We start from the raw sequence: 63363 nt of genomic DNA, 5'->3' as shown, positions 1-63363 counted from the left end.
ATATTAATTAATAATAAGGGCAGTGATAAATCGACTCCATTTAAGATATATGGGAGTCGATTTATCACTCCCCTAATAATAATAATCATCCAGACTATGCATTCGACAAGAAAGCTACCCCGTTGATTTAGTATTCAACGGGTGAAACCCAAACTTGCATTCCCTGACCCAATCCGACCCGAGATAGTAGGGGCGGACATGGTTCGGTTCAGTTCCGAGGTATACCTAAAACCGAACCATATGCAATCGGTTCTCATAATTTGGAACTAGAACCGAACTTGATCGGTTCGGGGTTTACCCAACTTTTATTTTATAAATTTTTTCCTATTTATTGGATGAATGAATGGAATGTATGGGCTGTTCAGGAGACACTTTAATAAAACCACCATGTAAGTTTAATAAACCACCATGTAATCATGTATCAACCTGTTCAACTAGGGGTGTCAATTTTGGCTCGGGCTCGGAAGCTCGCTCGAGCTCGGCTCGAAAAAAGCTCGGCTCGAGCTCGGCTCGAATCCTTAACGAGCCGAGCCGAGCCGGCTTGCCAGGCTCGTTAAGCTTAACGAGCCGAGCCCGATTTAGGCCAGGCTCGGCTCGGCTCGGCTCGTTGAGGCTCGTATAAAAATATATAGTAATTTTTTTCTTTCCGTAATAAATATAATACAGTAGTAGTAAACAGTAGTAGTAGGAAACGTTGACTTTTTTCTACTTTTTTTCGTAATTGTAATAACTTGCAAACTTTTGTTCGTATTTTTTTGCTGTCATAACTTGCCAACTTTTATTCGTAATTTTTCATTTAAAACTTTAGCTATTTTACTTTTTTACTTTTTCAGGTAATGATTACTTTTTTTTCTTTTTTGTTTTGCTAGCGAACTTTCCGGAGACACCTTTTTCTTTTTAAAATAACCCAACCACTTTTTTCTTTTTGCTAGCGGCCTTTGCGAGACATCTTTTTCTTTTTAAAATAGCCAACCAGCCAAGCTCGATAAGGCTCGCGAGCCTAGCCGAGCCGAGCCGAGCCGAGCCTAGTTCGAGCCCGAGCCGAGCCCGAGCCTAACATTTTAGCTTAACGAGCCGAGCCGAGCCTGGCCAAGCTCGGCTCGGCTCGGCTCGTTTACACCCCTATGTTCAACAAAACTTAATATAGCATACAGGTTCTTCTGAAAAATTTTCTCCAGTAAGTAGAGAGCTTAGTTGAACATTACATTAGAGCATCTCTATAACAAAGCCACCTAATATTCAAATTTAAATTCAAATCATTAGGACTTGAGTTCTCGATCCTGAGGAGTCTTTTTTATTACTACGGACTAGGACAAGATCCAAACAATAATTCGAACATTACATTAAAGCATCTCTATAGCAAAGCCACCCAAATAATCAAGTTTGCATTCAAATCATCAGTACTTTAGTTCTCCATTGATCGTAAGGAGTCATTTTATGACTATGACTTGGGGGATATATAGTCCTACTCGGTTCTCGATTCAGTTCTCGGTTCCAAGATCCCAAACCCAGAACCGAACCGAATTCTCACAGTTCCAAGATCTGAGAACCGGAACCGAACCACCAAATCCTAGGACCGAACCGAACCAAATAGACCGGTTCGGTTCTTCGGGTTGGACCGGAACCATGTCCACCCCTACGAGATAACATTCCTTCAACTCTAATCCAACCGGAGATAGCATTCCCTCAACCCAAACTCGAGCCTTAGGTTGATGCTGGTCAAACAACCCAACCTGCCTCTAAATCTCTCAACCCTAATGTAACTCATCTAAACCAACATTGGATAAGGTTGAGTTGGGTTTGGTTCGGGTTCACCTAGCGCCGAACAAAAAAAATACAACGTAACCCAAAGAAAATCATAATAAAACTAAAGGATTGCGGTCTGATTTGGAAAGGGTCAGGCTTTTAAAGCCTAAACCCTAACCCAAGCCGAAATCAAATCGAGTTGGCTTTTCCCAACGTTAACCATTTAACCTAACGCATCCAGAGGAAATGCCAACCGAATCTGAGCCAAGTCGGGTTGAACCAGTCGGGTTCAGGTTGAGCCCAACCCAAGTTCACCCCTCTATCAGTGTCCATTTAATTTGGTGCGGTCCATCGGACTGTTACTCCTGCACGCCTAAGCTACTTAGTTCCTAATGCGAGCGAGAATATTACACCCAAAATTCCCGAGAAAAACATTCCACTCACCAAATTATCGCCATAAAACGACAAAAAAGCTAAATTGCCACTGAGCAGACATGTGGGCCCACCACCATTACACAAAATACATTCCCTTCTCCCAGCGTTATCCCGTGCGCAACTTCCAAAAAACTCAAAAGATCTCCCCACCCACAAACCTCCTCCACCCTCTCCTCCCCGTTAAACATCGATTACATTTCATTCCCACTTCCTTTAGAAATGCAACGTTGTGGTGGTGTTTCTTCAGGAAGCTCTAATAACGGCTCAATGTCTACAGTTTCAAAAGCAGAGCTGATCGAGCAGGACTACGTTGGTATTTCCGAAGTTTCTTCTTACCCTTCTAGGAATCCCAAGGAAGAGGAAGAAGACTCAGGGCTCGAGCTTGGGCTAGGTTTGAGCCTTGGGTCCATGGCTAAGACTTTTGAACGTGGTGATTATTGTAGGATCCTTACAGCTAAAGATTTACCCTGTATTCGCTCTTCTTCTGAAAAGCCTTCTGTTTCCGGGACCAAGCGGAATGCTGATTCCGTTGGTCAGGATGTCGGAATCGGATTGAATACCCCCAGGTGAGTAATTTTTTTTTTTTTTTGTTCTTTCTAGGATTTTTCTGGGGTTTTTTCGTATTTAATGGTTTTTCATGTGGGATTTTCTAATGAATTTTCTTAAGGTGTGCTATAAATGGTAATTTTTGGCATGTTTTGAGGAATAAATGTAATTTTATTTCATATTTATAAAATTTTCAAAACAGGTGTAAAATTACCTTTTGTAGCAACTTAGTAAAGTTTATTTTGGTTTTGGGATTTTTGTTTCATGACAGGCTCTTGTTGTTTGATTTTTGGTGGTTTTTTCATTTCCCTTTTATAATGGTCTCATTTATTTTGTTTTCTAGTTTTTCTTCTAGCCTTTTTTGGGATAGGTATGTCTTATTTTTTTCACTGATTTTTCACTGATACAAGGATTTTCTAAACCAGGATTGTAGACTCTTGGATTTTTAAGCTGGGGAACCTTGATTTTATATGCTAGAACCTGGATTTTATAAGCTAAAACTAGGATTTTACAATCCTGAAAATGTACAATCCGGGTTTTAACTTATAAAATCCAGGTTTTAGATTACTAAATAAAGGTTTTAGCTTAAAAATCCAGGATTTTGTAAAAACTAGGTTTTTGTTTTTAAAATCCAGGACTATAAATTCCATGTAAAATCATAGTTTTAACTTTTAACTTATAAAATCTAGGATTTTGTAATCTGATGGATGTTTATTTTCCCACTAATTTATTTATTTATTTTTACATTCTTTTCAGCAATCAGGTTGTGGGATGGCCACCTATAAGGTCATACAGGATGAACAGCTTGACCAGAGTTTCTGCTGAGGATAAAACTGATAACAAAAACAATGAGAATAATTTTATGAAGACTAATAACAACACTAATAATAGCAAAGGCAATATTCAGGAGAAAGGTCATGGAAAATCCTTGTTTGTGAAGGTGAAAATGGATGGAATTCCCATTGGAAGGAAGGTGGATCTTAATGCCCATCTCTGTTATGAAACCTTAGCTCAAGCACTTGAGGACATGTTTCACAGACCCACAACCATCAGTACTATTCGTGAGTCTTCTGCTTTTGCTTTTTTCGAATAACATGATTTTTTCAATATATTGATATAATTGTTTTCATTGCGGCGATCAGGTTTGGAACTTGAGAAAGTAGTTTCCTTCTTAAATTTATGCACTTGATGACTTAAATTTAGATAATTTTGGTGTGAATATTTGTGTTTGTCCACGATCATTGAAATTAGTCACTAAATCTTATGTTAAACATTAAGAACCTGACCTGACATTTAAATCCGGACTCGACACAAGGAACTATCTCGGTTAGGGTTGGGTTTATGAATCTCGGGTTTTCTCATAAAAAGCTCCACCTGACCTGGCCTGAGATAACTTCTCGAGTAGGGTTGGGCTCCAGAAAATCTGACCCTTCCCAACCCAAGTTGTAGTTGATTATCATCTGAATGCATAATACATAAACCTATAGACATTTTCAAAAAAGAAAAAAGAAAATAAAAAATTCATAAACCTATGGACATACGCCATAAACGTAGATACATGTACTTGTACTGATAGTTGGGATTTTGGGTTTTTGTCATTAGGTCCAAGTGGAGCTCAAGAACATGAAGTGATAGTAGAAGCAACAAAAGCCTCCAAGCTGCTGGATGGGTCTTCTGAGTTTGTGCTTACATATGAAGATAAAGATGGAGACTGGATGCTTGTGGGGGATGTTCCATGGAGGTATGCAACAATCTCCTTCTCAGTGACATATTTTCATTAATGAAAACTTTATTACCCTTACACAAAACCAAACCCTAACCGTCATAAATAAAAATGTTTCAGACCAAAAATCATATTCATTGTACAAGCTTAACTGTCTAGTGAATTGTCTATAGGTGAGAGCAATTAAGCACATATTGAGCCCAAAAAGATGGACCTTTCCACATTTATTGGAGAAAAGCTACACTGATCAGAGGGTTACAATGGTCTTATTGTCTCAATTTGTTCATCCACATAGTGGGTCCTCTGAATCAACAGTGCTTATTATTGCCTTACCTTAATCTCATTTTTTGTGTTTTGCCTCCTTCAATCCTGAAACATCGATTGCTTGTTGAACCCCATAAATCAGGCGAAAGTTTGAATCTCCGAATTCGGGGTTCAAAGAGATCCATTAAACATTGTTGATGGAAAAGAATGTGAGTGAAAGATTCCAGCAAATTGATTTTTGGTCCATGAATCTAAGAAATAGTGAGAGCTCTTTAGCTCTCAATATGAAGATCCGGGATTTGAATTAATGTCGTTTCATTGATTCCTTCCAAAGATTCAATAGTGATGTTACATGTGCAAATATTTACTTTAATTATATTAATTTATCAGTTGTCTATTAGTACTCAACTAGTGCTAAGAGACTTGAGGGGGAACGTAATAGAGAACATGACTTTGGATAGGATAGAATGGAAGAAAATGATCAATGTAGACGAACCCAACTAGTGCCAGGATTAGACTTAGTCAATTTGAACCGGGTGGGTCCGTTCACTTTCTTCATGCAAATTTTCTAAAGGATTCATTAGCCGACTCCAACTAGTTTGGGACAAAGGCTTAGTTGAGTTGAGTCTATTAGTACTCATGTTTTCTCTTTTGTTATGTTTGTAGAATGTTCTTAAACACTGTGAAGAGGCTAAGAATCATGAGGACATCGGAGGCTAAGGGACTTGGTAACCATGTATTTTCAAGATTTCAAGACAAAAGTGAGAGACGAAGTAAGCCTGTCTAGCATTGTTTTGTTGACGTTGTCTTTGGCAAGAATCAAGGCAAGAACAAGCGAAAAGCAAATGGAATGAAAAAAGAAAAAGGTTGGATTGAGAGCAAAGCGTTTTACTGAGTAAATATCAGTCGATTCAAAGGACCAAAGAACAGGAAAAATACTACCATTTGTTTGTTTTTATCTGTTTTTTTTTCTCTTTAAACGTTTTCTACCTTTTTGTTTTATGGGAATTCGACCTTTTTTGAGTGGGTCAGCATACACAGCTTTTGTTTCTCTCTGTCTTGATGTATTATCGGATATAAACATGACTTTTTGAATGTGCTGCTGCGCATACCGTAAATAAAATGTGCCAGTCCTTTGGTTATTTTTTTGTGAAGACACAATATTGTGATATGTGTGTGTGAGAGAGAGAGAGAGTTTCAGGACTTGTTTGCTTTGGATTTTGAGAAATGATATCAACACTAACATTTTTAAATAAGAGGCACTCAAGTCTCTTGTCCTTTAGTATTTAAAGGGCTTGAAAGGGCTTTTTGAAAACTGTAATATCTTAACGACAGGAGACTTGAGCGCCTCTTATTAAAACATGTGAGTGTTGATATCATTTCCCTTAATTTTTAGTCTAATAATCAGTTCTGTACTCAAAATCGATTTTCAAGATCCAGGGGCCTTTTGAATTTCAGTGCTTGGTTAAAATTCCAATAGAGGTGAAACTTGTTGGGCTAGGGATGGAAGAACAGTTGGGAATAACAAAAAAAGGTTTGAAGTTTGCAAATTGGTATTAAAAAAAGATTGATATTTGGTGTTTGACTGTCAACTTTGATGTGCTTTGCCTGATTTTAGGCCCCATCTGTTTTGGATTTTGAGAACAGAACCCCGATTATGGATGCAAAACTGATTGTATCTCTCAAATTTACATTTTTGGCGGACAATGGATCGAAATGCATCTCAGTGATCCAAGTGCTACGAGACAGAGACCCATTCCCTAAACGAAAGAGAGATCGATTCCTTTCTTAATCCGAAGGAACAGCTTTAACTTCTCCTGGTCAACGCAATTTTAAAAAGCGAATAGAAGTTTGTTTTAGATTTTGAGAACCGATTTTGAGCTCAAAACTTGTTATTGGACTCTGAAATTCGGTGCAAATTTTGGAATGTTTTGCCTAGAGCGACTCTACTACACTTCAACAATTCAGTGGAAATTTTGAACGTTATGCCACTTGAGACTCTGAAATCTAGAAACAGGTAGCGAGTGCAATTCTTTGTTTTCATCATCTGCTAAAATGGAAAAGCAAAGAATCTATTCTTCGGAAGGTTGAGATTGAGTTCTTGTTGACATGAGACCCAGACATGATGTTACGGATGCATACATTATTCTATTCTATTTCAGTGGAGGCAAAGAGAACTTCATTATATTATGTTATAATATTTGAATGCGGTCCATAAAAATAAGGGAATTGCTAGTGTCCATCGCAAAAGGGAGCTTAGCAAATCCCTAAAAATAAATATCATAATAGAAAAATATTTTAGGGAAAATTACATTTACACCCCCTCCAGTTTCTGACACATTCAACTCTAACCCTGACTTTCAGAACGTGACAAGTACACCCCCTGAGGTTTCAATATGTGTAAGTTAGACCCCCTCCGTCAACAGTCGGTCAGTTTAACCTGTCAGAAAGACTGAAACTAACCTGTGTTAAGATTTTGCGGACAGAAATACCCTCGTTACTGGTTTTAAACCATTTGAAAGTGGATTAGGGTTATGCCATTTCCTTCATCACCGCCGCCGTCGCAATCTCCGACCACCGCCATCTGTCTACCCATCTCGGCACACACACACACACACACACAGACACCCTGCCCTATGGCTACATCAAACCACACATTTGAAGAAAAAAAACTAATAAAGACAAAAAAAGCCCTCAAATATTAGGGTTTTTGTTCAAAGCATGATAATGATGTGAATGAAGACAAATGAAACCCCTAAATCGAGGGTTTGTGTTGATAAGTAAACGGGGATTTGAATCAAACCTTAATTTTCAGTTTGCAAGTATGAAAACCCTAATTTTCAGTTGAGGAAGATGAGGGCATTTTGGTCATTTCTGTCTCGCCGTCTACTCCGTCACGTTAAAAAAACTCAGGGGGTGAAGAGTTGAATGTGTCAGAAATTAGAGGGGGTGTAAATGTAATTTTCCCAATATTTTATTGTGCATCATATCATGCTCTAAGATAAGAGCTGATAAATCTCAAAAAATCTATAAGTTGCTTTTAGATATGATTGATGTGATGCTATAAATTTAGGGCAGTGATAATTCGACCTCCTTATATCTTAAATCTACCCCATCTCTCTCTAAGCACTGCCCTATATGGGGTCGATTTATCACTGCCCTAAATTTGTCTATAATAGAGACTTCATAGTAGATATTAGGTCGGCTAAGATGAGCATGAACATCTTTTTTCGTACATCTAAGGCCCTATTTGTTTTCGATTTTGAGAACCGAGTGTGAGTCCAAAACTGATTATTGGACACAGAAATCCAAAACGAAGCATGGCCTTGGATGTTGAAGTGATACGTAGGGACGTCAACGGATCCACTTCGGATTTGATCTTCCTACATCTTTGCCATGATTTGTTCACTCTCACAATCGGTTGTCATAATCTTAAACGAACAGGCCTCAGTGTTTTGGGGATTCTGCATTCTGAGTTTGGATCATCACCCATTTCAAACTTAAACTGGACCGTCATAAGACTCTCCTAAGTATTACATTGTACACAATGAGAGAGAGAGAGAATCATAATTGAAATCAAAGCAAGAAAATGAAATGTTTTCTGTTTTGAGTAGGTTTTTAAATGTTACAAAACACAATAGGCATAAAATCCCTGTTTTAAAAGATTCCTATTCCATTCTAATTATTTACAAGATAAATCTGTTGCATGAGAGTGCAGCCACCTCAGATGAATCAAATGAATAAGACAAAATCTATTGAAAAGTGAGCCCATGTGGCTGCTCAGAAGGCACCCGAAATGCCTTCTGCGATGGTCCCTAGCAAACCCTTAAAAAATATGGAATGATCTCCGTTCGTCATGGGCCCAAGACCAGGAGGGTCGTTTCTGCAAGATCAACGGTCTCAATTACACACATACAATGTCCCCTTGTGGGACCCTTAAATAGAGGGTCACCACTATAACAACACGCCCATTCATCACATAATTTCACCTCGCACCAGAAGAAGAGAAGAAGAGAAACGAGAGGGAGCAGAACGTAGGGTTTGGACGATTTTTGTTCAAAGGGTAATTAGTATAAGGAGATGAAATGCCAATCAGTGGCGTGTCTCTGGCCGAGTAATGGAGCCCCACCCCTTCATAAAATAACAGCATCAATCGTCTTAAATCAGCCCCCAACCCTTTACACTGGGGGATCTGATGGCTCCATCATCTGGTGGAATTTCTCCGGCAACGAATCTAAGCCGGTAACACCATTTCCTCTTAATTCATTATTTCGATTCTCTCTATGAAAACACAATCCTGTAATGAATTCAAATTCAATTCAATTTTAGTTTACCTTGACTGCAATTCTAGAAATCACATGCCAAGGAATGAAATCTTCTGTATCTCTACTTTTTTTCTCTACATTTTGATGTCCGGAGAATCTGATTTTATGAGTAGTTTATATGGCCACGTTTGGATACTAGCAAGATTTAGATTTGGATTTAGTTGATATTTTGAACTAGATGAGATCCTTAGATTTCCAAATCAGCTACAACAGTTCAAAAAATTCCGATTTTCAATCTTTTCTGCGAGACATTATTTGGAAATCAATATTTGTGGTGACTTCCGTTACCATCGCTGCTCCTAGACGTTGCTCCGGCAGCAGCGAGACATCCCTCCCTCTCTCTCTCTCTCTCTCTCTCTCTCTCTCTCTCTCTCTCTTAAAACATGATCATGAAGATGATTGATGTGTTTGGTATCCAAAACTCAAATCCAAATCAAAATACAAATGCATGAGGTATCCAAACGGGCCCTAAAGTTTTTTGAAAAATTATGGACGAGGGGGTGCGGCCTTATGGCCTTATCAAATACCGAGTTGGAATGGACTCTACAATGAGCCCTAGTTTTGTTTAATTTTGAGAGACTCAAAATTGTAGTTAGTATACATAGTTGAACCTTTCCAGCTCTGCATTTGGAGAGCCTACGGAAAGCTCTAAAGAAAGTAAAGAAAAAATGAGTCCAAATTATCATTGAAAATCAACATGTGAAGCATGTAATAAGCGTGATTGGAAGCAAACAAGAAGTACATAGAAAGAGTAGGCTTGTAGTAGGTTAAGGAGAAAGGATTGATACAGGTAAGAATCATAAGAAAAAAAGAAGACTTCATGACTGATTAAAATTACAAGTTTTATGACTTTACAATTTCACATTTTTTACCCATATATATATATATATATATATATATATATTAATATTAAGCTTTTGGAAAATGATCCACAACATTTTTATTTTAATCTTAAGATGAGTTTTCAAGTTTTAATTGTACTCTTTTTAAATATGTTCTTTCGTTATTATCAAAAGCAGAAAATATTCTTTTAGGAAGAAATAATCACCCAAATAGGAAGCGTACTCTTAATTAGGAGGAAACACGTTTGAAGCTTCCCCTATATTTGGGAAGCGAAAAGAACTTAGATTCCGAAGTGAGTTTCCGGGGAAGCGAGCTTCTCATCTAACTAGGAAGTTTCCGGTAACTATGGACTAAACTCTATTCTCACATTTTGCGGACATTGACAAACCAGGACCAAGGGGCGCTGGTCTGTTGACTGATTCTTTAAATTCTGGAGAAATGGATGCAAAAATACTTGACCTGATGGAATATCTTTTTAGAATATCACTTGATGATATTGTGTAATTTCAACCTTCATAGAAATCCTCTCAGCCTTTTTTACATGAGACAAGGAACATATTTCTTCTAGGACATGAGTGTGCCTTAATTTAAGGATAATCACTTTGTTTTATGCTAAGGAGCCCAAAACAGTTTTGTTCTACCTTTGCTCATATCTTCACTTTTATCTCTCGACAAAAGGCTCTAACTTGGCGAACATCCTTATTTTTAGCCCTCTATCACTTCTTCACCATCTCCTTAGGTCTAGTGAACTATCCATAATTCGCGTTTGAAAGCCTATGGGTTGAACTTCATCTCTTCCGAGGTCAAAGTACTTAAGACTTCATATCTAAGCATGATCTTGTTGACCTTCCCTTACAAGTGGGAAAGTTTACCTGGTTTAGCAGAGAACTCCCCCTATATTGTTTAGGTTGGATAGATTCCGTATTTCTTCGGACTGGGAATATCATTTCCCTAATTCATTTCAAAGATTGCTATCTGACAGTATCTCATATCATGCCCCACTTCTCTTCGAAAGTAGGACAAGATGAGGTGTCTGACTTCTTTTGATTCGAACAAATCTGGTTAACTGATTGTGAATTCAAATATTTTGTGATCGATTGGTGAAATTATTTTAATGCAGAAGGGAGACCCCACTGTCAGATTTTTTCGCAAGCTCAAGTTTGTGAAAGGTGTCATTTGCAACAAGAATAAGATACACTTTAAAAACTGTGCCATGTGAAGGAGCGTTAGTTGAGATGAGATTGCTCTTTTTGACAGAAAGGATGAGGTGGCGTCACTCTCTATGGGTGAGCATAAGTTGAGGGATCTTTTAAAAAATGAGTGACTTAAGGTCGTAATCAAGAAGAAATCCTTTGCAGGGAGAGATCCCGATCCTTGTGGTTGATTGCGGGTGGCCCATAGTTTCATCAAACAACCACTTCTAGGGGAAGGAGAAAGCTTATTAACAAGCTTGTTATCTCTGATCATGAATATAAAGCTATGGATGGAATGGAGGAGGAAATTGTTAAATGTTTTTCAAAGATGTTACAATCTGAATGGGGAAAAAATAGACCTTGGATTTTTGGAGATCTCCCTCAAATTCCTAAGGAGGAAGCATCTAATTTTGAGTTCCGCTTCTCTAAGGAAGGGTTCTGTAGCCTTGCTACACTTTGTAGAAGGCTTCTGCGGCGATGTTTGGAGCAGTGAGATCTGAAGCGGAATTCCTTTGGAAATGCTGAGCCACATCATGTGACTCTGTCACGTCATTTCTTCTAGCCCTATTAGTAAGGGGAGGAGGAGGTGGGATTTCTAGCACGGCAGCAGCTGTGGGCCCTTACAGATGCGCAGTGATGTAGGCTAGGGAGATAAAAGAAGAGAAGAATTAAAAGTAGAAGAGAAGAAATGAGGAAGAAGAATAGAAATCAGCAGGAGAGAGGAAACTCAATCAATATTCTCAGTAATCATTCAAAAAGTAAACAAAAAGCTGTAAATTGGCCTGTAAATAGGCATTTAAGAATCCCTAAAAGACTAAAATACCATTAAAAGCAATAAAGACCGATGTAACTCTAATAATACTAACTAATCCCCAAAATAACCCTAAGAACAATAAAAAGATCCATACGGGGCTCCCTAAGTGCGGCTCCGCCTAGAATAAACCTGCAAAGGACGTCTACGATCTCCATCAAGCAGGCTGGTAGATGCGCCTCTCTCATGTAAGGGGCGAGTCATGCTATTGATCGATTGGCTGCAGTGTGGCTCTGCTGCTAATTGTGCCGCCGTCAGTGTCCTAGGCCGTGTCAAAGTCAGTACAGGCTTGGCACACTCCAGGGTTAGGACTGCAGCAGTATTCAACCTATGCAATACCTTAAAAAAAAAATGTATTCAACCTATGCAAAGACAAGGCCCCTAGACTAGATGGATTATCTATTTTTTTTCTTTCAATAGTTATGGGTGGTAGTTGGACCTGACCTGATGTTAATGATGGATGAGGTTTATTACTGTCACTGCATATCCAATGCATTCAATGCCTTCGTTTTTTCTCTGATTCCCAAAGTCAGGAACACGGAAAATCTTAAGGACCTTAGACCCACCAGTGACCAGTCTTATTGGAAGTGTGTATAAGATTATTTGTAAGGTCTTAAGGCTAGAGCAGGTAATGCTCTTATTGGTTGGAGCTAACCAGAGTGGCTTTGTTTCCAACCGTCAATTTTTTGATGGGATTGTGGTGGCTAATGAAGTTATCAATTAAATAAAGATATATGTTTCTCGAGGTATGATCCTTAAGCTGGAACCTGAAAAAACCTACTATATACTTGAATGACCCCTTCTATTGTTGAGATGTGCATTATGAGCTTTGGTTTTGAATGGAGAAAGTGGATTGAATGGCATATTTCGACTGCCCACTTTTTCATTCTTATTAATGGTGGCCAGGTGGGTCATTTTGGTATTTCTAGAGGTCTTAGGCAGGGGGATCCTGAAAATCTTGGTTATATCTTTTCTAACTTGTGTCATCTAGTTTTCTTTTGGGGCCTGCTGCTTGCTCTGGGGGCCGTATCTCTCATCTCCAGTACATTTACGACACTTGTCTTCGCAGAGGCTTCCTTATTTCAGGCCACTAGGATCACTTCCTTATTTAAGGCTCATTCTTTCATTAGCTTGTAGTTTCTGCTTCAAATAGAATCGTTTATGCATTCATGTGTGCAACTGGTCTTTGAGACAAATGGAGTTTGTTGGTTCCTAATAGTGTACCAGAGATTTTTATAGTTGTGCTCTACTCTACTACTTTTTTTTTTATGACACACTGTTTTTACAATGTAGCCTGCAAGCTTTTATATTTTATCTTTTCCCCATAACATTGACAGGAAATTTGGCCAATGGCAATGTTGTGTGGTCATGCTGCAGCCATAGCAGACCTAGAAATTTGCATGCCTATAGGTGGAGAGATGGAGAACTCAAGTAATGGAAAATCTGCACCAGTTGGTCCTATTTCACTAATAAGTGCTTGTACCGATGGTGTGTTATGCGTCTGGAGTAGAGGTAGTGGGCATTGTAGACGCAGAAGAAAAATGCCTCCATGGGTAGGGACTCCATCTATGATGTCATCTTTGCCTATGTCCAGACGATATGTTTGTATTTCTTGCAATTGTGTTGCATCGAGCTATCATGCAGCTGAAACTGCTGATGTGGCGAACATTTGCAGTATCCAAAATGAGAACATAATTGATAGAGACACTCATTATAGAAGGACTGCAAAGTGTGCTGTTGTCATTGTTGATTCATGTACTCTCAATATTGTTCAGACGATCTTTCATGGTAGTTTATCTATCGGACCACTAAAATTCATGGAGGTGGTTTCCGAAGATACGAGAAAACAATCTGTGATTTTGGCAGATACACTTGGAAAGGTGCAGTCATTTGCAATACTGAATGAGTCTGATCCAAAGAATGTAAGTGGGAGTGTCCTTCAGAAAAGTTCTTCGCAGATGGGGATATCTATTGATGTAGACAGTTCATCTGACGGAGTACAAGCGGTATCAGTTGCAACCCATGGAAAGCTCTTGGCTCTTGTTTTTAGGACCTACTGTATATTTAAGTCAATGACTAATGAGACTACTCTGGGCGAGATATCTTTAGCAAACAGTTCTCTGTGCAATGAAAGCTTTCCATCTCATGCATATATCAAAGGGGGCACGTTTCTTCAAATTGACTATGGTGATGATGCATTAGAAAGCTTTGCTGTATGGAGTAACACTGGTGCTGCAATGATATACACGATATCGGTTGCAGGTGATACATTTAACTTTGAGTGTATGTGCAAAGTTCCCGCTATTTCTCAACAATGTGATGTGGAAATATCAGTTAGTTTTTGTCAGTTGAACAATTATCTTCTTCGGATAGAATCAATCTGCGTTGATGCTGAAGAATTGTTGTTATGGAAACCTCATGTTTCTATTTGGCTGTTATGTAAGCCACCCATTGTTCTGCTTGATACCCCTGGGAATTTAGGCAACAATTCTGGTGATCCTTACTCATGCATTATGCTTGGGGAAGGTGGTTTTATAGGTGATTGGATTGGGAGACCCTTCTCTCATTCTAAAATGGAGTATCTCAAGAACAATGTATGCTTAAAAGCTTCTAAAGTTGAAGCTGCTGAAAGTTCTACACAAAGTTGTTTTTCAAGTCCCACAAATTTAAATATTTCCGGTGGAGAACATGGTGATGGTCTTCTGCTGAAAGGAAAGATTGTATCATCTTCACTGGTACTTTCTGAAGAATTTTACGCGCCATATGCGGTAGTGTATGGCTTCTATAGTGGTGAAATAGAAGTAGTTCGATTCGAGACGTTCTTTCAGGAACTAAATTTTGTTGATGAAAGTCTACAGCATAACATTTGCCCTCGTATATCTGAACAGTCTTTTTCAGGCCACAATGGTGCCGTATTTTGTATGGCAGCACATCATATGGTAAACGGACAGAATTTCAAACAGGTGTTAATATCGGGAAGCTCGGACTGCACGGTTCGTATATGGGATCTAGATTCCGGAAGTCTTGTTTCAGTAATGCACCATCATGTGGGTCCAGTCAGACAAATTATTTTGCCGGCACCCTGGACTGACCATCCATGGTGTGATTGTTTTCTCTCTGTTGGGGAGGATTTGTGTGTGGCTCTTGTTTCGCTGGAGACTCTGAGGGTTGAACGAATGTTTCCTGGACATCCGAGCTGTCCATCAATGGTTGTATGGGATAGTGTGAAAGGTTATGTAGCGTGTCTATGCCAGAATATCTCGCCATCATCTGACACAGTTAATATTTTATATCTTTGGGATGTAAAGACAGGTGCTCGGGAGCGGGTCCTTCGCGGTACGGCTTCTCATTCAATGTTTGACCATTTCTGTAGGGGTATTAATGTAAATTCAATAACAGACAACATTTTGGGTGGGACCACTTCAGCATCCTCTTTGCTTCTTTCTGTACTTGAAGACACACAATTTTCACCTTCTCATGTTGCAAATCTTGAGAAGGGGGTTACACCATTACCTGGGTTGGATGGTCCTGTAGCACACATCAGCAAAGGCAAGCTGCCAATGTCAAAATCATCTCATGAATTTTTTTCAGAGAATGGTTCTGTAACAGGAGCTCCTTCACAGCCGCTCTTTCAAAACAAGAGACATCATATCAAATGCTCTTGTCCTTTTCCCGGAATTGCTACTCTCAAATTTGATCTTTCGTCATTGATGTATCCATGTCAAACACATAAAAAGTTCTTACATGGTGGTAAGAAAGAGAATCCCCATGTCTTGAATGTGGACCCCACAACGCCAACTTTGCACCGTATTGGTTCAAATGATAGTTCTGATGTACAGGCAGCTACAGGTCACCTCATGGAAGAACCTTCATGGGTCAGGTCGCTCGAAGGATGTTTACTTCGCTTCAGCTTATCTTTTCTCCACTTGTGGGATGTGGACCATGAGCTGGATAAATTGCTGACTGATGAAATGCATATATTTAGGCCAGAGGGATTCATTGTATCTTCTGGGTTGCCAGGGGATAGAGGGTCACTAACATTGACATTTCCTGGTCTGCAAGCTATTCTTGAGGTATTTTTAATGATCCATAGATATTATCTGGACATATTCTTGGAGTCCTTCACTAATACTAAGACTTTACCTTAACTTCTCAGCTTTGGAGGTCATCCTCAGAGTTTTGCGCAATGCGATCTTTGACAATGGTTTCCCTTGCCCAGCGCATGATCAGCTTGTCTCACTCTAGTTCAGCAGCTAGTTGGTACACTTTACATTTCTGGTTTCCATTTATTTTAAATATACTACCTTGTTTGATATAAAGATTGATCTGGAACATGGCAATTTTTCGGAGAAAAAAATTACTGGTATGCGGTGATGCAAGTTACTGCTGTTGAGTTATTATTTCAGGTAGAGCTCATGCTCTAAAAGTTTCAACATAAAACATATCAAGAGAAAACATAAAAACCACTTAGAAAAAGCTGTATAATGGTGCCCTAAATGACCCGAAGTTTATCTTAATCTCAGTCCGTTGTCATGTAATCTAGCCCTTGGAATTCATTATTTTCCTAATCCCATCCAAATGAAATCTACAAAAGTTAACAAAATCCCTAATCTTATTAAAGCCATCTTTAACTAAATAGTCTTTAATTTTGTGAGTGAATTTTGTGCTATTTTTGAAGTTCGGAATGACATCATGACAAGCCATATAGAGCTTAACATGGATACTCATGCAAAAGCTTATGCATCCTGGAAGTTCCCTTCTCAATTTGAAGGAATCCCCTTTTCCGGTTGCACCAGTGATTCTAGTCTTCAATGAGAGAATGCACTAGTTTTGATACTTGACACCTCTACTTCTTGTGGCCCGTGGGATAAATGCACACCCGGAGGTGTGACGTACGGGCCATGTTTAGGATGACTTTGATGCAAGTCAACTACGTGATGAGTAAAGACATGAATGTTTACAAAATTAGCCCTACCTGTCCATCCAAGTACATAATAAAACAGTTGCCTTTGCAGGCCACAGTTTCCTACATAAATGACTAAAGAAAAGGTTAAAACTCTACCTGTTGAAAAGAAAAAACACTATGTAACTCATCATACTCAAGTTCTTACTGATGCCAAGAGTACAAGGAAATAAAATTGTTGGATGGTCCTCTAATGTGAACTTTCTTGGAATATGTTATGTCCTGCTACTAGAATTAGAATAACTGCTCGTAATTTGATAAAAATTAGCTTGATTGCAGAGCAATTGTTTTGGTGTGACCATGTATTTTGTCTGATATGCTTTGTTGCTACATCATGATATGTTTGTGGCTCCTTGGTTTTTTTTGAGCCCATGTTTTGTTTAACTCACGCTTTACCTGATATGTATTATTTTGCAGTGCCTAGGCATCATGATATGTTTGTGGCTCCTTGGTTTTATTTTTTGAGCCCATGTTTTGTTTAACTCGCGCTTTACCTGATATGTATTATTTTGCAGTGCCTTGGCAGCATTTTATACTCGCAATTTTGCGGAGAAGGTTCCGGACATAAAGCCACCTTTGCTCCAGGTTGTGTAGAGTGCATGATGGTTTGACATCATCTCTTACATCTTAACATTATATATGGAGTATGATCATTTATGGTAACCCTGGAACTCCTGAAAATTAAGTAGAAGGTATATTCGAAAGCATTATACATGGAGTGTGATAGTTTATGGTAACCCTGAAACTCGTGTAAATTAAGTAGAATGGATATTCTAAACAAGTAGATCTTTCCTCAAGAGTCAAAGCTGAAGTAACCCATGCTTACATCTTGGCTGCATGAGGTGCATTACCCAGTTTTTTACCTAATTAAACATCAATATTTTAATGGCTCTGACGGTGTTACATTTAACATAACTTCCTTTGTCTTCACTATATAGGAATGTTGATTTTCGTAGTTGGCAAGTGGTCCATGTTATGAACCTGTCCTTGGTTCTATCTCTTTTTCACCTACCTGTCAAAGTGTACATATTGATGATGGAACAAAAACATGCTCAAGCTTGCCAAAAAAACATGCTCAAGTTTGCCAAAGCTAGCTTAGTCTACTTTATGCATCTATGCTATCTAGAACAGACTTGATAGAAATGCTTGTTATTTGTATGTACTGCTCATAACACATAACATAGGGCTCCGTGAAGCTTTTCTAAAGTTCAATTTGGGAAACACTTATATCCCTTCGAGAGTTTATCATTTTCCCTGTATGACTCAATTAGGAAAATGCTTATATTCCTTCGAGAGTTTATCCTTTTCCCTGCATGATTGATTTTTGGGCTTAACCTCCCCACTGGCATCATATTTTGAATGCTGTTGACAGAGGCTAGCTAACTATTGATGCTGCTTTACTCTGAAGATACTGAAAAATACTTTCTTTTTAAGGAAAGGTTTTTCCAATAGTTCCATTTAAAAAAAAAAAAAGGTTTTTCCAATAGTTGGATCATTCATAGTGGTTTTATTGTGTGCTTAGAGGCTGAGGGTGGGACTATTCATTTCTCAACCAGTCCAATCTACTCATTATTTGCTGGAATTAATGCTATTATATATTGTGCTAGGATGTTGAGTTTCCTCTGCTGGACTCAACAAGAAATCCTTGTAGATCCTTCATAAATTCCCAGAAATGTCACCATAATTCTTCAAGATAGAAGCAGCGGAAAATCCTTGAATTTGTTGCAGTCACACTATATGTTTGCCCTCCAGTGACATTGTCACTTCCACTGAATTTTGGGCTGCTATTTTGAGCAGCAAAATCTTGCACATCTAGAGAAATGGTGACCTCCAACATATCTTCCAGAAGAGATTTGGATTCTATAAAATGGATATTTTGTCAAGTAGTGACACCCTTAAGGAAGCGAGGATATTTCCTCTTGGTTTTACCTGAAATGTGGTCCGCATTACAAATCCTGGTAGTTGCTTGTCAAAGACAGATTGAGTGGAAATATTTTCCACTAATTTGAGGAACGTATAAGGAGTTCTTCTCTCTCATTCCTTCCATAGGAGGGCCCTTTCTTTATATGTTTCTATTTGTAGTTAACCATTGTAAAAGCCAATATCTGGTGAAATACTGAAATCTGAAACTATTGGAAACCTTCTTGTATTATACATACAGGGAACTTTCATGCTACTTTTTGAATTTTTTGAAAGTTAGTAGAAACTGTTTACTGTGACATATTTTGATTTACAAAAGCAATTGTTTTGAAGTGTTTGGGGATATGGATCAACTTCGAGAAGGTAGGACATTGCGCATATTGCCAACACTGGTGAGAATAAATCTTACTCGCCTGATTTGGAGATTCTCACAATAGTGAACTAGAAGGCTCTGACTATCTAGAAGTTTCAAGATGTAGGGTTTAGTTTGCTGCTGTCTTCTGGGGACTTTCATACGTCTTCTAATCTCAGGACTTTCTAAGTGTACTGTTTGTGATATGTCTTCTAGCTTTCCTTTGTTCTGGACTTTTGAGCCTCTTTTAAGTCTCTATGGGGTTGAAGGCTTCTTTCTTTGGTGTTGATGTTTGTAGGGCTTTAGTTTGCATAAGACTAGAGAACACATCATACTTTCCTTTGGAAACTGCAGAATTTTATGCTATTCTTTAAAAATATCGACTTTTGAATTTAGAGTAGGAAGTTGAATTTGCCCTATTTCTTGTTGCTAGACATGCTGGGTGATGTTTTCCCAAATTTTGATTCTTAGTGGCTATAATTCTGTGTTGTTTTTTTTATTAGGTTTCTTTATTTGTCCACAACTATGGTCTTCCAAATTGAAATTGATATCAGGTTTTCTTGATCTGTCTCAAATGTGGTCTCCCACTGAAATTTGTATTTTTATTCTAGTGTATTGTTTCTATCTTTGATTATGTTCACTAGCATATTGTAGCGGCATTGTTCTTCTAGCTGTATCCTCACTATCAAGAACTTCTAGTAATACTTAGGATCTATGGAGTAGGTTATTTGTGTTGTTGTTGAGATTTTTGTAAGTAATGGTACCATGGGTTCTCTGTCTAATTTAATTCACAATCTGTACAGCTCTTAGTGAGTTTTTGGCAAGATCCAAGTGAACATGTGCGAATGGCTGCACGTTCTTTGTTTCATTGTGCTGCTTCACGGGCTGTTCCACCTCCCCTTTGTAGTCCACAAGCAATTCAACATGAATTACATTCGAGCTTAATAAATGGCGTGGGAGAAACACAAGGGGGTGATCAGGAAGATCAAAGCACCGTACTTTCATGGCTGGAGTCATTTGAAATGCAAGATTGGATTTCGTGTATTGGAGGAACAAGCCAAGATGCAATGGCCTCTCATATTATTGTGGCGGCAGCATTAGTTGTTTGGTATCCAAGTCTCGTGAAACCTAATCTTTCTATGTTGGTTGTTCATCCATTAATGAAGCTGGTTATGGCCATGAGTGACAAATATAGTTCAACTGCCGCAGAGCTCCTAGCAGAGGGGATGGAAAGTGCATGGAAGGCATGCATTGGTCCCGAAATACCTCGATTGGTTGGAGATATATTTTTCCAAATAGAGTGCGTAAGTGGCCCATCAGCTAACACTGCCAAACAAAATCCATCCTTGGCTGTTACTATTCGGGATACTTTAGTAGGGATTCTTCTTCCAAGCTTAGCAATGGCTGATATAACAGGATTTCTAAATGTAATAGAAAGTCAGATTTGGGCCACTTCCTCGGATTCACCCGTTCATTTAGTATCACTTATGACTCTTGTCAGGGTTGTACGCAGTGGTCCAAAACTCTTGGCTCCACATCTTGACAAGGTAAGAGTCGAGACAATTTTTATCTCCTTATTGTTTCATTGCTTTCAACAATTATGGTTGTTATGAACAGTCTTTTTGTTCTTTGTATTTCAATTTTCTCTCTTTCTTTAGTTTGTTGTAAAATACTATTGCAGTCATTGTTCATTTACTTGATATGTCATGTGCCCTTGTAAATTACATACATTCAATGAACCATTTTCTTGTCAATCACATATCTTTGGCATTTTTGCGTTTCCAGAAACTGTATGCGTTCATATCTCCAACATCCTGTGCTATTGTAGAATTCTGTGATGCATGTTTATTGAATTCCCTCAAGAAATCTTTTCCACCTAAACATATAGAATATGAAGATTAAAAGCGGAAAATTTCTGCACGATGTAATATTTTATTCATCGCACCTCTTCCATTTTGCTCTTTACGTCCTCCAAACCTGCATCAATATTTTATTGATGTGATCCAGCAGTCTTAGTCATTAGATTCGATTGTTTTATATTGGACATCTGTTATTTTTCATTTTCTGCTGGATTTTCTTTGGATTTAGTGACATTTATCTAGCCTAGATGTTGGGGATCTACATAAGCCTATGACCCACTACTACGCAATACCCATGGCCTATTACCCGAGTCCAAACATATCACTAGTGCAAAGTACAAACTTGATCTTTTCTTGATCTTGATCTCTCTCCTTGATTTTTATCTCTTTCCTTCCTCTTGATCTCTATCTTGTTCTTGATTCATTATCCTTTTCTCTTTATCTTGGCTGAGATCAACCCTTCTTTCCCTCACTCTAGCTTTCTCTCTCGGATACATCCCGCGGTAGACGATCAAGGCACGACTTCTCCCCCCTCCCCCCCCTTCTCTCTCTCTCTCTCTCTCTCGGACACATCTTGCGGTAGACGATCAAGACACAAAGCCCGGCACGTCACTCCAAGGTATAGATCCCACGATCTCTATCTTTCCCATCACCCTCACAACCCTTACCTAATCATTGGTCAACTCTTGTCACTTGATTACCTACCTAGATCCCATCCATCGACCATTACTCCCATACCCGTTAGTATTTTTGGGCCATATTTTTTTATAGATTTGATTTTTATGAAAAATTTAAATTAAGATATGATTTTATTCATTAGTTAGCTGTTATATTTTGGGATTATTATATAGAACGTGTTTGGGATGAACTAATTTCTTTTGATGAACGAAATTTAAAGCTTAGTATTTCTTTGAAAACCTTAGCTGAGTTTTGATTATTATGTTATGTTTATTCTGATTTGGGAATGCATGTTACTGATTTTATTGAATTAAAACTCATTTTATGATCCTAAGTTCTTAGAAAGTCACCCGTGAACCCTAGGTTTGCATAAATTTGGTATAATAGCTAGGGTCACACATGATTTATTTATTTGCGTTTTCTGTTTATCATGCACTCTCGCCATATTGATAAGTTTGAAATTATAACTGTGAAGAAGCAAAGCGAACTTTTTTGAAGATGTAGGACTGTTATCTAATTAGCACAAATTTCAATTTGTCAAGTGGATACATCAAAAGGAGTAATGCGTGTAAAGGAAAAACAGTAACAACTGGGATAGAAAAAATTGTCTGGGATGGTAGAGATAGAAGCTTTTGGCGAAATTACTTTGGACTATTACCACGTTTATTAAGATTGTAGGATGGGAACAAACCACAGGGATTTACTGTGCAAAAAATGATTAGGAAAATATAGAATAAAAAGGTAATAAACGTTTCAGAAGTAAATGCTATCTATTACAAAAACATTACACCATCCACACTTATTAGAAGCAAAAAAAATCATTGTACCTGCCTTGAAGGTGGGATAAACTTTAATTTCACGCATAGCATCAAGTGACAATTGTCCTTGGAACATATTTGTCTCCACGTAATTAAGCGCAACTGATTTTACTTTTTTCAACCGATTTTACAAAATTACTGAAAATGACGTGAATCCAATCAAGGACACTTTTCTGACTCTTTATGAAAGGGCGCCCTTGGCTCTATCATTCCTCATATATATATATATATATATATATATATATATATATATATAGAGTATGGCTCTTACTCCCCTGAAAGGGTCTTTTTCCTGTTCTTCACATCAACACTATGTTTCATAACACATATTTATATGTATTTACTTACTAATATCTATTTCGCCCATTTGTATACATTTGCCTGAAGGTATATTTTGAACATTTCAAAATGACCGTGTGGGTGTTCAAATTAAAAGAGGAATTATTGTGAACCACTACCAACAGATGACATAAAACCATATATAACTTGGAAATTATGCAACTTGGAGGCTTTTTTCTCATCTGTGATGTAGTTTCTCACAAATAACCTTTTACCATCTCAAATATGCCTAATTGTGAATCCATGTTCATCATGTCTGTTGTCTTAAGTATCATCAGCTCTTATGTGGTCGATACTACGTCTGAATTTGAGCTTATTTTGTGTGATCATACTGGAAATGGATCATCAAAACAAAACTATATTGTTGCCACTTTATAGGTGCAATTTCTCGGGAATCTATGCATGGTGACGAGTGTATTTGGTGAAATGAGTTATGTCATTTTGAGAAATCTAATGAATGCTTGGTTTATAGAATTTGGCTTTTATTCCTAAAATGTCCTAGGCTTACAAATCCCTTCTATAGGTAATAAATTTTGTTTTGCAAACTATGGACCAAGGGAACTCGGTCATGCGAAAAGCTTGTCTTCACTGCTCCATGGCTGCATTGAGGGAACTGGTACGTGTTTTTCCAATGATAGCGTTCAATGAGGCATTAACACGGTTGGCTGTTGGAGAAGCAATTGGAGACATCCACAACGGTACCATTCGAGTATATGACATGCAAAGGTATTTGTGGCAGATGGTGATATGTTTGTTTTCTTTCATGTCTTGAAATCAGAGCATTATTCAAAGCATTTTCTAATAAAACAGTTAAAACTACAAAATCTATTTCACCGTGTTACCTGATTATGTATGATGGTATTTAAATTTGGCACCAGTAAGGAGTTGAGTTTGGAATACCTTGAAGCCAGCCAACTTTATTTGAATTTGGCACCATGTTACCCTGTTATTTTGGCACCAGTTATTTGAATTTGGCACCAGTAAGGAGACGTGTTTGGAATAACTTGAAGCCTGCCAACTTTATCTAGAGTACCAGAATACAAAAAGCATAACTTCGATAAGATTACAACTCTGTTAACTTTTAAATCACAAAAACACATTTCTCAATTTGCTAATTACTTGTAAAGTTATATGGAGTGAAAGAATATTAACTACTTTAAAGGATGGAAAATGTATTTGTACCATAGTCCTTGGAACCTCCTTATAAGGGTTGGGAGCTCGCTTCGGAAACTAAATTCTTCTCGTTTCCAAAAATTTAGCGGAAGCACACTTCCATCATACTTCCTCTTAATTGTAAGTCTGGTTCCTATTTATGTGATTATATTTATTTTAAAGGAAAACAAGCGTTTTTCTCCTTTTGGTAATGCCAAAGTAGCATTTTTAAAATAAAAAAATACTCCTATTTAAAACCTAAAAAAATTAATTTTAAGTTTGAAATTAAGCTTATGTAAATTTTCTTCATAAATTTGTCCTAACTCCTAATGGGAATTTGGGAATAGGGTTTAACATTAAATCTAAGTAACTAAAAAATTCAATATTGTAGCCGACCCCAACTAGTTTGAGACAAAGGTTTAGTTGAGTAAAAATTCAATATTGTAAGGCTACAAATCCCTCGAACTTATAATACAAACCCACATTCACCTACTCTTCAAAAACTAGGATATCACTATCCCTTCCTATGCGTATCTTGTGCACTTCCAATGAAGCGTCTAAACCAAGGTTGCCAGAGCGGGAATCGAAAGCGGGAATCGAAGGCTCCCAGGGAAGAATCATACTCAAGGTTGCCAGAGCGGGAATCGAAGGCTCCCAGGGAAGAATCCTGCTTCCCTGGTCTAAACACCTCATGTTCACTGTCCATCATGTTTTCCACCCGCATCCTTTTTGCTTTCCTCATAGCTTCTTCCTTAGTAATTCCATCTTCTTGCATTTTCTCTTTTTCAAAGCCCTTGCTTAGTCGCTTTCCTCTTCCGCTTCTTGTATTCGGCCCCAATTCTGGCAACTATGATTTGTACATTACTGGTGTCATAATAAAAACCCTTCACGAGTTCAGTTTTGTTAAAAAAAAATGAAGGAATAAAAACGGAAAAAATGCTTTCCTGTACTTTTTGTGGTCAAAACCCTAAGCAGTGGTTGGAATCCCACAATAAGCAAATACAAATCATTTCCTTCTGTAAGTAGTTTCTGTTACAAGCACTACCATAGATTTGTGTTCACAGTCTCAACATGCTCAAAAGCACAAGAATCTGAGTATCATATAACAAACAGATGAGGTATTTGAATGCTATCTTTGCTATTCTGAGGTGGCGGGATGAGGGGAAAAAAAACAAAGAATCCCACATCTCAGGTAAAATGTAAGAAAGACTTTGAATGCCAGATTTTTCTAAGATGTTGGGATGTAATGCTTAGTCGAAGGCACTTAAATTTTTTTAAAAGATCAGGGATTGTCCTTGCACTTCTAGAATAAAGAAATATTGGGTTATCAAAATCAGTGTATTACATGCAATATTGCTGAATTTTTGAATCATGAAATCAACCTTTCTATATTCTCTCAATGTTGTAATCCATGTCAAAACATGTGCAGTCTTTGAATAAATATGCTAAAAGTTGGGAATTAGAATTGCTTAATACCACATTGTTCTACCCAAATAACCTTCTATCACTTATCATTGCAGTGTAACAAAAATAAAGGTTTTGGATGCAAGTGGACCTCCGGGACTTCCAAGTTTACTCGGAGGAGCATCAAATACAATGACTACCACTGCAATTTCAGCTCTGAGCTTCTCACAAGATGGAGAGGTATGTCATGCTGGTTCAACATGCCATCGAGAACCATATATAGAATTAACTATCCATTTTTTCTTCTATAAACTGGGACCAATGTCGGAGCCATTCGTTTATTTACCAATGACTTGGAACTCAGAGAGTTGACTCATTTAGCTGGCCACTTTCTCTGTTTAGAGGATACCCAAACTTTGATTTTATAGAAAAGTCATAGGAGGAAGCCTTAGGAATCTAGGGCCAGGACGGTCATTTCCTGCACGCAATTCATGTGGGCCAGACCATCTTCAGGGCCAGCAGTGAGTAGATGTCTCAGGCCTGGCTTCCTCCCTCATCAAGACATTTTCCGTTTTTATACTGAAATTGCTGATTCAGTGAACAACTCAGTCTTTTCTTTTAGAAATCGGTAAGATTCTCACTGAATTTGGGAAGTTAAACTCTAAACTTGATTGACCAATTTCTGAGTCAAAGCCTTTTTGACATTTTCAGTAAGTTTCTCACTGAATTGGTTTGTGCAAATCATACAAATATGTGTGTATTTTTAACATTATCACAACATCTATACATCTCAAAGTAACTCATACATGGAAAATTATTTAAGATTATCAAATCCATATTTTGGCTGAAGTTGGAGCCAGATCAGAATGCTCCATGTGACATACGACATAAGTCTTCCATTGCAAAAAAAAATTTCACGCAAGAATAATACTCATTGGAAATTGAAAGAAACAAAGAATTTATGTTTGGAATGGTGATTGTAGAATTTCCAGCTTCACATATTTCTGTACCATCCAATCTTTCACCAATCTAAAATTTATTCCTTATCAAATCTGCCTCATTCAAAACAGTCCGCTATTTAAATCTGCCTCAAATTGATTATTTAATAATGCCTTTCATCTAGAATTATATGCAGAACATCCTCATTTATATGTTCATATTCAGTATTCCAAATTTATATTGTTTAATTATTTGCCTTGCTATTCCCAAGAAGACATTTCTGCCATTCCCATTTCTCATCCTGTAGCGTGAGAAGAAATCTTGTTTCTTACCACATACATTCATTGATGAAACACCCTTAAAGTAAATACCATGGGGCTTTCAGATAGTTAGGTTTTCTGTTAGTAGTCTATGTAGCTTTCAGGCTGTACCTTGGACTAGCCATCGTTCGCCTTTACCTTATACTGTGGTGTCTGGCCATTGTCTTGACCTTCTGGTAAATGAAACTCCTTGAATTGTCCATTTAAAAAAAAAAAAAAAAATCCTTGAATTGTCTTTCATGACACCTTTTCCAGTTTTTGCCGTGAGCCTCCAGATTCCACTCGTGAGGAGTCCTCTCTCTTGCTACACATTTGAATTAGTGCCCCATTTCTACTTTTTTTTCTATGATTTAGACAGAGTGAAGTCTAGGGTATAGGAATAACCTTCTAGTCATATATTTGAATTAGTGCAAGCATGCGTGTATTCTAATTGTAAGCATTAAGAAGCCGAAGATATACTTACCAAGTTACCATATATAAGATATTCCTGGAGTTATGCTAACAAAATATCTTTGAAATGCAGGGGCTAGTTGCATTCTCCGAGAATGGGTTGATGATTAGGTGGTGGTCATTGGGAACTGCATGGTGGGACAAACTCAGTAGAAGTCTTATTCCTGTTCAATGCACCAAATTGATTTTCGTCCCTCCTTGGGAAGGATTTTCTCCTAATTCTTCTCGGTCAAGCGTATTTGCAGGCATAGTAGGACGTGATAACCAGGTCAATTCACAGGTGGTTTTCCAACTCTTGACCGTGCTATTATTCACTTATGCATGCCCAATGATGATTTAATTTGTATGGATTTTGCCTTTTTTTTAGTTTTATTGATATATTAATTGTTGATGCCCTTGCAAAACCCAGCTGCAAGGGCGCCCCATTGGAATCCTTGTCACCCAACAGTATTATAATTCCTTTATTTTTACATTTTTCAGTGCCTTTATAAATGCAGTTGGGTGATGTGGATCCAATGGTGCGCTTTTGCGGCCAGACTTTTGCAATGGCTCGTTTCAGTTTAGCATTCCTCTTAATTGTTTGAAAAAATTTAATTTGTCTGCAACCTATGTGACTTTAGACGAGGAGGATTTTGTAAATGTTAGGCACGGACAAGGTTTTAAATTTCGACCGAAATCCGAAATTTCAGGTTTCGGTCGAGACCGAAACCTAAATTGGGTGAAGTCAAAACGTTACAAAATTTCAACCGAAATTTTGAAAATTCGATCGAAATTTTATTTCGAATATCTCCAAAAAATCAGTTTTTTATTCATTATTTAATATTATCCCAAAATTACCGAAATTTCGCCGAAATTTTGTAGGGGATAAATATTACTATATTTTATTTCGATAGATTTCGTCCGAAATTTCGGCTGTTTCGTTGAGGGCCGAAATGCATTCCGAAACCGAAATTTAAAACCTTGGGCACGGACAGTATGCTTAGACACGGGGACTGGAAATTCAACCTGCTTCCACATCTGTACAGTTATATGTTAATACTGAGAGTATGCTATCATTTAGATAATAGTTCATGTAATCATAAGATATAGAAACATTTAGATGAGTATCGAAAAAGTATCGGGAAAAATTTCCACGTAAATAATATTCTATGGGAAAAAATTCCTGGGTCTAGTAGGTTTGAAATTTTCCAGGAAAACAGTGATTTATTTATTTATTTTTGGGGAAAAAGGAGCTTACCAAACACTAGAAAATTCATTTTCCATGGAAAAAATTCCAATAAATATTTTCCATGCATCCAAACTGCCCAGAAAACTATGGTAGTGTACAAATATTGAAACATGGAAAAAGTAGAGATCTTTTCCTTAATAAGCATTGCATATTTGTCCAGTAGTAAAAATGGAGGGTCCTTATCCTATGATCATGCTTCAATATTCTCCTGATTATGAAAGATCTAATTTATAGACAACCATGACTGGTTATTTCATCTGTTGTGTGCAGAAGAATAAAAGATCTAATTTATAGACAACCATGATTGGGTATTTCTTCTATTGTGTGTCTTTCGTTGATCTTGAGATTGAAAATGCATTTGGTTACCCATATGCAACCTTGTGACACTTGGTTATTCTCTACCTAATTATAGCTCAAGCAACCAACTCATGCAGTGAGAGTTTTTATTTTTAATTTGATTATCTTGATTTTTCCAAACTGGAATAGCATTGCCAGAAATGTTTTTCAACGCTTCTGTTACTAGTTTGCAGATTTTGTTGATCCTGCAATTAGATGTCATGGATTGTGTTTGCAAATATTCTAAATAGTGTGGAGCATTTTTCTTGATGATTCTTGGTTTCATCTATAGCAGCATCAGTGATTCAGTGTAAATTAATTAGTACAGTAGGAACTTTTCTGCAATGCATGTGAGCTCTAGTGTCAGCTGTCTTTTTATGAGGTTTGGTGTGTATGCCTATTTCATGCTGATAATAAATCGATTGGCTAAATTGTTATTTGTCCTCTTTGATATTATTGGCAAGGATCTTTTATTTATTTTAAAGAATGTGGAACTTAATCTCTGCCTCTCTTATTTGCACCAATTCATATTTTTCTTCATGCCAATCTAAATTCCATTTGGATCTCTTTGCATCTTGACCTTCCCTCTTGTTTCATCCATAGAATTTTTGATACATTTTGCTAAAGTCAAACCTCAACTTCAATTCTTGGGCATCACCATTGGGTCTTTTTCGTAGGAGAAAACAAAGGAATTGGATGACACAGACAGTTTGAAACTTTTGATTCATAATCTTGATCTCTTTTATCGGCTAGAATGGGTTGGTGCAAGGAAAGTAGTTCTAAGGAGGCATGGTCATGAGTTGGGATCTTTCCAGTTATAAGCATCTATTTGTGCTGGTGGCAAAATTGGTGGGATGCTGTAAAGATGGGTTTCAAAAAGTGAAAGCGTGTTATAGTTTTCTTTAGGAAATATCAACAACAAAGCTGTAGTTTTGAGTGATAGCTACCTCCCATGTATAGCTGACAAGTGCAGGATTTCGATTACCATTCGGCGAGCTTTCCACTGTTCAGTTGATGTTTCCAGTTGTAAGCATCCATTGGTGCTGGTTTGCGAAATTGGTGGGATGCTGTAAAGATGGATCCCTCACACCGCAAAAAGCAATTTAAGCTTTCACAAGTCATGAAATATCATCAACAACAAAGCTGAAATATTGAGTGATAGCTCCCTCCCATGCATAGCTGCCACGTGCAGGATTTTCATGACCATTCAGGGAGCTTTCATATGTACAGTTTTTCTTATCACGAGCCTCGCTTCTTCTCAAGGAAGAGAATCATGTAAGTAAAAGGCTTCTAATATTTATAGGTGTAGGCAGATTTCCATGTCTTTTAGTGCAAATTCTAGCTTATGGATTCTGAACCTGCTATCTTTGTCTTCTTATGAAAGTATTTCGTGTTGACCGAAATTAAATTCATCGTTTTATTATCTTAGGGAGGGGAGTATGATTATCAGAGCTCTGATGATGAGGAGCACAATCATTGGCAAAATGAGGGCAGTGGCTATCACATTGGTAGAATACAGTTAGGCTGAGATGTTACACAGCAGGTACTACCTCTAAATTTATGTACTGTTCCTCATGTAGAAAATGAACCTCAGGTGGTTCTCGAAAAAAGATAGCTAAACAAATTATCACTAGAGTCAATATCAGATAGCAAGAACCATTTCATTGAACATGAGTCTTTTATTTTCAAATTTATTTACGGCTTTCATTAATGAAATTTTTTGATGTAGTGAGTAATAAGCTCTGATTATTCGCTGAAACAATGTGTACTCTTCTCTTTCGCCGCACCCAATCTTTTGCTTTTTTCTAATCCTTTATCCTGTGTTCTACTTTTGGGGAACGGCTCTCAATTTTACCAATGATATCATGGGCGATTGCTTCTGATTCTGATGAATGAACATCGTCTCTTAATTATTTGCTTTCCTGAACGTAATCTAAACCACATGCATGATGCTGGCCGTTCATTTTGGTGGGTCCCAATGGCACGTTTTAAGTGAAAGAGATTGGACAAAAGGGACTGTCCCACCCATTGTAGAGGAGCATGCATGCATATTTAGGGATTTTTTGTCTCTTCAGATGGTTGAGCTCTAGCTAAATTGGTAAAGACTATGTTCTTTGACCCCTGAGGTCTGAGGTTCAATCCCAGCTTACTTGCCAAAAAAATATATCCATCGGATGGGACCTAGAGAGTAGAGAGTACTGAAAAAAGAGATCTGAATATATTTTGGGCGAAGACAAGTTAGGGAGCTCGAATCCCCATGAAATGCAAAGAACACAGGCATTGATCAAATCGTTGGTTAACTTCACTAACATCTTTATTGTCTAAACAAAACCCTCTTTTGGGAAATGTTTTCCTTTTTAGCGTATAGCATTTAAGAAAAAAGAACAAATCAAGTGCACATCTCATCTCTCATTGATCGCTAAAAGTTGTAAAAATTCAGTCACCAGAACAGGCTCTCTTTCGCCTCCTTTTTTCTTCTTCTTGTGATTGTCTGATTCTTTGTGTAGAGCTTTTACTATGATTTTGATTCCTAATAGGATTATGATATATACAAAGAAAGTAGTATATCCTGTATCCGTGGATCCGACTAAGGAGGACCCAACTGAGGTTAGGATTCAAATAGATTGTTGGGGAGGAAGTGGAGGAGATAGCATTATTGAGGCTATAACTACATATAGATTTACAGAGGTTTCACTGTATAAAAAAGAAGAATGGGTGTAGTCCTATAACTAGGTTTGAGTGGCAAATCAAATAAGAGAAATTTATACGGTGAAAGCAAGCCTAAGTCAATAGCAAATCCCCTTTTTTAAAAAAAGAGGAAGAAGTAGTAAAGACATTTCCTCCTAAAGAACATACAGAGCAAGCACTAGCTAAGAGATCCCATTTTTCCTTACTTCAATACAAAGCAGTAAGAAAGAACATTTCTTTTTACAAGTCTCAATCCATTAAAATTTCCAAAAAACTTTCCTGTAATAGATTTGTTCATATATTATGTTGCTTTACAATGAAAAAGGGGAGGACGATGTGAATAGATCCTCCCTCGAAGAACACTACAAAGAATGCTGCCCACTAATACATACTTAAAAAAATTATACAAAAACAAGCCACTCAATGGGCTGGGTAAAATCCATCCCTGCCCCCTTCCAATACCTACACACATCTAAATGGAAAGAATAATTTTACAGCAAAAAGATTGAATAAAATCGAAATCACAAGACCAAAATGGGGAGGATTTACACGAAAGAGTAAGATTTGCGTCCGTATAGGCAGATGCAGAAAGAAGAAGAAGAAATTTCCAGGTTTCGGAGCCTCACACTTGTAAAAATTGGAAGGCTGGATTCTCAAGAAGCTCCTCTGCGGGTTTAACATCCGTGAAGTCCTTCTCTTGCACAGTATTAGAGATGTCATCAACCGAGAACGGAATGCTGCATTGGGTAGCATTGGATGGAAGGAGTTAGGAGTGCAGATAATGTGTTTTATATGTTATATATTTCTCGAGAGGAATGATTTTCTCACCTGGAGTTGTCGTCCAGTAAAAAGGCATTGCTAACAGGATTGTTTGAATCCTCGGTCATTAGTACTCTCATGCTGGAAAGAACCTGTAGAAATATTATATGGGTGTTATTTAATAAGTATTACTAGAAAACAAAAGGTTTTTGAATCAAGAAAATTATGGGAACTGTTCGTTTGTCATCGTGCATGTGCATGTGTGCACATTATTACGTCACATACGGATAAAGATACGCCATAGGTGAGTTAATAAAAAAATTCATATGGGTATGCATTCTGTGAATGGTATCCAAACAAATGCATCAGCATCCAAATATATGACGGCGCTGTTTCTTTCGATGTAAAAATGGACATAAAATGAACATAAAACAAATTTTACGTTGAAAGAAACGGAGCTGAAGTGTAAATTCATGCATATAGTACACAACCACGAAAGAATATACAAATGGCGTGAGAGGCCTTTCAGGGGTTTGAACATACACTTGGAGATACAGTTTTGGTGCCATAATTGTCGTCCCAGTACAGCGTACATATTCTATAAAGCTGCTGGACACTCAGAATCTGCAGAAAAAGAAAAAGTGAGAGAGAGAGAGAGAGGAGGAGGAGGAGAGGTGCCTGGGGGGGGGCAAGAGATTGCAACTTACAGGGCAGAGGTCATTGGTGATTTCATCAAAGGAAATTCTGGATTTCTGAAATATAACCTGTACATAAAAAATAGTTAATAACAGGCATAAAAAAACATGATAAGTGAATAACACCATGGATGGCTGCTGTGTAAGATGCTAACAATTTTTTTTATCAATGCATCACTTCAATGCTCCTAAGAGTATGTAATTTTGACTAAAAGAAATCCTTAAATTTATTATACAAGTTATACGGACTTCTAGAATTTGTTTCATACAATATTCAGAAAATTGAGTATCTAACACACACAGCTCTAGAGTGATGGTTACAAGATGTGGTCCTACACACGACATTCCTAGACATTCTCTATTTTCACTCTCAAACAATAATCTGAAAAAGAATGTGAATGTCTATGGTTCAAGAACCTTTCAAAGAAATGTCTATGGTCCAGGACATAGTTTCAAAACTCTCCTGCACCATCATGGCCTCCCCCGACTCGACTCTCTTTTACCTTGGTTGCATTCTTGTCCAAGCCTGCGTTTTGCCCTACAAAGCCAATCAAATCCTTTGACCCTCCTGAGTTACAACCGCATCAACCGAGTACTCAGCCACATCGTGCCGAGTCAACTAGGGTTTGCTTGGCAGAGTTCTGACCCGCATTCGCAATTTAAAACACCGGTTCAGGAACTCTGAGCTCAGGCATGGAACTCTATTACTAATACTTTCAGATGCCAACAATTTTACCAACAGCTCATTCTAATGCAGTTAAGGGTACTTAAAGTTTGATGAACAAATTCCTTGCCTTTATTATTCAACTTACAAAGATATTTCTTGGTTTGCACCTGTGAAAAAATGATTAATATTTTCTCGAACGGTTTCCAATCAAAATTTAAGAGTTCAAGGTCTCAGACATAGCTTTAGAGCAATGATTTACAAGTTTTGCATCATAAGAAAACGCAAAAATACAAAAACAAATACATCAACAAATAATTCTATTCAATTAATCATATCATTAAGTAACCACAACTGGTTAAAAAGATCACATGTTAAGCATGCTTATAGCCAAATCAAGGATCGCTGACCTTTTTCTTATACATAGAATTGTTTTAATATTGTGTATTATAAATAAGAATATGAATGGCAAAAGTTTCCGTTTCTATCATTAAAATTATTCTCTACCGGCATTGTGCCCCCTAACGTATTAAGACTGCACAACCAACAACAAGAAACTCGTGGTCGCTTTGTCGTAGGAGAAGAGTCCTCCCCGATCTCAACACCAAAGACAACAACCTCTTGTTTTTGGTTGAAAGTTAAAAGTCCATTAACTGTATTAATCCTGCTTCTATGAGTGTGATTCCTGGTTACAGTGCATTTAAACTAAGGCAAACTGTTCAAATTTTATAAGACCGGAAGTCCAATTTATACATAAAATTAACCTAAACCACGCACATCCAAATTATTAGTAAAAGACGCTTCAGAAAACAACAAATTTTACATACCAAGAATCCCAAATTCTATCATTAAAATTATTCTCTACCGGCATTGTGCCCCCTAACGTATTAAGACTGCACAACCAACAACAAGAAACTCGTGGTCGCTTTGTCGTAGGAGAAGAGTCCTCCCCGATCTCAACACCAAAGACAACAACCTCTTGTTTTTGGTTGAAAGTTAAAAGTCCATTAACTGTATTAATCCTGCTTCTATGAGTGTGATTCCTGGTTACAGTGCATTTAAACTAAGGCAAACTGTTCAAATTTTATAAGACCGGAAGTCCAATTTATACATAAAATTAACCTAAACCACGCACATCCAAATTATTAGTAAAAGACGCTTCAGAAAACAACAAATTTTACATACCAAGAATCCCACAGCTTGCCTTATGTGTTTAAGTTCATCCCAAGATGAGCCTGCATACTGCAATGTGAGAAATTGTCATAATAACAAACAAGCAAAATTCACCAATGTAACTGTAGAATAACCAAAGAATAGAAAGCTTTCATAAAGGAGTTTTTACATGGTGTCCGCAAGTACATGCATGTTTTATAAAAGACAAACTGTGGGACCCACTCCATAGGATGATCCAAACCATTCATTTGTTGGGTCCTAATTTAAATAGATTGTGTTTCAAAAATTACCTCCATAGGATGATCCTAACCCTCCAATCCATAGAGGAGTAGCACACTAGAGAAATCTCTACAGATCGGAGGGTTAAGATCATCCTATGGAGATGATTTTTGGGGCGCTATCTATTCATGTTGGAGCCCAACAAATGATGGTTTGGATCATCCTATTGAGTGGGCTCCACCGTATTTTAAAAAAAAAAAATACATGCAAGTATGTGCGGACACCATGGTTTTAAATTTTGGTTTCGGCTAAAATTTCGGACTTATCTGAAACTGAAATTTCAGCCGAAATCCCAAAATTTTGTTTCAAAAATTACCGAAATTTCGGTAATTCCGTTCGAAATTTTTCAACGTAATAAAATATTATTATTTTATTATCAATTTCGACGAAATTCCCTAAATTTGAAATTTCGAAAGAAATTTACCAAATTTTGGGAATTTCTAATTTCGGTCGAAATTTAAAACCATGGCGGACACCATATAAAAACTCTTAATAAAGAAGGTAGAGAAAATTCACATGCAAAAAAAGGTACCTCTTCTTTTGCTTGGCCACACCATAACTCTAAATCAGCTAATCCAGCTTTAACAAATTCACCATTGCTGAAAGTACAGCACTCACGGCGCAGGAGAAGACTGGTAGCATCAAATAGGTTTCCTATATTAGCAGTTATCTTTTTTTTTTAATGGTAAAAGTATTTTGTTTTATATTAGAAGTTATCTTTCTAATAAAGATTGCGAACAGAACTCAGAGTGGCATAGCTGCTTACCTGTTGAAGAGTTGTACATTGATATATGAGAAAATCTGGGTAAAGATCTTTCGAACAAGAATAGGAGGAACCTGAAATAAGAACAACCATAAGCCTTTCTGTGCATGAAAGAATTATTTCACACAATGTGTAACCAAATAGAAAGAACAGCCATACAAAGTTTTCCTGCAATATTTTAAGAAGAGTGTTGAGGCTCTCAATAATGCTCTGCCAGTGACTAATTGATGTATGGCGGCCAAAGGACCGTCCAGATGATCTTGACCTTGATGTTCTTGGTGCCTGAAATTTCATGCACAAAAGTAGTCACTCTAAGAACTCAACTACCAACAAGACATAGAGAAACAAAAATAAAATAAAATAAATATAAACTAACATTCCAAATAAACAGAAATCTTTATATACATTTAAAATTCTACCACACCGTTCATAAAGAAAAATTATCTACTTGTTCAGGAAAACAAGCCACTCTGTGTTGGAAAATGTATGGCACATTTGGAACATAAGTGCATTTTCACACACAGAACAGTACAGCTAAGACGCCAAACTATAATCAAACTTTCAAGGTTCTTTTAAAGGGAAAACCAAATAAAATTGCAATCTTTAAACCTAATATAAGTTGAATTTGAAGCTTATAAACTATGTGGACCATCAAAACAATATTCTTATATAAGGAACTGACTTTAAGAGAGGTCAGAATGCAAAAAAAGTTACATTGGCAAAGTAACATTAAAAGTACCTGGATACAGTGATTAAGCAATATCAACAGATCTTTCTTCAAGTTGTCACGAATAATTCCATATATCTTCTCCACATATGCTGTGAGCTGCTGCTTGAAAAGCAAGGCAGGGTACTTTGCCTCAACTTGGCGCACAACATCCAATGCACCTACTGCAAGGTTTGCAGAAGAAGGAGAGGAGCGGAATCCCTGAGAAAGGATAACATCAGATTACATAACGATAATGAGAAGTTATGCAGTTCAAGGTTCAGTTATTTTCTATGATTTGTGGACACAAACACAAGTGTTGCATGTCGACATGGACATGGAGTGTCGGACATGGCAAACCTCCAAAATTTAGAAGCGGGAATGTGGTTAATATATATATATATATATATATATATATATATATATATATATATATATATAATCACTATTTGTGAAAGTGATTGCACTGGTTATATCCTGGGTGAAAATTCTTCCGTGCTTTAAGTTCGTATCCGGTTTTGACCTATGGAATGGGTGGTGAGAGATTTGCTTTTGTGTAGAGTAGCGCTCTGTGCTTGTGTAAGCGTTGGATCCTCCCGCTCAAGGTTTTGTGAAGCTTAACTTCTTCTTTTTTTCTTTTTTGATGACGTAAGATGTCCCCACCCCCTTCAGGAGTAGGACTAGTCCCTACGGATACACGCAACGACCCACTCACCACGTGTATCAGGTAAGTCGGGGGCGGGATTCGAACACTCGTCAACAGGGAGCAAACCCGTGACTTTATGCCGAAGAGCCAACGCCTCGGTGGGTTTTGTGAAGCTTAACTTGACGGATCCAGTATGTGTAACCTATGACCGGCTGGCATTGGTGAGGTTCTAAGGGATGCAGGGGGTTGAGGTCATATGGGCTTTAGTAGAGCCAATAGGGGTCTCAAACGCAAGTGAGACGGAGGTTCAAGCAGCTCATCAGGGGATAAGAAGCTTGGACAAAGACTCCTTGGACTGAGATTCCCTTAAATGTCATCAGTTGGCATAGAGGTTCCCACGTCCTCCCTTGGAGATTCACACAGTATTTTGACGAGATCCAAGACATAGTAGGAGGGTCTTCGGGACACATCAGAAGATCGGCCAACAATGTGGCGGATAGATTAGCGAGGGAAGGAGTAGGACTGTCGGAGCTTGAGATGTTCGATTATATCCCCCCTTGATATGTTTTTGCTTTTCTTCTTACTTTTGCTGAGTCGTCTGACCATCGCGGTCTTTCCTTTGTTTTTAATGAAAATTTGCTACCATTCAAATAAAAAAGAGAGTTTGTTTAGGGTTTTAGATTTAGGGAGGGGATATAACAACAAATATTAGTTAAAGAAGAGCTAAAAGAAGAGTCAATAATAAAAGAGGTAAACACAACATTCAATAATAAACCACAATATCACATTTGACAAGGTACAAAAATGTGTCGACACCCAAGAGCTTTGCCGTGATTCTGAGTGGGAGTCTAAAATAGTACAAGATTGGAAACCACCGCCGGCCGGATTTTTTAAGCTAAACTTTACTAGCTCCGGTTTGGGAAATTTGGGTCCTTCTGGTATTGAAGGCGTTCTTAGAGATGATCAAGGCTTGGTTGTGATGCTGAAGTGTGAGCGGTCCACCATGGTATTAAATTGCTAGAGAATATCGATCATGATAAAGTGGAGGTAGAAGGAGACTCTCTTAATGTGATTAGATGGCTAAAGGAGTCCCATTCACATCCTTGGCGCTTGCGCCTTTTTTCTATGAGATCTAGAATAGAGTGTCTAGGGCTAATTTATCTTTCCGCCAGATCGGCAAATGTGGTGGCTGACTCTCTAGCTAAAGTTGGGGTTTCGAGGGTGGAGGTGGAGTTATTTGATTACCTTCCCCCTTGAGTCCCATTTTATCTGGGTTCTAGTGTTTCTTTCTTGCCCCTAGTGAGGTTGTTCTCATTTGTTTCTTATTGTTCTTGATCCCTTGTATAGACCTCCTCGGTCGTTTTCTGATAATGGAATTTATTCTTACCATTCAAAAAAAAAAGTGTCGATACATGCATATTAAGTCTGACAATTCTAGCAGTACATAAAGTGTTGAAAGGAGTGTCGACACATGTGGGCCGTGTCAGACACACGTCACAACACTATACGCGTGTCGGCAATAAATTCAAGGTGTCGGCTAAATCATGGTTATTTCTCATCCATGAAAATATCCCAAAAGCACTAATGACATTCATGCACAGAAAGCAATCAAAGCTCAAGAGAAGAGAAACAAAAAAGAAAGAGTATTTCCTTACTTGAGTCATCCGCCCAAATAATGTCGTCGCAGGAGGAGGCTTCTTGCGTGGACTCGTTCCAGGTGCACCAGCTGCTTTTAAACTTTGTTGTAGCAAGAACAACAGACTAGATGTATTTGCTAGCCAGTAAGCCAGATGTTCGTTGTTCTCCTGACTCTGTAGACGGGGGAATGAAACTTTGGTTAAAAAGAGAGAACAATGTTATGCATTCCAGTCCAGTGCTTGTCAAAGATCAGAATCAGATTAACCTGTAATCATAAACCTAGAAAGAAGCGGTGGCAGATAAGGAAACTTGAATGCAAAAAAGGTATAAAACTTAATTAAGATAAATCTCATAAATCGTATGTATTGTAGGATTTTAAAATCAAATTGTAAGGTTCAATCCAAAATCACAAGATTGATATAAATTAAGATTCTAACGTGGGATTCAAATCGAAATCCATAAGATTTGATTTGAATTGTAAGATTTTCAAAACAAGAGCATCTGTTAATCTATTTCTGCATAATAGTTATTTGTTGGTGACCCCTCATCCTTTGTCGAGAGTGAGAATTTTATGGGATAATCATCACGACAGAAACTTTTACAAATACTGAAAAACTATAATGACTTTTCGTGATGTACATCTAACTACCTCAATTGCAGAACCGATCATTTGAATAAGACGGTCAAAAACACTAGTCCTTTCTGCTTCGAAGGATTTCCAATGCAGAAGACATTTGTATATGGTAAACGCTGCAACTGGCTTCCCTTGACTGAATCCAATATTTTGCATCACACATTTAATAAGAGCATCAACACTCTCCTGTGCAAAAAGATCTTCACGTTAGATGGATCGACCTTAGACTCCTCTTAGAAGGAAAAGCAATACAGGCAACAATAAATGACGCTTATTATGTGCATTCTCATATTAGTAAGCACATACATGCTGTCTCTCAATGTGGAATCTCCTCAACTTGTTTTCAGATTCTGCATCGTCCTTGTTAGCAGATGCTGAATTTTGTGATTCCTGCAGAAATAGCTCTTCTTAAGGTCCCACATATAACAAAGTACACAGCAAATCACAAAACTAGATAATAAGTAGAAAGAAGACTGTACTTAAGCCTACATTTTTGGGTTTAAGCTCTTCACTCTTATGGTGACCATTCTCCCAATTCTGCAAATAACGAAACTTTAAGATACAGAAACATCCTAAAATAGAACCCATAAAATAAAAGTTTTAATTTTCCCAGCAAGCCTGATTACCTTGCTTTTTGGAATCGATAGATGCTCTGACATGACTTTTACAGGTGAATTTAACAAGACTTGCTGCCGGAGAATTTGATCTTCAGATTCCATGTCAGAGAGCTTTTCTTCGAGCCTGATGAAAAATAAAAAAGTAACTTTCAGTGAGACAGTAAATAAAGAAATTGCATGGTTTACCACAACTTAACCAAGTCAACAAAGGACACCCCCGTGCTTCTGTAATGCTTAAATAGTAAATCATTCAATTATGAAATTTAGTTCTAGCAAAACTAGTCCCCAATAGAAGAAGGTAAGAAACTACAAGAACCTCTGCATTGCAGTTTTCAACTGGATTATCTTTGACTCAGCCTCCACTGCGTTTTTAAGCCTTTCTTCACTAATTTTGTTTGTTTCTTCATATTTACTTTCCGTTTCATCAATCTTCATTTCCAGTGAACTTACCATAGCCTGCAATTAGTCCAAGGTGAGCAAATGAGACAAATATCATAAACGGTAATTCAAAGCATGGTTTTAAATTTTGGCCGAAATACAGAAATTTCGGTAAAGACCGAGACCGAAATCACCTGAAACCGAAATTTCGGACAGAGTCCCAAATTTTGGCTGAAATTTCAGAAATTTCGGCCGAAAAAGTATAATTTTTTACATTTTTTTCCAAGAATTCGGCCGAAATTTCGGCACGCTAATGAAATGTGCTGTTGTTTTTACCAAATTTAGGTTTCGGCTATGTCCGAAACCAAAACCGAAATTTAAAACCTTGATTCAAAGTATATTTCCTAGTGGAATTTAGCCAAACTAGATAGAATTTTTTTGTTATTCTATGCATAACAGCATAAGGAGGTGTCTTGAAGCACAATTTACATCCTACTTTAAACAGTCTCACCTTGAGCTTTTCATTTTCAGTAGTAAGTTTGTCCAACATTGCAGTGTCGATAACAGAGACCTCCTGAATGGCAGGAATTTGCTCTGCTGCCTTTTTTGCAGCCTCTCTCTCCTTTATCAGCAGCATTTTAGTTTCTTTGAACTGAATTTGCATTTCATGTAAAGCAGATTGCAATTTTGCATTTTCTTGTGTTTTGGCTTCCTCTATATCAGCCTATAAACAAAATGTGTCACATCAATTACTGCAATAAGATAATACAAGAAATGCAGTCATATACATGGTTTTAAATTTCGGATTTCGGTCAAGACCGAAACCGAAATCAACTAAAACCAAAATTTCGGCCAGTATCCCAAATTTCAGCCGAAATTACGGGAAAATGCAATTTTTAATTTGTTTCCAAGATTTCGGCCTCATAATGATATTTGCTTTATTAATTTTTTTACCGAATTTCTGTTTCGGCCATGTCCAAAACTGAAATTTTAAACCTTAGTCACATACCATTGCTGTACTAGCTCTGGTATATGACTGCATTTCATTTTTCATGTATGATGTGGCCAAACTCTTTCCAAGATATATTGAAGCAGATCAAGTGTTCTAGAAGCCTCGTACAAACTATAGGCAATAGTTTTATGACTTTTATCTCTAGTTTGAAAAAGAAATGTAATACTATAGTTCTTCAGTCCAATTCAACGCAATCTAGCATTTGTTCAAACCAAGCATAGGCCAGAAGCCACATACTGGAAAATAAGTGAGATTTAGTGGCTGAATTTGTGAAGAATAAGATTGGAATACAAATGGCTGCATCAGAAACCTAAAAGAAAATGTGGGGCATTACAATGAAATTAGTAAAATAATTACCCTCATACGCTTCTCCAGCTGCAGTCTCCAGGTAAGTTCTTCAACTTGTTTTTCCAACTTATTTTTGGCAGCTTGGAGAGCACCAGTTTCCTTTGCCGCCTACAAAAATAAATAGGTAAATAAGAAACCCTTGAATTTTATCTTAGGGTCAAGTCAAATAACCGGAACAAGACTAATGCTTCAAAACCACAATGCTTAGATTATAGAACTGTGCCATTGAAATACCATGAGAACTGAAAAGGTAACACTAAGCATTTTCAACATAAAAAAGTTGCTGTTTTGAGGATAAGCTGATGCAACAGTTTCTGAGTGTGATGAAATTACTGACTCGCCCAAAGCCATGCACTAGCATGCCTTTCTACAAGAAATTTCTACGTTGAGGATCATACAAAAAGTAATCAACTCAAATCAAAGCCCAAACTGAAAAACAAGGAGTACAAAAAAATTTCAAGTTTTAATTTAAGAAGCAGAAATGATCAGATAGAACTTAAGGCATCACTGGTCCAAAACAAAAATAGTTTAAAGGAGAAAATAATCTGGAACGTCTCCCTACGTGATTGAGATTAAAATTTGAATGGCTCACCATCTTAAGTTTTCGTAGCTCTCTTCTAGCAACTTTTCCCCTCCAGGCACATTGAATAGTAATTGCTGCCTTCTTTATCCTCAGATAATGTAAGCGAGCCAAGTATTGGCGGCATTGACTCTGGAGAGGAATTAAAACATCAGAATCTACGATAAAAATCAAATACCATCATGGAACAGACTAAAAACCACAGCAAAACATCTGCATGAATTTGAAAAAAGTACAAGTGTTGTACCCCCAACTATTAATTTACAAAATTGTAAGTGAAAACACTAGAACATTGTCTCTTTTGAGAGACTTGCTAGAAGTGTCATAGAATTATCAGAGTTCACAGATCCACTCAGAAATCTCCATCTCAAATATTTAGCGAACAAACCCATTTTACCTGGATAATAATTGCAGCTTTTGTTTGCCGCCTAAAGTTAAGATCTTTACGGGCAGCCATCCCGCGCAAGCCAGATTGAATAGTAACAGCCGAAGAAAACAAGTTTTTGTAAGCTTTTTTTGCAACGTACATCCGCAAATCTTTCTGTATCCTCAGACAAGCAGCTTCTCTTCGCATGCTGTTAAAAAGTTCTCGTGCAAGTTCTCCTGAAATGAGCAATTTAGCATAAAGTAGAATTGTATATAGTCCAGAGCTAGTATCCACCATCACCCACCCATTGCATTAGAGTGCAAGAATGCCCATGTTATCTTTCTTATACACACACACACACACACTATATAGCAGAAGAGAAAAGGAGAGAATTATTTGAATTTCTCCCAAAATTCTATGAGAATTACACATCACTTTTTTTGACTTTTTTTAACAAAGGCACCCATTCAACCCACATATTTTCATTCCTACGCCCTCCTTTATGCTTTTTAACAAAGGCACCCATTAAAGCCACATAATTTCAATCCCACCCCCCTCCTTCATGCTTTTTTAATTATGGAAACCTCTATAGATTGGAGGGCTCAAATCAGCCTATGGAAATGATTTTACGGGCACATCCTATTTCTGTTGTGTTCCATCACATGGACGGTTTGGATCAACCTATGATGTGGTCCGTACAGTTCTTTGTCGGCCCATGCATCACACGGGATTTTTTACTAGTATATATATATATATATATATATATATATATATATACACACACACACACACACACACACACACACACTAGAAGAGAAAAGGAGAGAATTATTTGAATTTCTCCCAAAATTCTATGAGAATTACACATCACTTTTTTGACTTTTTTTACCAAAGGCACTCATTCAACCCACATATTTTCAATCATACCCCCTCCTTTATGCTTTTTAAGAAAGGCACCCATTAAAACCACATAATTTCAATCCTACCCCCCTCCTTTATGCTTTTTAAATTATGGAAACCTCTATAGATTGGAGGGCTAGGACCAGCCTATGGAAATGATTTTACGGGCACAACCTATTGATGTTGTGTTCCACCACATGGACGGTTTGGATCAACCTATGATGTGGTCCGTACAGTTCTTTGTCGGCCCGTACATCGCATAGGATTTTTTACTAGTGTGTGTGTATATATATATATATATATATATATATATATATATATATATATATATATATATATATATATATATATATATATGAGGAAAGTGTTGGTGAGCTTAAGCTCACCAAACTTATGGTGAGCTTAAGCGCCCCAATAACATGGGTCCCACATTTTCTGTGGTGATCCAAACCATTCATTTGCAAGGCCCTATCATAGATAGGGTGTGTACCAAAAATCAGCTCCATAGGATCATCCTAACCCCTCCATTTGTGGACGACAAAAATGGGCAGATTTGTGGACAAATAATGTCTGTCCATTTTGACCTCCACAAATGGATGGGTTAGGATGATCCTATGGAGCTGATTTTTGGTACACACCCCATCTATGTAAGGGCCTTTCAAATGAATGCTTTGGATCATCCTAACAAAGTAGGCCCCAATGTGATTGGGCGCTTAAGCTCACCATAAGTTTGGTGAGCTTAAGCTCACCAACACTTTCCTCTATATATATATATATATATAATATATATATATATATATATATATATATATATATACGGTTTGGATCAACCTATGATGTGGTCCGTACAGTTCTTTGTCGGCTCGTACATCGCATAGGATTTTTTACTAGTGTGTGTATATATATATATGAGAAAACGGTTCGTACACACTTGTGAAGATAAGTTATCTACACACTAGCTTAAAATACAGTGGGGGCCGACATTGTTTGGGTGATCCAAACCATTCATTTGAGAGGCCCTCACATAGATAGGGTGTCCACAAAAAATAAGATCCATAGGATCATCCCAACCCTACGATTTGTGGAGGTAAAATGGACGTGCATAAAACCTTCACAAATTAGTCCATTTTTTGCCTCCACAGTTCGAATGGTTAGGATGATCTTATGGATCTGATTTTTTGGGCACACCCTATCTATGTGAGGGCCCATCAAATGAATGGCTTGAATCACCCAAACAATGTGGGCCCCACTATATATTGAGGAAAGGGTTCCAACACACTAGTGTAGATAAGTTATCTACACACTAGCTTAAAATACAGTGGGGGCCCACATTGTTTGGGTGATCCAAACCATTCATTTCATGGGCCCTCACATAGATAGGGTGTGCCCAAAAAATCAGCTTCATAGGATCATTCTAACCCTTCGAACCGTGGAGGCAAAAATGGACAGATTTGTTAAGGTTTATACACATCCATTGCTCCACAAATCGTAGGGTTGGGATGATCCTATGAAGCTGATTTTTTGTGGACACCCTATCTATGTGAGGGCCAATCAAATGAATGGTTTGGATCACCCAAACAATATGCCCTCCACTGTATTTCAAGCTAGTGTGTAGATAACTTATCTACACTTGTGTGTAGAAACCATTCTCTCTCTCTCTCTCTCTCTCTCTCTCTCTCTCTCTCTCTCTCTCTCTCTCTCTCTCTCTCTCTCTCTCTCTCTCTATATATATATATATATATATATATATATATATATATATATAGAGAGAGAGAGAGAGAGAGAATGGTTTGTGAGCAGCTCCTCAAGGCTCAGATAAGCTTATCTGAGTAGAGCTCACAAACCATAGGGGGACCATATTTTTGGAGGGGTCCAAAGCATTCATTTGGAAGGCCCTTCCATGGATAGGGTGTGTACCAAAAATCAGCCCTATAGGATCATCTTAACCCAATCAAAGGTGGAGGGGGAAATGGACAGACACTGTGTGTCCATCTTTCTGCCCATTTTTCCCCTCCACAAATGGCAGGGTTAGGATGATCCTATAGGGCTGATTTTTTGTACACACCCTATCCAAGGAAGGGCCTTCCAAATGAATGCTTTGGATCCCCCAAAAAATGTGGGGCCACATGTGTTTTTGAGCTCGAGCTCAGGAACACTTTCCTCATAAATATATATATGTATGGTGGTCTTTCTTATATGTGTGTGTCTGTGTGAATCTTTTCTTTCATATAGTAAATACTAAAATCCGAATGGAAGATGCAACTAGTAAATAAAGCAGTATACTGTTATTCAATACCTCTGCATACAGCTTGTATCAGCACTACTGACCGCCGCAATGCAATAAATGTTCTGCGAGCCAAATATGAACGGACTTTCCGTTGGATAATGGAAGCAGATCTTCCTAAAACTTCGTTCCTGAGAGCATCTAGTTGTGCCATCTGACCAGCCCTAAGAAACACCTTTGTTTTACCTATCTGCAAGTTTAAAGTTGAAATAGTTAGATTATTCCGGAAGAGTTTATCTTGCAAATGCATGTATGAATCATTAGAAGAACCAGTATTGAGAACATTTCTGCAATATTTTGTGCTTGCAAAAGAAAATGATAAGTGTTGTTCAAAACAAGATGCTTATGAAATGAATTGTGAATAAGAGTCAATTTCCAGTCAATCAATCATATCTACCTGATAGCCTTTAAGATCCACTTTCTCCAGCAACCTCTTGGAAGCAGTGACCTCATTATAGCTACCATTAAAAATTAGTAAATAAATTTGTCAATAAGTTAAGCAAAGACACAAAGTAGCTACCAAACAGCTGTCTTAATATTGAAAAATACTGAAGCTACCTCCCATCCAAAACATCGGGAGCAAGAAGGCCAAAGCGGTCTACAAATTCATAGAATGTTCGTCTCGTGGGATATCCAGCACAGCTTATCCTAATTGCCTCCATGACCCCCTAGAAATGCAGCTTCCATTTTTTAGTAACAGTAACTACCATACAGGAAATAACAAAAAAGTAAGAACCTTCTTACCCCACATCGGAGCTGCTGTAGAACATTAGTACTCTCAAAAATCGCTGGCTTAAGAAGATTATTGGGTTTAACACACCGGATATAGTGTGGCTCAGTGGAACTCAGAGTTTCTAGCAATGCTTGTAGTTGTTGCTGGATAAATACAAGGCATGGTTTCATAACTCTAGAGACAACGGAAGTAGAACATAATGTGTACTAAGAATTAACTACATAACAACACAATCATACCTTAAACCGTGAGCCTATTGATGAAAACTTTGATGATTTAGATGATTCCTCAGATGAGGGCGGAAATAAACCGGAAACAAAGGGGCAGCTTGAAGCACACAAAAGTGCTTGATGCTCAGCAACAACGTAATCTTTGTTCTTGTCAAGAAACAGCTCCGTCTGATATGTGACCTGCATGATGAAGGAAGCTTTCTTTTCAGTAAGTATTCTACAAAGGATTTGCCAGCATCCATCGCTTTAAGGCATTTCGCGGATGGCCTGTTGCATGTGAGAGCAGCCCCACAAGCTCACTTTTCAGCAGATTTTGTCTTCATTGATGATGTGGCTGCTCTCGCATGCAACAGGCCATCCGCGAAATGCCTTTTGCGATGGACACTAGCAATTTCCATTCTACAATTATGGCGTACAAGTTGTAAGAAAGGGCAGCCATGACTGGAGTACATACATCCCCGGCATAGTGACAGATTGTGAAGTCAGTGCGCGACAATTTCGGCTTGCTGAAGCGTTTGTGATTTTTAAACATCTGGTAGAGCTTTTGGGCAAATGTTTCATGTGTTGATCTTGGAAACATACTACAAAGCAAAAGCCTCAATTATCTCACTGTCTCATAAATAGAACTTCATAATATTAACTAATTAAATGATTCTACATTTGTTAAGCTTTTAATGAAATAGAAAGCACGAGGCAACTAAAACAATGATTCATATCCATATACATACCAAGCCTCGTCAAGAAGAGCAACAATCCCGCCAGGTTTCTGAAATTCATGAAATATTTTGTTAAAACTAGAAATCCTAAATTTATGTAGAATCACATCAAATGACTAGGAAGCATCTATGACTACTGATAAGTCCAGGAAATCAATGAGGAAAAACACTGGAGGATAGAAAGGAATATAAATTCATTGCACAGTATCAGAAAATGAAATAAAAGAAATAGAATTGAGATTACTTAGGTCGTGTTCGGCAAGGCTTCTCATTCTTGCAAAAATATCTGGGAAGAAACGGGTAAATGAGAATATGAGGAAGCGACTCCAAGTCACTCCACAGAATCCTATCTTTTAGCGGCGCAAAACTGAGAAAGCTCAAAAACGGGCTTTGTGGGTCAGGATGCCTAACAAGATTTTCGGGATTCCTTACTTTTTTTTATTCTCCGCACCTACAAAAGTGGCAGAAGCCATAATTACGATGGTTGCCGAACACGCCCTTATCTGACATTCGAGCCTAAGCTGAAAACCCATCCACTGTGAAATTCATCCCAGCATCTCTTGCCAATTATTTATGGCATGAGAATCGTATTTAAAAATGGGAATTTTCACAGCGCATTTATTTTGTTTGGCCATGGTATATGAAGAGTTAGCCAGCTCCCATGACGTTTTTTTTGCTAGCGAGCCCCCATGACATATCTCAGAGTTCTAGTTAATTACAATTGGCTGTAAAAAATTAGGTTGGGAGCGGGAGCAATGACTAACAGTAGTAGTGTAGTACATATGCAATTTCAATACCCAACATGCCTAGGCATCAGAAGATCCATAGCAGGAGAATGAGACTGACCCTGCAAATTACATGGTATCTTTACAGGAGCAAACAAAGCTGGTCTAGGTCAGCCTTATGAACTTGCAAAGTATATGTACGTATTTGCTTGATTCAACATGGTATCTCCAGTTCTACACAGAATAAAGAATTTATATTCGTTCTTCATGTAGTTACATAAATCATTCACTTGATTCAACATTTTGACAAAGAAAAACATCATTGATACACCATCTAGCATCAAATGCAAATTGTATAGAACAAAATTTAAGTAAAGAGGTAGACAACACAAACCTTTTCAATTAGATCTAGAACATCTTGGTTGTCAATGAATTCAATGTAACTCCAATCAATTTCTTCTTTCGTATACTCTTCTTGTTCCATTTTAAAAACATGCTGTCCAAAACACATAACAATGTATAAGATTTATGATTAAATAAATAGCCTTTATGGCAAGCATTATGCTGTGCAAGTTAAAGGAAATTTTGGGACAGGGGCCCCTAAACAAACCTGATTAAAATGCTGCTGAAGTTTCTCATTTGTCAAATTGATGCAAAATTGCTCAAAGCTGCACAGAACCCATCAATTTATTAGAATAAAAGAGAAGTGCAACATACATCAAACCATATAATACAAACAAACAAATGCTCACTACTTAAGAAAAATCAGAGTAACCAAACACTATGGATATTCATAAGGAGATGTTGCATTCAACAGATTACTTCTAACAAGGCTCTCCCAGAAAAATTCTCTCTCAATTAAAAAAGTATTTTCTCTAAAATTCAATTACACCAAAAGTGGGAATAAGAAACCTTGGTATCGCAAAAGCCACGTCAATTCGAAAATTATGAGTGGGATAATCAAACTAAATCTACATGTACAATTGCAGGTAATAGCAATTAATGAAAGATACAGCTGGCCAGAGATTGCCTCACATACAAATAGTTCTTTTAAGGAAGATTATGGAAGGTAAAGTGTTTGAACACAATAGCTACAAAATTTCAGCTAGAGGAAGATAATGCTATTACCATTCGAAACAAAAAAAAAACAGATGATGATGCTATTCCAGAAACGTCACAAACAAAAAACTATGGATGGATAGCTTGTCGAAGTAGGTATGGAACTCTACTCCATGTATTTCATTGAATGGAACATAAGTCGACTGTAAATCCCAAAGAATTCACAAGCATTGAAATTTCAAGAATGCTTCAAGTGAACTGCCATGATAAGAGTCATAAGACTTCAACAGTTTGAAATCTAGGACGAGTTCTTCCAAACCTGGAGGGAATAATATGAATCAAGGGGACCCAGAAGGTCCCACAACTCTTACGACTCAGAAAAAAAAAAGCAGCAACAAAAAGAGGGTCAGTGAAGCCGCAAGTAGGCTAACTAGTGATGCAGGTTGGGGGGAACCATTGACTCCATTGGAAATCGTAGGGGATAACTCGTTTTTAATCTTCAACATTTGTGGTGATTTTTATGTTACTTTTGGGAAATTATGAGATGGAGTTGTAACAGGTATCTATTTAAGAACTCAAGTTTACATGTTAGAGAACACACAAACACACACACACACACACACACACACACACACACACACACACAGATGGAAATGTACTTGTGATGTGATGGAAATGTAACAGGTATCTATTTAAGAAGGGTTGAGCCTCTAGTGCAATTGGTAAAGACTATGCTCTCCAAACCCGAGGTCGGAGGTTCAATCCCAGCTTACCTACCAAAAAAAGGTATCTATTTAAGAACTCAAGTTTACATGTTAGAGAAGTTCCTTAGTTTGGGTCAGATTAGCACTAGCTGGAAAGTGGTATTAAATTCAGTGGTTATGCAGCTGAACCTCAATAGAAGTTGCAAGGCCTATATATATATATATATATATATATATATTACATTTTATTTTTTGGATTTCTTTCCTTTTTATGATTGTCTTTCCTGGTTTTTTCAGATTTTAGGAAATCGAAAATAAATCTGAAGTGGAAGGGGAGACTGACACGTAGGTGTGAACAGTGCAACTCCCTTCCCTCTTTATATATATATATATATGAGGAAATGGTTTGTGTGCCCTATCTGTGCATGGCTGCACAAACCATAGTGGGGGACACATTTTTTGGGGGATCCAAAGCATTCATTTGATCAGCCCTTTAGGATCATCCTAACCCAATCAGAGTTGGAGGAAAATGGGCAGACACTGTTTCTGCCCATTTTTTCCCTCCACAAATGGCAGGGTTAGGATGATCCTAAAGGGCTGATTTTTTGTACACACCCTATCCATGGAAGGGCCTTCCAAATGAATGCTTTGGATCCCCCAAAAAATGTGGCCCCCACTATGGTTTGTGCAGCCATGCACAGATAGCTTATATTTGCAGCTGCACACAAACCATTTCCTCATATATATATATATATATATATATATATATAGAGAGAGAGAGAGAGAAAACAGTTTCTACACACATGTGTAGATAAGTTATCTACACACTAGCTTAAAATACAATGGAGGGCATATTGTTTGGGTGATCCAAACCATTCATTTGATTGGCCCTTACATAGATAGAGTGTCCATAAAAAATCAGCTCCATAGGATCATCCCAACCCTACGATTTGTGGAGGTAAAATGGACGTGTATAAACCTTCATAAATCTTTCCATTTTTTGCCTCCACGGTTCGAAGGGTTAGGATGATCCTATGGAGCTAATTTTTTGTGGACACCCTATCTATGTGAGGGCGAATCAAATGAATGGTTTGGATCACCCAAACAATGTGGGCCTCCACTGTATTTTAAGCTAGCGTGTAGATAACTTATCTACACATGTGTGTAGAAACCGTTTTCTCATATATATATATATATATATATATATATATATATATATATATATCGGAAAGGTGTGCGTACTCGGTCGAGTAGATAAGCTTATCTACTCGGTCGGGTTAAAAACAGTGCGGGCCCACATTTTTGGGGTGATCCAAACCATTCATTTGAAAGGCCCTTACCTAGATAGGGTGTCCACAAAAAATCAGCCCCATAGGATCATCCTAACCCATGCAACAGTGGAGGGAAAAATGGGGAAAAATGGACAAACACAGCTTGTCCACAAATCTGCCCATTTTTCCCTCCCCTGTTGGATGTGTTAGGATGATCCTATGGGGCTGATTTTTTGTGGACACCCTATCTAGATAAGGGCCTTTCAAATGAATGGTTTGGATCACCCCAAAAATGTGGGCCCCCACTGTTTTTAACCCGACCGAGTAGATAAGCTTATCTACTCGACCGAGTACGCACACCTTTCCCCATATATATATATATATATATATATTTAGAGAGAGAGAGAGAGAGAGAGAGAGAGGAAAATGATTGTGAGCTTGAAGCTCATATAGCTTATATGAGCTTGAGGGCCCAAACATATGGGTCCCACATTTTTTGTGGTGATCCAAACCATTCATTTGCAAGGCCCCATCATAGATAGGGTGTGTACCAAAAATCAGCTCCATTGGATCATCCTATCCCATCCAAAACCGGAGGGCAAAAATGGGCAGATTTGTGGCAAACGGTGTCTGTCCATTCTGCCCTCCACTTTTGGATGGGTTAGGATGATCCTATGGAGCCGATTTTTGTACACACCCTATCTATGTAAGGGCCTTTCAAATGAATGCTTTGGAGCATCCTAACAATGTGGGCCCACGTGTTTGGGCCCTCAAGCTCATATAAGCTATATGAGCTTCAAGCTCTCAATCATTTTCCTCATATATATATATATCAGCGTGTGTTTTATTTTCCAGATGGAAAAATGTTTGAAATATTAAAGTTGTCAATGAATTCAGAATTTTATGTGAGTTTCTTCCTAGACGAGTTATAATTAGTATTAATTTGTCTTCTTTCTAGTGTTTGCATCAATCCCCCTAGCAATGAATATCCTCTAGGAGAGCAAATGTAAGGAGAGCCATTAGCCTCACAAAGTAGTACAGCAAGTAGATGCAAAAATTCATCTGCTGCTTCCATTAAGAACTAAAAATCTTCTCCGAGAGCCGGAGCAAGAAATTACAATTTCAATTTCGCACCATCTCTTCATAATCCTTCATAAAAGTAAATTCAATCATCCAATGGAGGACCACCAGTCCAAAATCTACCCACCCCATGCCACCCAAATGTACACAAGCAAATACATACATATACTTTACAAAATTTTCATGATATTGTGTGCCTGCATGTTTTGCAAACTCTCACTAAATTTCTGTTTTCTACTTACAACTCTGTTCTGCTATGCCGGATGGTTCTTTGTCCAAAACAATGTAATATCTCCGGCTCTATTACATATTATCAACACAGCAATCAATCTACAAATCTATTACAATGATCAGCGCATCAGTCTTGAAATTAGTTGTTAAATCTTTATGGGTCTGTTCCACACAAATTAGAAACATGGGAAATATATCAGATTCGACTGACTAACGGTGTGGTAACTATCAATCCACAAATCTGTAACAATGAACAACCCAACAATCTAGAAATTGGATGCTAAACCTTCATGGGTTAGTTCCAAGCAATTTGAAACATGAGAAATCCATCAGATTCAACTGATTAATGGTGTGGTAACTACAAAAGCCTTAAGTCCCCTTATCATGGTTATTCTTCAATCACACAGATGCATAGGGTTCCCATGCAGTTTGTGGCAAGAACATGGCTGCTTCAAATTATCAACACAAAAAGCATACCAGTTAAGCACCTGTTTGTCTTGAAACTCTCGAATCCATAAATATCCAGCACCCCAATTAAGCACTTTGAATCAGGATCTTGACCGATCGAACTATTAATCTTAGTTACAAGCCTGTGGCAAACAAGCAAAGCAATGAATCAGAGATTAAAAAAAATCAGAAAGCATCGGTCAAAAGCATAAGAAGACCTCCCAGAAATGTTCATCAGAAAATGGAAATACAACTTACCAATCAAATAGCCGTGAATAGACGGTTTTTGCCAAAGCATCTCGACTCTGGGTGGCAGATTCTGGATCTAGACTTTTTGTTATGGTCTCATCGCGAGTTGCAATCACACGTTTGCATAAGGAATCTTCAAGAGCCTTCACATCACACCTGAAAATTATTGCAAACAAAGAATTCGCATTTATCTCTTGCAGGTGGTCACAGGTTCGAGTCACGGAAACAGCCTCTCTGCAAAGCAGGGGGTAAGGCATTGTACATCTAGCCCTCCCCAGACCCCGCGCAATGGCGGGAACCTCGTGCACTGGGCTGCCCTTTTTAGTAAATATTACACAGACCATTTACATTAGTTTAGCAAGAACTGGGATTGAGAGAGTCATTCATTGCCTTGGAGACGCTCTTCCAATGGCTAGTTGTTGGATTCTTTTTCTTTCTTATTGTTTTTTATTTTATATTTTTGTGAGAGTAAAGCTCAACCCCTTTCTTGTTTTCTATGTCCGTTTTTTCCTAATAATAATCATTTTTATTCTTCAAAAACAACTATAGCGCATATCATTCACACACTTCAAAATGGAAAATATAACAGATTCATAGAAGTCAGTATTTTACATGAAAAGCTCTGCTGCAGTTCTTAGATGGAACCAAGAATCTTCATCTTTGGGTTCTGATGAATCTATTTCCTTTCCCTTTGAAAATTCAATGTTTCCTAAATGGAGAATAGCAGCCACAACTCGAAAAATTGCATCCTGGAAAAAAATAGAAAAAAAAAACACAATTCAATAGAGATCTTCATATTCTGGATGGCGGCATCCTTCCCCATTGCCAATTCACAAAAAGCTTTACCTGCTCATTGTAATTGATTCCAACAACATCCATTGCCCTCCTAGTTGCCAGGTATTCCTTAGAATCATCTAGCCCATCCAGCTCATAGCAGTTTGATTGATTTAGATAATGAAATGTTCGTGGGTTTCCCAATTTGAATCTCTCAACATCCTGAGAGCAAACATGAATAAATGATAAACAAGAATCATACAGGTCATTTCAGAAGCTTCAAGTTGACCAGCATCAACATGGATATGTCTATCATAGTATCATTTTAACTAGAGCTGAATTCAGTTCATGAAACTAATAGGCGACAGAAGTATGATATTTTGCAGATGTAGATCATCGATCATCACAGAACTAAGACTGGCTAATAGACCAATGATTTAGATGGTTATGTAGAGCTTCTCCTATGCCACCATGCACAGGATTTTTTTTCTTTTAAATAGTTATTCCTCAAAACAATTTTAAATTTTAAATTTTACCTTTTCTTTTCCTATCTTAGTTACAAATGACATACAAAAAATGACATGTAAAGTAATAAGCAGTTACAATACAAGAGGTGCCATGTCATATAGCAGGTCTTGAAATCAATTAAGGAAAACAACCAAAACAAACATTATCTTCCTATAAAAATAAAAAAGATGGAAATAATCAAAATGCATGTGATTTCTATCCAAATGCAGTGCATTGCCCCCCACGCCCACCACCACCCTTTCCCATTAGTAACTCCATGAAGAACTTGGTAAACAGCAGCTCGAAGCTCTACTGTACCTCCGGTGGCGCGGCACAAAGCATGTAGAAACAGTGGTAATTTCTCTCAGGATCAGATAGTTGACAAACACGAGATCTTTCCAGCAAGTAAGTTCTGATGGCAGCCCCTGATATCCTTCCCTTTTGGTCAAACTGAATCTCAACAAACTTACCAAAACGACTGCACAATGTATAACATGCAATTCAGATGGAATTGAAGCCAATTTAGTAGACAATATAATTGAAAACTTGCAAAACAGAAGTTGGAAAGTTTGTGAATAATAGGTGTCCCAACCTTGAGTTATTGTTTCTGACAGTCTTTGCATTGCCAAATGCTTCTAGAACAGGATTGGACTGTAAAACAGAAGATACCAGGTAAAAGCTCATAGAAGTTTTAAAAAATTAGAACGGGAGTTGATGCAAGCAAACTATCTTAACAGAACAATGGAATCTCAAACCATTCAAAAAAAAAAAAACGAAATCTCATATTCTGACATCAGAATCATTGATTGATTCCAGCATAGACAGAGACACAAAAAAGTTGAAGACTCACTCACCTCTAGTACTTGTTGTTCCACAGTCCGCCCCTCGGTTACTGCCCTCCCACCCATGTAAGCCAGGTAACGCATAAGCATTTTGGTGCTTTCTGTTTTACCCGCTCCACTTTCTCCACTTACTAGAATTGATTGGCTTATTCCCTCGTTAATCATTAGTCTGCATTTACATTAAAAAAAAAATTCATGTGATATAAACAGGAAATCCTTCAGAGATTACATTGTGCAAATGGAATAACAAAGGGTACCTTACCTATATGCAGCATCTGCGACAGCAAAAAGATGAGGGCTTAGCTCACCAAAGGCTGCACCTTTGTATTGTTCCATCATGTGGGTGTCATACAGATGAGGGAGTCTTCTAAATGGGTTGACAGCAATCAATATATTTCCAGTGTAAGTCTGGAGACACCATTAGGTCTATTAGCAAGACTGTTAAAAAATGTTTGCAAATTGAAATTAACAAGTAAGGCATCCAATTAATTATGTAATGCATGCCCACAAAGCACACAATGCATATAATGATACCCAATCAACACTAGAGCATGCTCACACCCACACATCTAATGAATGTGTATGGGTGAGCTGGCCGACATCGTATCATAATACCCAATCAACATGTACTACCAGTTACCATCACAGTACCATAGGACGAAGTTGAAAGACCCAACCAAAAACATATTCTCCAATTAATACTTACATAAATTTCATTCATGTCATATCTGGATCTTAAGTTCTGCAGAACACCTGGTTCGTGTAAATAAGCTAGCTTTGTCATGTCATCCACACCACAAGGTGGTGCTTCAGGATCTTTAGGATAGACATTGGATGTGTTAGCTACGACCTGCAAAGCAAATAAGGACCATTCAAAAGAATTGATAATTCAGGAAGAAGAAAGAGCCATTCAAAAGAATTCCAGAAGAAAGCAATAGAAGCAAAGGTTCCATGAAACCACAATCACAGATAGAGAACCAGACAACTGTCGCAGTCGAATTCCATATATCATAAGACAGAGTTCAAAGCAATAAATATGAAGCCTGTGAAAAATTATAAGTACAGCATCTGTCCTCTGATAAGAAACAAAAAACACTATGAACTGATGTTGCAGATTAAATGTGGACAACCAAGAAGAAGGTACCAATAGTTAGCATCTCACAAGAAACTTAGGTTAATAAGACCTAAGTTTCTGAGCACAAGATGTAGAAAAAAAGTACGGACCGTCTTCCCATCAGTACATTTGATCTTAATATGTTCGCCATTGACCTCCAAGACTTCCCCATCTATCCAAGACACATCAGGATCCTCCACCCAAACAAAAGATCCTACCGCTATATTAACTGAAGCAGCCTGCATATTCAATAGTTTCAGGTCAGCAACATTCATCAATTACAACCAATAGAGTCTGGTTTCTTAATAAATATAGACAACTAAAAAAGTCTCGTATGTATGCAAACAGAAAATTGAATTAGCGACATTCCTTTAACCTGTAAACAGTCAAAATGCAAATGTTACAGTAGCGTTAAGATATCTATAATACACAACCATTATTACAGAGCCTGGTTTCTGTTTATCTTTCCCTAAAGCAAATCATAATAATCACCATCACATGTATCACATATAATCAGGATAAAAATATTGGCATCAAACACGGATCAAATTGGTTAATTAGTCACAGTGGAAGTTCATTATAACTGACAACAGCAATGCTAATTTTGAAAAAAAAAAGAAAAAAAAAGCAGCACTTCAACGCTATTATTTGAGCAGCTCAAGGTCCATGATGGAGTCAGTCAAGTAAGCAGAGAAACTGTGTTCATCTCATGATGTTGCAAGTTATGGATGTTGGTGGGCATTTTTTTTTAAGGATAGAAAATTTCATTAAGGAAAGAAAGGGGAAAATCTGCGACCAAGATGATCAGAACAAAGAAAGAAAAAGAAAATAAAAGAACAAAATGCACCATAGACTAAGGACCCTCGAGGAGAAAGAAAATAAAAAATTGCCAAATTATCCCTTATGACTCCTGCCGGGGCTGATCTATATGCATCAGTGTTAGGCAATCTCCTAACGTGCCAGAATAAAATCAAGAAACTAGCTAGTTAGTCATGAATCCCGTCAAACATTTGCATAAATCTCCAGGGTGATGGTGGCTCCAATCCAACCACCTGATAACATAGAGGGAATCTTCCTCAACTATCAATCTACCCATGTCTCTACTCAATGATCCTAATGCCCTGTAAAATCACCCTCACTTCCGCTTCATTGGAATCCGTGATCCCAATGGGGCCTGAGAAGGTGTGGTCGAACCGCTCTCGTCCCTGAGAACTGCACCTACTCCAGCAGGCCCTGGGCTACCCAAACTCTATACATCAAAGTTAAGCTTCACCAGCTCTGGACCAAGAGGGTCCCACCTAGGGGAAGGAATCTCAGCCTGCTGCCTACTAGCACAGATCCCTCTCTCCAACCACGTCTTAGGTCATAGTTAGAGATAAACCTGAAACGAGGATCGTCATTGAGATGGGGCAGCAAAATCGCCTTAGAATGGATGAAATGCGAGCTTTTGACCGAGCTTCTAAAAAGACACGAGCATTCCTTTCCTTCCAAATGACCCAAATAGTGGCCAAGAGGACCACATTCTATAAAATCCTCTTTCTTCCACCAAGGGATGACAAACCAACAGTCCAAAAGATCTACAAGCCGGGAGGGGAAGACCTAGGACATTCTGAATCTCCTTAGGATGCGACTCCACACATCTCTGGCTATCCTACAGTGAAGAAAAATATGGTCCACTGACTCTTCTACATCCACACAGAGCGCAGTGGTAAAAATTAAGCATCTTACGGTTTCGCAAGTGGTCCACCGTAAGGACCTGTCAAGAAAGGTAATCCAACTAAACAAGTAGACCCTGGGAGGAGCAGAAATGCTCCGCACTCTGGAAAACTCCAAGGAAAGAGGACAAGGAACGATATGGGTGTAGACTGATTGAGGTTGAAGACCCAGAGGAGCTCCAGATCCAAAACCTTTTTATCTTTTCTGGTCTTCTTGATATAACAGGAATCCAGAGTATCCAAAATCTGGCCACCCAATCAATCTCTCTGTCAGAGAAGTTCCGCCTGAAGTTAATCTTCCAATACACCCGCCCCTCCAACCACTTATAACAATCTTAGCTGAAAGCATCATTATCAAAAGACACAACAAATAAATCAGGAAATAGCTCCACCAGAGAAACCTCTTCAAAACATTTATCATGTCAAAGCTTAATCACATTACCCTTGTAGACTATGAATCTGATTCCCTCATTAAACATGCGTTGTTGCCTCTGGATGTCCCTCCACACAGTCAGACCATTAAATCTGTGCTTGTCATGAGAGATCCAACGGCCAAGGGAAGACCCATATTTGCTATCTATGACTTTGGCCCAAAGCCGATGCCTCTCCTCTCCTCTCCTCCATAACCACTTCCCAAAACGAGCTTTTTAACAAATCTCAATCTCTTAAAGCCCAAGCCACCGGCTCTGGTAGGTTTCCACACCTCCCAACTAACGAGATGGAACTTCTTCTTATAATAAGTCACCCCAAACAAACCTCCTTTGAATCTGCTTGATGTGTTTAATCACACTTATCGGACATTTAAAAACAGAAAGATGGTAAATTGGGATATTAACAAAATCGCAAGCACCTCCTTTATAAGAGCAATTCTTTCCCAGAGACAAAATTCCGCTTCCACGTATCCGGCCTTTTCTCCACTGTTTCAACAATCGAATCTTACACCCTCTTCTGTGGCCTCCCCTCTCACAGAGGGAGAACAAGATACGTCATCGAAAACTGGTCCACTGAACATCTGAGTAACCTAGCCAACCATTCAATCTCATTCGTTGAGGTGTGGATACGCAGCCTAGATTTTCAAAAGTTAGATCTTTGCCCAGCCACGACTTCATAACATCAAAGAGTAATATTAAGCTTCGATACCTTGTCTTCTTTAGCTTCACTAAAAATCAAGGTATCATCTACAGCAAATTGAATATGAGATACTACCACCCCTGGAGCCCTACCCTAGACCCCTACCTTCGTGAGCTTAGTTATTAATTTCGTTCTTGTGGGAGTTTCATTTTGCTCATTGGAGTAGAACGTTCAAGTGTTTAATCCATTCCGGAAAGGATATTACGACTGGTGGATTTCTTGAAATAGTTAAAAAAATTAGAAACATAAACGAGATGATTTTTTTATTTTTTGGAATGAAAAATAATATGGATGGGAGCAAAAAACATATACAAGATGATTACATCAAATAAATTTAACAAAAAGACACAACTACTTAAAACATCCACCATAGGTATGAAATTACCATTCAACAAAAAATAGGCATGAAATTAACTTCTGATGAGATTTAACAAAAAAAAAACATTTTACTACTTTGTGTAGGTTTTAGGGAAGAATTGGATTTGGTGTGTTTTGCAAAGTATAAAAACGAGGAATTTTGGTGTGTTTTTAACCCTCCCAATTCGTTTGGGGGGTTAGAAGACATCAAAATCCACTATTAAAAAAATAGATCAAATGTCCTTCATATATCATTCAAAAAAAATAAAATCAAATGTCCTTTAAATGAAAACAAAACGGTCATTGGAAGATGGTAAAATGGAAAACCTAAAAAATTGCCGGAAAAAAGGCAAGTCTAGAATTTAGCAACATTTAGTCCAGAACAGGTTGTTTCACCCTGTTTGGTCTCGAACAAACGAAACAGGACAATATTAGACTAGAACAGGGCAGATTAGACCAGACTCCTGGAAGAACTTTTGTTTTGACCTTTGTTCTGTTTTATTTTTATTGTTTTAATGGTAATTGTATTAAAAACAGCAAAATGAATACAACCAATAGGCCGAAGGTATCAGAATATAAGAAAGGCAATACAAAAAGCGAGGGACAGAAGAAAAGAAACACAAAGAGATGAAAAATATCAAGGAGGAAGATCATCAATTCTGGACGAAAAGAAACGCTTCGTCAATGCCGGATGAAATGAAACGAAATCGATATCTTAGGTGGTGAGTCACAGTGGTGCCATACCCCAGGCGACTCTTCGGAACAAAAGATGAAAAAAGTTCCTATCTCAAGACTTGAAAGTAATGCCATTAACTTGATTGAATTTATCAAAACCTTCAGGTGGAAAAAAAGAAGATGGAAATAACCTTAGTCGAAACCAACACGAAACGACCGAAATGTTTCAATGTCCATCCACACCCCCACCGAAACGGCCGAAATGCATAAACCAAAATCGTAATTATAATAGCAGTATACTATATCAGTCCGTATTATATAATTATATTTATATGAATTGCATACGAAATGTAGTGCATGATACATGCATTGTCAAACTACCAGTTACTCCAAAAGCTTAAGGTGTTGGAGAAGGCGTTGTTTAATCTTTTAACTTTAACACTCCCCCTCACATATGGCCCCTCTTTCTTTGGGTTGGCCTACATGTGGCACATGTGGCCGCACTTTTGGGTTGACCATTGCATGTGGATTTTTAACATGAAGGAGGTTTGAACCCAGGACCTTTGCTCTGAGACCATGTCAAACTACCAGTTACTCCAAAAGCTAAAGCTGTTGGAGAATGCGTTATTTAATCTTTTATACTTTAACATGCATAAATATTTATATGAATTGTATGTGAAATTTGGCATGTAATAAATTATCAGACATGTGTGAGTGTGACGGTGCATGTCACTAGGTATTCAATGTTTTTAAACCAATATGGATGATTGTCTTGCTTATGTGACGGTTTCTAAGTGTGTATTTGTGCTTATTCTAGCATTTCTTGAAGTTATCATCTTTAAATTCTATCATTTGCATATGTTTCCATATGTTTTCGTGATTTTATAGGATTTCCACCGAAATTTCTAACCGAAACCGAAACGTTTTTGTTTCCGTGGAGACCGAAATCAAAATTTAAAACCATACTAGCAAATGAGAGAAAACATATGTTGCTAATTTGTAGGTATTTGAACCAGCTCATTTATACTGGGATTGCCACATAGCTCCGGGTGAATATTTCCAAACTGATAAACAGTAATGCAACAATGTCAACTCGTGATGACTTTGGAGCCGTAACTCTACCCAAAGCATTATAATCAACAAAGCACTAATGGCCCATGTTAAGAATACAGTCCTCAGAGGAATTCAGTAAATACAATTAGGTAGAAATAACAATAGGATCACAATGCAAAACAAAAGAATAACCAATACCGCCTATTTATTTTATCACATCTTGCTACCAACTTATACTGATTGTACTCTCGATTACTACATTACCGCCATCTGAATTCAAATACCACGTGAAGCAAAATAAATAAAAAAGACAACTACAAACAGAAAGACATACAGAAGATATCAGCTCAAATTCTAAATTATTCACAGCTTCTCCAGAGTGCAGTTTATAGAAGAAAAATATTGAACAGATATAATGACATGGATCGCACATTTGCACCCCAACACCAAATGCCAATTCCAACAGTCAAATCAGTCCAAGGGAACAAGTTCTCAGCAATAAGTCTCTAAACCCCAACTAAAATTATGCAAATACAGCACAAGCAAAAGCGACAAATGTAAATGGAAGTATTTTCTGAATATTCCAACAGGCGGCCATCAAGAACAAGATAAACCAAAAACTAGTTCAGCTCAAATTTCAGTAGACCTGAACAGATCAATTAAAATTTATTCACATTTTGACCAGAAAAAAAAACGAAACAGAGAACAAAACACAATAAAATTTCATCCTGGCCGGCCAAAGCTATTTCAGAGATTAGTCTCCAGCATACATCAGTAGGTGCAATTTAATCAATCAAATCAACAAAACCACATCCGATCACCGTATTATCCAGAATCCACCGAAAAATAATAGCAATTCAATGATAGATCCAGAAAAAAAAAATGTAAACTACTAGAGAACGAGGCATCAAAAATTTGAAAAGTCATACCATTCGGATCTCGATCAGATCGTAATTTCAGCCACTTCTCGATCTGCCACCAATCAACTCTTCCACGTTGACAATTACAGCCGCATCAAAAAATCCAAAAAAAAAAATGAAGAGAAAGATGGAAAAAAATCAACTAGATCGGATCTTTTGCCCTAGATTTCACTTTTAGACAATGAGAGGAGAAGAGAGAGATGGGAGAAATCTTTTCTAAATCCTTATTTTTTTCAGGACAAAGCTAGGGTTCCCTCTCCCTCTCTCATCTCCCTAGTTTAATAGTTTTTCGTTTTTTAGGGTTTGGGATTTAAGAGATTTTTCCACAGAGGAAAGTGTTGCAAAGGGCCTTCACCAAAGTCCGATCGCCGAGAATCGGCGCCTCTCTGTGTGATGAAAAACAACCCTGCAACCTCTTCCCGACAACCTAACCCAGCGCATACACAGGTCAAATGATATTAATTAGTACGTTTACGTAAATGCCCTTATGATTATCATGAATTATCGAAAATGCCATTAACGGGAGAAAATCGCGACATGATCCTCGCGACGAAACCGCGTTGCGATGTTTGTTATTACTTTATGGCTCTGGAAAGCAAACCGCGTTCCTGGGAAAGCAATTCTTGTGTTCACTTGCATTCCCGAGAAAGTAACAAGCTTAGGTGGAAAATGTCAAATAATGACAAGGAAATTGCCAAAAATGATGTGGAAATGTTTCTTTTCTCACAAGTGTGGGAAACCAAATCCCACTATTTTGGTCGGATTTGCTTTTCCGGGAAAACTAGTGAAAAAAGGTGGGCAGGCAGTTTCTCGGAAAATCTTTTCCTACACAGTTTCTGCGCACGTGAACGGGCGCGGGAAACCTTTTCCTACACAGTTTTCCTGGATTTCTTTTCCTAATGCCACGTCAGATTCCCGGGAAACCTTTTCTTTTCCTCTCCCAGGAAAACAAGTGAACAGAGCCTATGAGTCATCCACTCATCGTCATCTTAAAAACATACTTTATGTGGTGTAATTAATTGAGAATTAGATGGAAACTGATATTTAAATATGTA

The 63363-nt window shown here is 37.8% G+C and overlaps 3 protein-coding genes across 4 annotated transcripts; 2 read left to right on the top strand and 1 right to left on the bottom strand.

Moving 5' to 3' along the window:
* The first annotated feature begins 2300 nt into the window (after window positions 1-2300).
* Window positions 2301-5856, top strand: LOC143890210 (auxin-responsive protein IAA12-like). Its single transcript, XM_077394801.1, has 4 exons — window positions 2301-2747; window positions 3484-3788; window positions 4330-4468; window positions 5381-5856. The coding sequence occupies exons 1-4, from the start codon at window positions 2401-2403 to the stop codon at window positions 5499-5501; spliced, it is 912 nt and encodes a 303-aa protein (XP_077250916.1). The 5' UTR covers window positions 2301-2400; the 3' UTR covers window positions 5502-5856.
* A 2842-nt stretch (window positions 5857-8698) lies between these two features.
* On the top strand, window positions 8699-30458 carry LOC143890208 (Transducin/WD40 repeat-like superfamily protein). The gene is made up of 10 exons (XM_077394800.1): window positions 8699-8956; window positions 13224-15959; window positions 16043-16146; window positions 17365-17434; window positions 19925-20668; window positions 23339-23541; window positions 25488-25611; window positions 27154-27360; window positions 29322-29919; window positions 30074-30458. The coding sequence occupies exons 1-9, from the start codon at window positions 8795-8797 to the stop codon at window positions 29463-29465; spliced, it is 4494 nt and encodes a 1497-aa protein (XP_077250915.1). The 5' UTR covers window positions 8699-8794; the 3' UTR covers window positions 29466-29919; window positions 30074-30458.
* Window positions 30459-31565: 1107 nt separating this feature from the next.
* LOC143890207 (myosin-8-like) lies at window positions 31566-62761 on the bottom strand. Of its 2 annotated transcripts, XM_077394799.1 has the most exons (39): window positions 62318-62761; window positions 56568-56696; window positions 56050-56193; window positions 55606-55751; window positions 55356-55512; window positions 55094-55152; window positions 54820-54979; window positions 54067-54216; window positions 53833-53969; window positions 53230-53376; window positions 53013-53114; window positions 48790-48847; window positions 48574-48675; window positions 47467-47504; window positions 47193-47319; window positions 46748-46918; window positions 46520-46651; window positions 46334-46443; window positions 46173-46233; window positions 45788-45965; window positions 42622-42827; window positions 42237-42356; window positions 41654-41752; window positions 40796-41008; window positions 40223-40362; window positions 39916-40030; window positions 39779-39826; window positions 39596-39679; window positions 39305-39475; window positions 38673-38828; window positions 36405-36593; window positions 35825-35947; window positions 35669-35739; window positions 35435-35534; window positions 34636-34692; window positions 32799-32855; window positions 32635-32715; window positions 32161-32243; window positions 31566-32069 (listed from the first exon to the last, which is right to left on the bottom strand). In XM_077394799.1, the coding sequence occupies exons 1-39, from the start codon at window positions 62318-62320 to the stop codon at window positions 31955-31957; spliced, it is 4539 nt and encodes a 1512-aa protein (XP_077250914.1). In that variant the 5' UTR covers window positions 62321-62761; the 3' UTR covers window positions 31566-31954. The 2 variants fall into 2 exon arrangements, with proteins under 2 accessions (XP_077250914.1, XP_077250913.1); XM_077394798.1 differs by lacking the exon at window positions 62318-62761 and having other exon boundaries at window positions 56568-56702.
* Between the last annotated feature and the right edge of the window lie 602 nt (window positions 62762-63363).

The sequence above is a fragment of the Tasmannia lanceolata genome, unplaced genomic scaffold (assembly GCF_043159265.1).
Source record: "Tasmannia lanceolata isolate RefF3 unplaced genomic scaffold, GAP_Taslan_0.1 ptg000013l, whole genome shotgun sequence".
Classification (NCBI taxonomy): Eukaryota; Viridiplantae; Streptophyta; class Magnoliopsida; order Canellales; family Winteraceae; genus Tasmannia; species Tasmannia lanceolata.
Note: the sequence above shows the minus strand (reverse complement) of the source record. Positions and strands in the feature narration are given on the sequence as shown.

Bases quoted from the DNA above. Each gene is read 5' to 3' on its own strand.
- LOC143890210 (XM_077394801.1), top strand. From the start codon at position 2,401: ATGCAACGTTGTGGTGGTGTTTCTTCAGGAAGCTCTAATAACGGCTCA. The intron at 2,748-3,483 runs GTGAGTAATTTT...CATTCTTTTCAG, and splicing joins ATCGGATTGAATACCCCCAG to CAATCAGGTTGTGGGATGGC. The intron at 4,469-5,380 runs GTATGCAACAAT...TTATGTTTGTAG, and splicing joins GTGGGGGATGTTCCATGGAG to AATGTTCTTAAACACTGTGA.
- LOC143890208 (XM_077394800.1), top strand. From the start codon at position 8,795: ATGAAATGCCAATCAGTGGCGTGTCTCTGGCCGAGTAATGGAGCCCCA. The intron at 23,542-25,487 runs GTATTTGTGGCA...TTATCATTGCAG, and splicing joins CGAGTATATGACATGCAAAG to TGTAACAAAAATAAAGGTTT. The intron at 25,612-27,153 runs GTATGTCATGCT...TTTGAAATGCAG, and splicing joins GCTTCTCACAAGATGGAGAG to GGGCTAGTTGCATTCTCCGA.
- LOC143890207 (XM_077394798.1), bottom strand. From the start codon at position 56,702: ATGCAGGCTGCTTCAGTTAATATAGCGGTAGGATCTTTTGTTTGGGTG. The intron at 47,505-48,573 runs GTTTGTGTTGTC...CATGAATTTCAG, and splicing joins TTCTAGATCTAATTGAAAAG to AAACCTGGCGGGATTGTTGC. The intron at 32,716-32,798 runs GTAAGTTGCAAT...CTTTTTCTGCAG, and splicing joins TCACCAATGACCTCTGCCCT to ATTCTGAGTGTCCAGCAGCT.